General features: G+C 41.0%; 2 pseudogenes; both read left to right on the top strand.

The window, feature by feature from the left end:
- LOC140713276 (uncharacterized) overlaps nt 1–4,607 on the top strand; it is a 4,829-nt pseudogene extending 222 nt beyond the window's left edge.
- Nucleotides 4,608–14,382: 9,775 nt separating this feature from the next.
- LOC119623229 (small integral membrane protein 12-like) lies at nt 14,383–27,454 on the top strand (annotated as a pseudogene).
- Nucleotides 27,455–72,089: the final 44,635 nt, after the last annotated feature.

Below are 72,089 nucleotides of genomic sequence, written 5' to 3'. Positions count from 1 at the left end.
TCATTAAAACTGTTCCTCCAGCCAGAGCTTTTATTCCTTGGAGACACAATGATGGTCTGCCAATGGGATACTGATATTGAGAGGAAAAGGTAGAAATGATTTCTGCTCTCTAGATTGTCTCAGACTTGTGAAGATAGAAAAACTGTCCCAAAGGACAAGGAAAACCCACCCCAGAGAGGATGTGCAAGAACCTGAACATTAAAATGCACTGAAGGCGCACAGGAGGACAAAGAGCAGTGCCAGTGCCTCCTGGGTGATCACTGAGCACTTTACTGAACAGGATGGGTGTCCCGAGGGACAGAATGGCCTGCCGTGACACTTACAAAGGTCTGTGTTGGAGTCAGCACTGCCTCTCCCTAAGTTTGTTACCTTGAAAAGGCTTGTCTGCTTATTTGTGTTCCAGTTTTTCATTGGCTGTAAGATACATTTTATCAGTACAGCTTGAAAGATAAACATACTATTTCCAAAGAGGCAAGGTAAAATGGTGTATTTTATTTACTAAAAATTCATATTTATTTCTTCCCCAGAGTGAGTGTAGTAAGTTTTAAAGGTGTGTTCTTTTTAAGGGTAATTTCAAATGGAATTGTAGGACTTAGCTTTATCAACGTTACTGGTGAAATAAAAGTGTGATAGATAAATTGATGATTTACAAAGATTCACCAAAATGTCAGTTTCCTTCTTGTAGCATGGTGAAGAATTTATGACAGTGGACACATCTGTATCCTCTTATCTGGATATTCGAGGGTTTTGTTTTGTTTTGTTTTGTTTTGTTTTGTTTTGTTTTTGGAGACACTGTCTTGCTCTGTAGCCCGGCTGAAGTGCAGTGGCGCCATCTCTGCTTACTGCAACTGCCGCCTCCCGGGTTCAAGTGATTCTCCTATGTCAGCTTCCCGAGTAACTGGGATTATAGGCACCCACTACCACACCCAGCTAATTTTTGTATTTTTAGTAAACAGGGGGTTTTAGGCCTGACACAGTGGCTCAGGTCTGTAATCCCAGCCCTTTGGGAGACCAAGGTAGGCCGATCATGAGGTCAGGAGTTCCAGAGCAGCCTGACCAACATGGTGAAACCCTGTCTCTACAAAATATACAAAAAAATTAGCTGAGCCTGGTGGCAGGCACCTGTAATCCCAGCTACTTGGGAGGCTGAGGCAAGAGAATTGCTTGAATCCGGGAGGTGGAGGTTGCAGTGAGCCAAGATCTTGCCATTGCACCCCAGCCCAAGCGACAATGGGAGACTCCGTCGCAAAAAACCAAACAAACAAACAAACAAACAAACAACAGAAAGACAGGGTTTTGATAAGTTGGCCAGGCTGATCTCAACCTCCTGACCTCAGGTGATCGCCCTCCTCAGCCTCCCAAGCTGCTGGGATTACAGGCATGAGCCACCATGCCCTGCCCATTGTATTTTCTTTTTATTCCCTAAATTTTAATATGTTTGAGTTTGTCTGTTCCTTCATCACTTTTTTCTTACATAAAAGAAATTCTGCCTAATCCTTCATAAAAAAAATCTTCCTGTAACTTCTGAAAGTGTTCTGGTTTTATCTCTCATATTTGAATGTATAATAAGTTGATTATGGCTCACGGAATAGAGAAGAATGCAATGCATTTTCCCAAGTAGATGCCAGCCTGGTTTGCCTCATATTTTAAAGTGCATGTGATTTCTTTTTCTATTCTACAGTGCCTACTCTATCATTCCTCAACTCTCCATATAAATGCTGGGTCATTAAGACTTTCTTTTCCCTTGGTCTGCTTGCTCATCTCTCTGCTAATACTGTGCTGTCCTGAATATTTTCGTCTGAAAATCTTAGAAGTATGTTAGACAAGCCATCCCTCTTTTTTTAGATGACTAAAAATCATTAGACATTTGTCATTTTTACTACGTATGAAAAAGTACTTTTTCTTGCCTAAAAACAACCTGATTTGGGAATTTATGTGATTTCATAGGAATAGCATCTGGAAGTGATGACATTAATGTCATTTTAAAAAACGTGTGTCGTATTTCCTCTTATTCTTTTCTGCCTTCACATTGTGCAATAGAAATTTTTTAAATTGTTCTATTAGTATTGTCAAATATCAATTATTGGTTTTATTTACTACTCAATTAAATTTAATGAGCCTACTCTGTCTTGGTGTAATCACATGGAATGGGCTCAACTCCCCAGTTAACAAGTGACAGCACGTGTAAAATATTGTCTACCAGGGAAACTCATTGAACACTTAGTGTTCAGACAGTGTTTTGGTGTCTGGTTCCCTAAGCACCACTGCAGTGACACAAAATAATAGACGTTCAGCAGAAAAAGTTTTGGCAAATACATTGCATAAGCCATTTACATGCAGTGAGTCATTCTTATTAGGGTTGGTGGAATCCCTTTCAAAATGTAAGTTACTAATACAAAGATGGAACTTTGCGAGCAGACGTTTTTAAGAATAAGTAGTCTCAGGACTGATAATATTAACTCCCTTATGCACATCAGGTAGGACTTTATTATGACAGATACTAGAATTGTACAAAGTGAAGTTAAAAGGTAACTCCTAGCAGCACATCTTACTCCCTGGATTCTCTAATAAGATGGGTGTTTCTACTTTGCTGTTGCCTTTTTGAATAGTTCGATTCTAGCATTCGTACTGCTGTGTGGGAGGGAGTATGTGTGAACAGAGTAAGAGTTCTGACAATCAAGGCACAAAATAAATGCTTGGAAATTTTAGAATCATGTAAACAGCTTATGGATTGAGTACAGATTCCCAGTGCTGTCAGTCTCACCCATCCTTCTATCCACATGTGTGGAATGTTCTAGGACTCCATGGCTTTTGAGGATGTGGCTGTGAACTGTACCCAGGAGGAATGGGCTTTGCTAGATTCTTCTCAGAAGAATCTCTGCAGAGAAGTGATGCAGGAAACCTGCAGGAACCTGGTTTCTGTAGCTGAGAATGACAAAACATTTCACTTAATTACAGAAGTATTTCCCTATCATCAGTGCTATTTGTGATTTGGAATGGCGCAAGGGAATGATTTGGTGAAGAAATCAGGCATGGGCACTGTGTACAATGAACATTAAATCTAGTAATGTTTCTATAGTTTGTAATAATTCATGATAATTTTGTGGGTCTGTATTTTAGGAAACAAACGAAAAGACCAGAATATTGAAGATCACTTCGAAAAACCTTGGAAAGATATAAGATAATTTGCACGGAAGAGGAAATAAAGTCCTCTGAAGGAATCTTAGCTTGTCATGAACTTAAAAGCAAGCGATCAAAACAAATGAGAGTCACTTGAAATTTATTTCTTTTTAGAAAAATTTCACCCAAAATGCAATGTACTTCAGTGTAGCAGTCAGTGTTTGGAAAACAGTTTACTTGAAAATAGTACTACAAAACTGTGTGCATGAATGTTACTAATTTGGACATAGCCATGCAGGTGGTAACTGTGTTTTCAGTAGTAACCCATTTACTTTCCAATAATTCAGTCATGGCAAAAAAAAAAAAAAAAAAAGCATTTTCCTTGGTATTGGTAGCAGTGTAAGTCCAAGACCTATTAGTAAGTGGAAAGTTATTAAACCAAGCAATAATTATGTGCTTTACATTTTTTTTACAGAAATCATATGATACAGAGACTGTGTGAAAACAAAGACGGTAGTCAGTATGGACAGTTGTCAGCCAAATTCCAATGCTTGATCTGAATGAGAACATTTCTGCTGGATTAAAACAATGTGAATGAAGTATTTGTGGAAAAGTCTTTGTACGTCATTCCCTCCTTAACAGGCACATCTTAGCTCACTCAGGATACAAACCATATGGAGAGAAGCAATATAAATGTGAACAGTGTGGGAAACTCTTCGTTTCTGTTCCAGGTGTTAGAAGACACAAGATAATGCACAGTGGAAATCTAATTATAAATGTACGATATGTGGGAAAGCTTTTTATTTTCTCAATTCATTTGAAAGACATCAGAGAACTCACACAGGAGAAAAACCCTATAAATGTAAACAATGTGGTAAAGCGTTCACTGTTTCCGGTTCTTGTCTAATACATGAACGAACTCACACTATAGAGAAACCCTACGAATGTAAGGAATGTGGAAAAACATTCTGATTTTCTTGTTCTTTTAAGACGCGTGAAAGGACTCACACAGGAGAAAGACCCTATAAATGTACCAAATGTGATAAAGCCTTCAGCTGTTCCACTTCCCTTCGTGACCATGGAAGCATTCATACTGGAGAGAGACCTTATGAATGTAAACAATGTGGCAAAGCCTTTAGTCATTTGAGTTCCCTTTGTAACCATAGAAGCACTCATACGGGAGAGAAAGCCTATGAATGTAAACAATGTGACCAAGCCTTCAGTCGTCCCAGTTCCCTTCACCTCCACGGAAGAATTCATACTGGAGAAAAACCCTATGAATGTAAGAGATGCGGTAAAGCCTACATTCGTTCCAGTCATCTTACTCGCCATGAAAGAAGTCATGATATAGAGGCTGGGTGTAGTGACTCAGCCTATAATCCCAGCACTTTGGGAGGCCAAGGAGTGTGTATTGCTTGAGCCCAGGAGTTCATAACCAGCCCGGATTAAAACAGCGTGAAACAACCTGGGCATCAAGGTGAAACCCTGTCTCTAGAAAAAATAAAATAATGCCGGGCACGGTGGCTAACACCAGTTACTCGGGAGACTGAGGCAGGAGAATGGCGTGAACCTGGGAGGCAGAGCTTGCAGTGAGCCGAGATCGCACCAGTGCACACCAGCTTGGGCCACAGAGCAAGACTCCGTCTCAAAACAAATAAATAAAAATAATTAGCTGGGCATGGTGGCACATTTCAGTTGTCTTAGTTCTTTTTCAAGGACATAAAAAGCAATGGGGGGTTGGGGGAAAGCCCTGTGCATGCGGATCACGAGGTCAGGAGATCGAAACCATCCTGGCCAACATGGTGAAACCTCGTCTCTACTAAAAATACAAAAAGCAGCTGCGTGTGGTAGCATATGGTTGTAATCCCAGCTACTCAGGAGGCTGAGGCAGGAGAATCACTTGAACTCAGGAGGCGGAGGTTTCAGTGAGCCGAGACTGTGCCACTGCACTCCAGCCTGGCGACAGAGTGAGAATCCATCTCAAAATAAACAAACAAATAAATAAAGCCCCTTGAATGTAAGAAATGTGGTAAAACATTTACTCTTTCCCATTCCCTCATAAACATGGAAAGGCTCACACTGCAGAGGAACCTTAAGAATGTAGGAAATGTGGCCAAGCCTTCAGATTTTCCTGTTTTTGAAGATTTGGGAGGCCTCAGACTGGAGAAAAGCCTTTTGAATCTAAATTTGTGGTAAGGCCTTCAGTTGTGTTAGTTCCATATGAAGACATCAGCTCATTCCTGAGAAAAACCCTATGAATGTCCAGAATGTGGGAATGTTTCATTTCTCTCATACCCACTCAAGGACCTATGAAAATGCACACTGTAGCTGGCTGGACCTTGTAAATACAAGAACGTACACAGGATTAAGACTCTAATAGTTTAGAAACTGCAAGAATATTTTCAGTTTTCACATTTAATTGAAACGTCATGTGAAAACTCCCACAGGAAAGAAGTTCTATAAGTGAAGCTTTTCTAATTTGGAAAGCCTGATGCAAATTAGTTATCGAGTAGTGCTTGAAAAAATGTATGAAATGTTACACAAGTTACAAGTATATTGTTTTTCCCGTGGCTCATTCTTAAAGAGTCTTGAGTATGTATTTCACCTTGTTTTGCAGGGAACCCTTGAGGTGAGAGTTCTGTAAATGCTCTTTAAGCAGTAGTACTTGAGTTTCATAGATAATGATATTGTTTGTTGGTAGAATTCTTGTCTATTGATTTGATAATGTGCTGGATTCATGGTTGAATTTTGATGTTTTTCTAACATGGAGGTAAGTTTAATTTTTTTCTTTCATTATTAACTTTTTTTGAGATGGAGTCTCACTCTGTTGCCCAGGTTGGAGTACAGTGGTGTGATCTCAGCTCACTGCAACCTCCACCTCCTGGGTTTAAGCGATTCTCCTGTCTCAGCCTCCTGAGTACCTGGGACTACAAGCGCCCACCACTACGTCCAGCTAATTCTTTGTATTTTTAGTGGAGACAGGGTTTCGCCATGTTGGCTAGGCTGGTCTTGAACTCCTGACCTCATGATTTGCCCTCCTCGGCCACCCAACATGCTGGGATTACAGGCATGAGCCACCACACCTGGCCAGGTAAGTTTCATTTGTATGTATTGCCCTGTGATTAATGGACCAGTGAATAATGATTGGCAATTGTTGGGATAGCCTTACTAGCCTCATTTGGAAAATTTTGATTATCCCTTGTTCATTATACACATTCCACCTTTCCTTGTTAAAGGAAAAACTACTCTTGATGTAAAGATGTTTATTTTTTGCTAATAATGAGTTGGTATTAATTCCTAAGTACATAAAGTTTACCATAGAGTATCATCTCGTGAGTTCTTTGCATCTGTTGCCCTTTATTCTTCATTGTTTCTGTCTGTTATTTGGATCGTTCACTTTGAATGAAGGAGAGAGGACTGTCATAGGATGATACATTGTAACCAATCTGAGGGAGGAAGCATTCAGTCTCTCAGTCACATATGATAACACTGGGCTTTTCATCGATGCCTTTGGTATTGTAGTAGATCGTATTACACCATTATGGTATGATGGTTTATATATTGTATTTTAGAGTATTACAGTCTTACCAGTCAGTGTCTCATGATTCAGTTCCCTACCAGCCAACAGACAAACCAATCACATACTCCTGTAGGAACAAAGGAACATCTTCGGCCGGGCGTGGTGGCTCACGGCAGTAATCCCAGCACTTAGGGAGACTGAGGCGAGTGAATCACGAGGTCAGGAGATCGAGACCATCCTGGCTAAAACGGTGAAACCCCGTCGCTACTAAAAATACAAAAAATTAGCCACGTGTGGTGGTGCGTGCCTGTAGTCCCAGTTTCTAGGGAGGCTGAGGCAGGAGAAGGGCAAGAACCCGGGAGACAGAGCTTGCAGTGAGCCGAGATCACACCACTGCACTCCAGCAAGGGTGATAGAGCGAGATTCTGTCTCAAAAAAAAAAAAAAAAAAAAAAGGAAAATCCTCACTTTTTTAATGTGATACCACTCTCTGCTCCCAAGTTAATCCCTGTTTGGGGCTGTGGGAACTTACACCATCCTTCTATATGTAATTAATAACTGATGTCTGGTTTTTCTGTTTAGTAAGAGATGTTATGTGTTTAACGGTGCCAGTAAAAGTAGGGCGCAAATTCCTTCCTCACCAGTGGGGTGCATGAGACGGTATTGAAACAATTGACAACACAAATGGAATGGACCAGCCCTCATGAAGGACACCTGCTCAACTTGACCTACCTGCTGTTGGCTGATGGTTCCATAACACATCAGCAGTCACCTGAGTCAGAACCGTGAGCTGATGATGGGCCTTCCGTTTGGTCTGCACAGCGTTTTGTTTTCTTCAGGTGTTGTCATCTTCTCCCACACTAAAACGCTCTCATCTCCTGGACATGAATGTTTAATTGCACCCCAGCATGACATTTGGCCTGTGCTTAGCAGGCAGTTTTGAGGTCCTGGCTTATTAATGCACAGAAGCACAGCACATAAGCCGACACTTATGTCCTAATTAGCAAGAATCAGGCTGTATCTCTGTAGTCCCTGCATCTACTCTGGTCACCATCTCTGTATGCTAAGAGCAGCCATGTGAACATTATTAATTATTGTACACTCCAAGACAATAGTTATTATGTAGGCAGAAGTAGTGGCCTTGATTGTTTCTTGTGCTGCTTCTCCCCTTGCCGCTGTCCCATACACCCTCCTGATGAGGAGTACATCCATGGTGCCTCATGGTTCAGTCACTGATGAGTAATGAAAATGGGAAGAAAGAGTTTGATATTAGCCCCTATCGAAGCATATGAAGAAGCATCTCAGCTGCTTGCATTGAAAAATTCCTAGCCAATGTGTGGGCTTTTCTTATCACTGCTGCTTATCAGCATGTCAAAAGTCGAATCTTCGGACTGAAAGTCTTGCCGGCCTTAGACATAATGGCCTTACTGCATGTGGAGCTAACCCTAGGAAGATGGAGTGACAGTCTCTGGAGGATTAGGTGGTCTCCTCCAATGTGGCTTGATGGGCTCCTGAACTCTTTCCTGTAACTATACAGAGAGTCTACACTGCCAGCGATCGTGTGCCTCAACTCTGTAGATGTAGAAATTCAAAATATTCAAAATATTCCGAAACAGTTTCCATTGAAAGGAAAGAGAAAAGCAGTCAGGTGCCACGCTCTGGTCAAGAGAACTAGTAGATGACTCACAAGAACACTCTGTTGTTACTGTCTGTGCTTCTTTCACAGCAAATATTCTGATCCTTCAGTTTGAAGGGTGCAGGGCCATTTTGCTCCCTTTCCTACTGGTAATTCTCAAGATAACTGTATGATATGCTGGGAAGGCAATATCCTGATAATCAGGTGACATTAACCAGAACAGCTCAGGCTCTATTAGAGTCCCTGCTCGAAACAGAACGGCCTTTAACGCTTGTGTCCAGCAACCACATCGTGGGAGAAAACCCAAGGTGGGCTGCTTGCTGGGGTCCCTCAGTTGTAGTGCAAGTGAAGGGTTTACAGTCAAAACTCCATCCATCTTCTCTGGGTAGCCTTCCTGATCTTGTGGTAGTGGTTCATATTGAATCCTAGGCTTCTGTTGTCTTTTGTTTGCTATTTGTAAGTAATAAATTCACTTCATGGAATTTATGTATGAATGTGTTTGGTCTCACTGTACTCAGAAAAGTTGGTAGCCATTGCACAGTGAACCCGCTTCATAATTAGTGAAAACACCTATGCCCCCCTTGTGCGACAGGAAGAAGGTTAATTCAGCCAAACATAAACTTCATGTTCATAAAACCCTGTAGCACAATTATTACCATGTGGGAGGCCTTTAACAATGGTGATGCTGATTGGAAGAACTCTGAAGGAAGAAATTTATACAAATGGGTTGGGTACGCAGGAGTCCCTCCTAACTTAAAGCAACCCTTACTCCCCTCCGTTTAAAAAGAGTGGAGAGGCCAGGCACAGTGGCTCAGGCCTGTAATCCGATCACTCTGGGAGGCCGAGGTGGGCAGATCACAAGGTCAGGGGTTCAAGACCAGCCTGACCAACATGGGGAAGCCACATCTCTACTAAAAATACAAAAATTAGCCAGGCGTGGTGGTGGTCACCTGTAATCCCAGCTACTTGGGAGGCTGAGGCAGGAGAATTGCTTGAACCTGGGAGGCGGAGATTTAAGTGAGTCAAGACCATGCCACTGCACTCCAGCCTGGGTTACAGGGCAAGACTCCGTCTCAGGAAAAAAAAAAAAAAAAAAAAAAAAAAAAAAAAAAAGGGGTGGATAAGAACTGAAACAGGTTTAAAATTTCACCTAATTGGAAATGCAAAGTTTACAAAAATAATATTTAAAGTAAAAGGTTAAGTGAGTGCTCACTGAATTTTATGCCTCCACAAAGTAGGTTGTGAATTAACTTCCACATCTGCTGAAAGCCACCAAAGTTAGGCAGCCTCCGTGTCTGAAATTCACATGTGGCTCAAATAAGAATTATACCTGGGGATACCCCAAAGTTTAAATATGGTATCCCCTGTGATATTATGAAGAATTACTGTGCATAAAACAGGTTGTCTTCCTTTAACTCTGAAAATCATATTATCTTGCCTAAATTCTCCAAAACGCATCACTCTGCGGTATCCTATAGTGGACATAGGTTTCCTGACCAGTGAGCACTAAAAGTAAGTGTGTGCAACTCACCTATGTTCTTATCAAAATGGAAATCCCCGAATCCCACCAGTTAGAATAACATGACAGAATATCAGATTTTTGGAATATATAGGTTTTCTGTAAGGTTATTAGGTATTGATTCCATTTTTAAAATAGATATCAATATATTCAGATTACCTATTTCTCCTATGTTTTAGTATTAATAGATTGTGTCTTTTAATTCATCCAGTTGGTCTAAGTTACCAAGTTTGTGACTTATGGAAATTGTAATATTCTTTATTATTTTATCACTTAAGATACCATAAACAAGAAAAATAAGAGCGCTTTATTAAATTCTACATACTCTAAATTTTATATCTAAAAATATTTAGTTATTTTATTAATAGTGAATGCAGCTTACAAATTATTGAAGTAAAATTGATGTTTGATGAGCACAACTGTAATATATCAATAGTTGGTATATTTGTAATATTCTTTTCCACCTCTGGTGCAATGTGAGCTCTTTGGAACACGGCCTTTATCAGCTGCTGATTCTGGGACTCACTTGGCCCTGTGAGCATCCCTTTGAACTCTGACCAGTCAGCCTGAGGGAACTTTTGTTCTCAGTGGGCCTTAGACAAAGGCCAAAAAAAAAAGGTAGCCATCTTACCACAACTATTCTGAAAACTCAGTTGACTCACTTCTTAAACTACAAAGACTATGATGTTGTTTTGTAATTGGGCTGAAGGATAGAGTAAAGATGTTCTCAAAATACTTGCAGGATCTTTACAAAATTTTTTCCACAGTAAATCTTGTATGGGATGATTCCTTCATTTACACAGAAGTGGTCACTCACAAGGAAGAACTTCCCAGAGAATAGAGTCAGGGATCATGGAAAACAGTGGATTAAAAAAGTCCTTCTCAGGGAGCAGAATTGGGTCTAATTGTGGAACTGTGCCCAAGGTCAGGGCAGACAGAACTCCTCAGGCATTCCCTGCAGGCTGTCACCAAGTGCTGCTGGATCAATGACTGCTGTGTGATTCTCATTCTTTCCTTTGCTCGTGGAAGTACCCTATACCTACTATACCACTGTGTAAGGTGTGGCTAGAATACAAAAACCTCGTCCTTCTGATTCAGAAGTTGGCCACATCCTGCTCTGCTGAAAATGACTACAGTTCATCCTGAGATGCTCAACTTGAAGTGGCAGCCAGTAACAAGATGGGACTTTTGGGCTCTTGCCCATGGGGATGGTGTCTTCTCTAAGTGGGAAAAAGGGTGAAATGGATATTTGGTATCCAGAAGGGTGAATTTGACTCAGGTGGCTAGTTAACCACCACACCCATCTCCTCTCCTTCCTGGGCCCTCAGCAAGACAATATTCCTCAGTCTCAGACAGTTGGATTTTTGCAACCCAAAAGAATATGAGTGACTCCCTTCCTTGGCCCATAAAAACTTTTTCACAAAATCCTCTACCCCCTCTTCTCACATCTGCTGACTGGATGTCGACATCCAGGGCAAACAAGAAAACCAGGGGGAGAAGATAACAATAAACAGCTAGAAAATAGTAGCATTGAAATTCAAATCAAATTTCACATTTGACAGATGGTCTTTAAACTAATTGCCTAATTAGCATATCTACTTGGATGCCTAATAGATAACTCGAATTTGTTCAAATATGCCCAAAACATAGCTTGTAAATATCCTACCTGATCTTCACTCCTAGCCTTCTGCCACCTTGATTAATAGTCCCACTATTCAGAGTTACTCTGGCCTAAAACCTAAGAGTCTTCTTTGATCCCTCTCTTTCCCTCATGCCCACATAAGTGCAACAGAAAATCCAAGTTGTTCCTCAAAATTGGCACTAATTTCAAATGTTATCCTAATCCGATCACTGTTCATTACCTCCTTTACAACCCCCCTCACCCACAGCACGATCACCTCAGAACCACTACAAGTCTTCCTAACAGCTTCCACTCCTATACACCTGCGCCAATAGCCTCTTTACACAAAAGAGCCAGAATGACCTTCTTGATGCATAATTCAGATCATGTTTCCCCTGCTTAAAACCAACCAGTGTTTTCCCATTTTGCAAACAACACAGCCCAAACTCAGCACAAACTTCAAAGCCCCCAGGAACTTCCCAAGTCCTTTTCAACTGCACCTCCTACTACATGACCTTGGCATGTTTGAGGAAGAGCAAGAAGGCAAAGGTGATTAGAGAATGCGAAGTGACTACTACCCACTAGTCATGAGTCTCTAATCACCTTGGCCTTCTTGCTCTTCCTCAAACATGACAAGGTCATTATCATCTATGTCAGTCGGGAATCCAACAGGACAATTCAAAAAGGGATTGTTTACAAAGATGTGAGCAGTAAAACCAATAAGGAATGGTTAGTCTCCCAGGGCTAGCAACAGTGGAAAGCCATTTTCATTCCTAGAACTAAAAACAATTAATATTGCTCATTTATGCGCATATAGCCTGTGTCTACTACTAATTCAACAAGTGAGAATTTTTGTCTTAATTACAATTGCATCATTCCCCCTTCCCTGACCAGTGCCTACCACAATGGTTAGTGCATGGTAGATGCTCTGTAAATGTATACCAGACTGAAGGAACTGCTACACAATAGCTTCTCCTATCTTATACTCTACTAGCTCAATCCAAAGTCTATTCAACAGTCAATTGTGGGATGTCCTTCTTGGTCCCTAAGCCAATGGGAAATATCCACTCTACCAGTGCCTTCTCTGACTGTGTCCTGGTCTTTAGTTGGTGCTAGTATGTGTGTGTGTGTGTGTGTGTGTGTATAATACATACTATATATATACTCAAATATATATTGTATATAATATATACTATATATGCAAATATATAGTATACAATATATACACATATATAGTATACAATATATACAATATATACACATATATAGTATACAATATATACAATATATACACATATATAGCATACAATGTATATAATATATACACATATATAGTATACAATGTGTACAATGTATACACATATAGTATACAATGTATACAATGTATACACAAATATATATTGTATACTATATACTATAGATACAATATATAGTCTATATGATATATTTGTATATAATATATACAAAGTATATATTTATTTATATATAAATATACATACTTTATATATATATATATTTTAAATATACAATGACAGAACAGCTTCATGAGGCCACCGTTCTTCAGACACGGTAGAGATCAGTCATTCTAAACACATAAGTCACCTTGTTTTGGACACGTCCCAAATTCAGTCCCATAATAATAGATAATCGGAAATGAGTATACCTAAAACTCAAGCTGGACTTAAGAAATTAGATTATAGCTGTGATTTCTTATATGATCCATAACTTGATAAAGATCTCAGTTTCTGGTTTAATTTTATATGAATAGAAACAAGGACTCCTTACGGGCTTTGAATAAGGTGCTCTGAGAATTAAAAGATGAATTGTATAAGGGATAGGATTATATCTTCTTCTGGGGTTCTAACATAATTTTTCCATCTTTATAGAAGGGTGTTTGGTTTACCAAGAGTAAAATTTTGATAGCAAGCAAAAGTTGTTTACTTGGAAAAAGTAACAGAATCTTGAAATAGAGCACACAGTGACCAAATCTTTGAGAGAAGAAGGTTGCTTGCTAATACCTTACCGAATCTCCTAAAAGATGTACCGTATTAAATTAATAGATAGTGACTCATCCACAATGGAGTAGGAATCAGAGCAAATGACTGACAGGCCCACTCTTCTAATCTCCCAGTTGTGTTTATGTGATAGTCTAAATCACATCAGCCAACTATGGCCCTTTGGCCAAATCCACTTGCTTTTGTAAATAAATTTTATTGGGCTCAGGTGTACTGGCTCACACCTGTAATCCCAGCACTTTGGGAGGCCGAGGCAGGCAGATCACCTGAGGTCTGGAGTTCAAGACCAGCCTGGCCAACAACGTGAAACCCCGTTTCTACAAAAAGTACAAAAATTACACAGGCGTGGTGGCACGTGCCTGTAGTCCCAGGTACTGGGGAGGTGGAGATTGCAGTGAGCCGAGATTGTGCCACTGCACTCCAGCCTGTGTGACAGAGTGAGACCCTCACTCAAAAAAAAAAAAAATAAAAGTTTTATTGGAACACAGTCATGATCATTCATTTAAATATGTATTGTCTCCGGCTGCTTTTGCACTACAATAGCAGAGTTGAGAAGTTGTGGCAGAGACCATATGGCCCAGAAAACCTAAAATATTTGTTATCTAACCCTTTATAGAAACAGTTTAGCTTTCTAAAGCAGAAAAGAATGAGTCACTATTCTTAACGCTTGGGATGGGGAGGAGGAGGAGCAGGGTCTGTCAGTAGACGTTTCCAGGATGATATGGTAGGTGGAATACATGGTATGCAAAAATACAGCCCATATTTTTAGGCCATCTCTTGACTGTATCAAAGAAGTTCTTAAACTAAAATGCAAGATTAACTGATGCTCTGTCAGACAGTTTTGAAGTCCCCTACTGGTTATTTTTGTAGTCACTTAGAGGCCTGGAAATACTGTTTCAAAATCCATGTAAACCATTTCACTATCTTTACCAAGCTCACAGGTAATTGTAGGATGTCCTTCTCAGCCCCTGAGCCAATGGGAAGTATCTGGCTGACTTGGTGTCAGCAGCATATTATCGACTCTACTGGTAAGGAAAGTGTGGTCCATTCCACCAGGTTGCATTCCAACATTCCACCTAGCGGTAGACTATCCACCCCAAGGGAGTTATGCAGCGGCCATGACTACAGGCAGGCTGCAAACATGACAGTCACAAAAACAAGGTTGGATTTGCTTGGTGGCACCCCATGTTATGTGGCCCACACCTCTATCTATCTCTTCCTCCTTATCTACTTCTTTCATAGACCCTCAATGTTAAAACCAGAAAAGGCAGGTGGTTCTTGCCAAACTCTGTCATCAATAGGATCAGCTTATCTTCTTCACTGTAAAGATTTTATTAAATCATAGGAGATACTTGGTGCATTTTCATACGAAGCTCACAAATTAATTAAAATATGTGTTTATTCTTTCAATAAATATTCATTAACCTTCTACTTATGTAGCAGACACTCTCCCAAGCACAGAGAATACAGTGCTAAACAAGACTAAGTCCCTGCCTTCAGGAATCCTTCATTCTATTAAGTATATTCTAGTCTTTCTCATTGAGAAAGACGTATATTGTGTTTTTAAGCAAATAAATTAATAAATATAACTTTTAAGAAGGGATAAGTGACATGGAGTAAATAAATAAGGTCCAGGGTTATATAATTACAGGGATAAGTTAATTTTAGGGAGGTTAGTCACAGAAGGTATCTCTGAAGAGATTGACTTGAGCAAGGCCGGGCGCGGTGGCTCAAGCCTGTAATCCCAGCACTTTGGGAGGCCAAGACGGGTGGATCACGAGGTCAGGAGATCGAGACCATCCTGGCTAATATGGTGAAACCCCGTCTCTACTAAAAAATACAAAAAACTAGCCGGGCGAGGTGGCGGGCGCCTGTAGTCCCAGCTATTCGGGAGGCTGAGGCAGGAGAATGGCGTAAACCCGGGAGGCGGAGCTTGCATGAGCTGAGATCCGGTCACTGCACTCCAGCCTGGGCGACAAAGCGAGACTCCGTCTCAAAAAAAAAGAGATTGACTTGAGAAACCGAGATGAACATAGATAGAAAGAATAAGAAATGCAGCTGAAAAGGTGGACAGAGCCATAGGAAGGAGTTTGAATTTTATTTTAAAAGTGTGGAGAAGTCAGCAGAGGATTGAGGCAGGAGAATAACATTATCTGACTTGAATTCTAAAAGTAAAACTCCGGTTGCTGCACGGAAAATAGAAAGTAAGCAGCAACAGTGAATGCAGTTAGATCTGCTTAGGAAGCTGTTCTAATTGTGGCTGGAATGCAGGGGTGGTGATGAAGATTACTAGCAGTTGGATTCAGTCTATATTTTGGAGGTAGTTCCAGATAAATTAGATGTGGGGTAAGGAAAAGAAAGGAATCAAGGATGACTCCTAGGTTTCTGGTCTGAGAGCTGTGTAGACCAGTGGTTAAGTAGCCACATTTTAGCCACATCTTCTCAGAAGACTTTGTCCGATATCTCTTTGTCCTGACTCCCACGTACTGGCTCGGTGCACAGCACTCAGTGACGACAACCACCACCCACGCTGGGCGTAGGGGACCGTGCACATTCACACAGTGTGGGTGGTAGTTTGTCTAAAAACCCAAGTATCTCTCCACTCAGGGAAATTTTTTTCTTCATGGAACCAGCTTCCCCTCTTTTCTTCATTCAACTCTTATTCACCTTTCAGGGCCTGATTCAATCTTTATTTTTATTTTTTTCACTTTTTGTTTATTTTGAGATGGAGTCTCACTCTGTCGCCCAGGCTGGAGTGCAGTAGCGCAGTCTTGACTCATTGCAACCTCTGCCCCCCTCGTTCGAGAGATTCTCCTGCCTCAGCCTCCCACGTAGCTGGGATTACAAGCGCCTGCCACTATACCCGGCTAATTTTTCTATTTTCAGTACAGACAGGGCTTCCCCATGTTGGCCAGGCTGCTCTTAAACTCCTGACTTCAGGTGATCTGTCCACCTCGGCCACCCAAAGTGCTGGGATTACAGGCATGAGCCACCGTGCCTGGCCTCTGATTCAATTTTTAATTCATGTCTTCCCTGCTACCATTACCTAGAACTATGCTAGCCCCCCATGCACACCCTACTAAACATCCTAAAAGGCAGTCAGGTGCACTGGCTAGGAGTATGGGTGGGCAAACATTTTTTTGTAAAGTGTCAGCCAGGTAGTAAATATTTTAGACTTTATAGGACCTAAACAATCTCTATCACATATTCTTTGTTTTTTACAACGCTTTATAAATGTAAAAACTATTCTTGGCTCACCAGCTATGCAAAACAGGTCCACATTAGGCTGGAAGGTCATGGTGTACCAACCCTTGGTTAAGAGTATGTCTTACATAGACAGTGTGGGATTGAACCCTGGCTCTGCATCTACTTAGTTCTGAGGCCTCAGACAAGCCTCAACCTCTCTATGCCTTGGCTTTCTGATAGGAGACAATTCACCATGGATTTATCTCATTTCTGTACATCTTTGTCATGAACCACTTTTTCAAAGATATTTATATAGAGAACAGCCTTGGAAGAGAGACTGCTTCCCTCTGCAGTAAAGAGCAGCCTCGTTTACTGTCAAGTGTAACAGTGATAATATCTCCCTCTAAGAAAGAGTGGGTGTACTTCAGCCCACCATAAAAGATTTGGGTTCCCTGATCTCAGTACTCCTCAGCTGTGATACAGACCCACTGTATGCACACCTGAAAACTTGAAGTCCATGAGATCTATGCCACCCATTATGTCTTCAGTAATAAAGTCCTTTGTCTCTGACCCAGAAGTCTCATGTCTTTTGTCAGCTTCCGTCTAACTTATTAGGATATAACTAGGGTAAAATCTCAGCTCCTTCAAAGTTCCTGACATCACAATACATTTATAGGCAAAACAGGGAGACTCTGATTCTGCCAAAAAATTTTTCAATTTTTATTAATTTAAAATAATACATTTATAGAATTGAAAAAATATGTGATAGAGATTGTATACGTCCTATAAAGTCTAAAATATTTACTCCCTGACTGACATAGGATTATGGTAAAGATTAAATACACAAATACAGGCTGAGTGTGGTGGCTGATGCTTGTAATTTGAGCACTTTGGAAGGACAAGGCAGGTGGACTGCCTGAGTTCAGGAGTTTGAGACCAGCCTGGGCAACATGGCAAAACCCCATCTCTACAAAAATTACAAATTTGCTGGGTGTGGTGGTGCATGCCTATAGTCCTAACTTCTTGGGGAGGCTGAAGTGGAAGGATTGCTTGAGCCCAGAAGTCAAGGCTACAGTGAGCTGAGATCACGCCACTGCACTCTAGCCTGGGTGACAAAGCAAAGGCCAGGGGCAGTGGCTCATGCCTGTAATCCCAGAACTTTGGGGGGCCAAGGAAGGCGGATCATGAGGTCAAGAGATCGAGACCATCCTGGCAAACATGGTGAAACCCTGTCTCTACTAAAAACACAAAAATTAGCTGAGCGTGGCAGCACGTGCCTGTAGTCCCAGCTACTCAGGAGGCTAAGGCAGGAGAATCACTTGAACCCGGGAGGTGGAGGTTGCAGTGAGCCGAGATCATGCCACTGCACCCACTGCACTCCAGCTTGGTGACAGAACAAGACTCCGCCTCAAAACCAAAAAAAAGGTGGGGGCGGAGGAAGATGGCCAAATAGGAAGAGCTCCAGTCTCCAGCTCCCAGCGCGAGCGACACAGACGACCGGTGATTTCTGCATTTTCAACTGAGGTACTGGGTTCATCTCACTAGGGAGTGCTGGACAATCGGTGCTGGTCAGCTACTGCAGCCCGATCAGCTAGAGCTGAAGCAGGGGGAGGCATGGCCTCACCTGGGAAGTGCAAGGGGGAAGGGAATCCCTTTTCCTAGCCAGGGGAACTAAGACACACAACACCTGGAAAATTGGGTAACTCCCACCCCAATACTGCGCTTTAAAAAAACGGGCACACCAGGAGATTATATCCCACACCTGGCCGGGAGGGTCCCATGCCCACGGAGCCTCCCTCATTGCTAGTACAGCAGTCTGCGATCTAACTGCAAGGCAGCAGCAAGGCTGGGGGAGGGGCGCCCGCCATTGCTGAGGCTTAAGTAGGTAAACAAAGCCCTGGGAAGCTCGAAATGGGTGGAGCTCACAGCAGCTCAAGGAAACCTGCCTGTCTCTGTAGACTCCACATCTGGGGACAGGGCACAGCTAAACAACAACAACAACAACAAAAGCAGCAGAAACCTCTGCAGACGCAAATGACTCTGTCTGACAGCTTTGAAGAGAGTGATGGATCTCCCAGCACGGAGGTTGAGATCTGAGAACGGACAGACTGCCTGCTCAAGTGGGTCCCTGACCCCTGAGTAGCCTAACTGGGAGACATCCCCCACTAGGGGCAGTCTGACACCCCACACCTCACAGGGTGGAGTACACCCCTGAGAGGAAGCTTCCAAAGTAAGAATCAGACAGGTACACTCTCTGTTCAGCAATATTCTATCTTCTGCAGCCTCTGCTGCTGACACCCAGGCAAACAGGGTCTGGAGTGGACGTCAAGCAATCTCCAACAGACCTACAGCTGAGGGTCCTGACTGTTAGAAGGAAAACTATCAAACAGGAAGGACACCCACACCAAAACCCCATCAGTACGTCACCATCATCAAAGATCAGAGGCAGATAAAACCACAAAGATGGGAAAAAAGCAGGGCAGAAAAGCTGGATATTCAAAAAATAAGAGCGCATCTCCCCCTGCAAAGGAGCGCAGCTCATCGCCAGCAATGGATCAAAGCTGGACGGAGAATGACTTTGACGAGATGAGAGAAGAAGGCTTCAGTCCATCAAACTTCTCAGAGCTAAAGGAGGAATTACGTACCCAGCGCAAAGAAACTAAAAACCTTGAAAAAAGAGTGGAAGAATTGATAAAGTAATTAATGCAGAGAAGGTCATAAACGAAATGACAGAGATGAAAACCATGACACGAGAAATACGTGACAAATGCACAAGCTTCAGTAACCGACTCGATCAACTGGAAGAAAGAGTATCAGCGATTGAGGATCAAATGAATGAAATGAAGTGAGAAGAGAAACCAAAAGAAAAAAGAAGAAAAAGAAATGAAAAAAGCCTGCAAGAAGTATGGGATTATGTAAAAAGACCAAATCTACGTCTGATTGGGGTGCCTGAAAGTGAGGGGGAAAATGGAACCAACTAGGAAAACACTCTTCAGGATATCATCCAGGAGAACTTCCCCAACCTAGTAGGGCAGGCCAACATTCAAATCCAGGAAATACAGAGAACACCACAAAGATACTCCTCGAGAAGAGGAACTCCAACACACATAATTGCCAGATTCACCAAAGTTGAAATGAAGGAAAAAATCTTAAGGGCAGCCAGAGAGAAAGGTCGGGTTACCCACAAAGGGAAGCCCATCAGACTAACAGCAGATCTCTCAGCAGAAACTCTACAAGCCATAAGAGAGTGGGGGCCAATATTCAACATTCTTAAAGAAAAGAATTTTAAACCCAGAATTTCATATCCAGCCAAACTAAGTTTCATAAGTGAAGGAGAAATAAAATCCTTTACAGATAAGCAAATGCTTAGAGATTTTGTCACCACCAGGCCTGACTTACAAGAGACCCTGAAGGAAGCACTAAACATGGAAAGGAACAACTGGTACCAGCCATTGCAAAAACATGCCAAAATGTAAAGACCATCGAGGCTAGGCAGAAATTGCATCAACTAACGAGCAAAATAACCAGTTAATATCATAATGGCAGGATCAAGTTCACACATAACAATATTAACCTTAAATGTAAATGGACTAAATGCTCCAATTAAAAGACACAGACTGGCAAACTGGATAAAGAGTCAAGACCCATCAGTCTGCTGTATTCAGGAGACCCATCTCACATGCAGAGACATACATAGGCTCAAAATAAAGGGATGGAGGAAGATCTACCAAGCAAATGGAGAACAAAAAAAGCAGGGGTTGCAATACTAGTCTCTGATAAAACAGACTTTAAACCATCAATGATCAAAAGAGACAAAGAAGGCCATTACATAATGGTAAAGGGATCAATTCAACAGGAAGAGCTAACTATCCTAAATATATATGCACCCAATACAGGAGCACCCAGATTCATAAAGCAAGTCCTTAGAGACTTACAAAGAGACTTAGACTCCCATACAATAATAATGGGAGACTTCAACACTCCACTGTCAACATTAGACAGATCAACGAGACAGAAAGTTAACAAGGATATCCAGGAATTGAACTCATCTCTGCAGCAAGCAGACCTAATAGACATCTACAGAACTCTCCACCCCAAATCAACAGAATATACATTCTTCTCAGCACCACTTCACACTTATTCCAAACTTGACCACATAATTGGAAGTAAAGCACTCCTCAGCAAATGTACAAGAACAGAAATTATAACAAACTGTCTGTCAGACCACAGTGCAATCAAACTAGAACTCAGGACTAAGAAACTCAATCAAAACCGCTCAACTACATGGAAACTGAATAACCTGCTCCTGAATGACTACTGGGTACATAATGAAATGAAGGCAGAAATAAAGATGTTCTTTGAAACCAATGAGAACAAAGATACAACATACCAGAATCTCTGGGACACATTTAAAGCAGTGTGTAGAGGGGAATTTATAGCACTAAATGCCCACAAGAGAAAGCTGGAAAGATCTAAAATTGACACTCTAACATCACAATTAAAAGAACTAGAGAAGTAAGAGCAAACACATTCAAAAGCTAGCAGAAGGCAAGAAATAACTAAGATCAGAGTAGAACTAAAGGAGATAGAGACACAAAAAACCCTCCAAAAAATCAATGAATCCAGGAGTTGGTTTTTTGAAAAGATCAACAAAATTGACAGACCGCTAGCCAGACTAATAAAGAAGAAAAGAGAGAAGAATCAAATTGACGCAATAAAAAATGATAAAGGGGATATCACCATTGACCCCACAAAAATACAAACTACCATCAGAGAATACGATAAAGACCTCTATGCAAATAAACTAGAAAATCTAGAAGAAATGGATAATTTCCTGGACACTTACACTCTTCCAAGACTAAACCAGGAAGAAGTTGAATCCCTGAATAGACCAAAAGCAGGCTCTGAAATTGAGGCAATAATTAATAGCCTACCAACCAAAAAAAGTCCAGGACCTGATGGATTCACAGCTGAATTCTACCAGAGGTACAAGGAGGAGCTGGTACCACTCCTTCTGAAACTTTTCCAATCAATAGAAAAAGAGGGAATCCTCCCTAACTCATTTTATGAGGGCAACATCATCCTGATACCAAAGCCTGGCAGAGACACAACAAAAAAAGAGAATTTTAGACCAATATCTCTGATGAACATCGATACAAAAATCCTCAATAAAATACTGGCAAACCGGATTCAGCAGCACATCAAAAAGCTTATCCACCATGATCAAGTGGGTTTCATCCCTGGGATGCAAGGCTGGTTCAACATTCGCAAATCAATAAACGTAATCCAGCATATAAACAGAACCAAAGACAAGAACCACATCATTATCTCAATAGATGCAGAAAAGGCTTTTGACAAAATTCAACAGCCCTTCATGCTAAAAACGCTCAATAAATTTGGTATTGATGGAACGTACCTCAAAATAATAAGAGCTATTTATGACAAACCCACAGCCAATATCATACTGAATGGGCAAAAACTGGAAAAATTCCCTTTGAAAACTGGCACAAGACAGGGATGCCCTCTCTCACCACTCCTATTCAACATAGTGTTGGAAGTTCTGGCTAGGGCAATCAGGCAAGAGAAAGAAATCAAGGGGATTCAGTTAGGAAAAGAAGAAGTCAAATTGTCCCTCTTTGCAGATGACATGATTGTATATTTAGAAAACCCCATTGTCTCAGCCCCAAATCTCCTTAAGCTGATAAGCAACTTCAGCAAAGTCTCAGGATACAAAATTAATGTGCAAAAATCACAAGCATTCTTATACACCAGTAACAGACAAACAGAGAGCCAAATCAGGAATGAACTTCCATTCACAATGCTTCAAAGAGAATAAAATACCTAGGAATCCAACTTACAAGGGATGTAAAGGACCTCTTCAAGGAGAACTACAAACCACTGCTCAGTGAATAAAAGAGGACACAAACAAATGGAAGAACATACCATGCTCATGGATAGGAAGAATCAATATCGTGAAAATGGCAATACTGCCCAAGGTAATTTATAGATTCAATGCCATCCCCATCAAGCTACCAGTGAGTTTCTTCACAGAATTGGAAAAAACTGCTTTAAAGTTCATATGGAACCAAAAAAGAGCCCGCATTGCCAAGACAATCCTAAGCCAAAAGAACAAAGCTGGAGGCATCACGCTACCTGACTTCAAACTATACTACAAGGCTACAGTAACCAAAACAGCATGGTACTGGTACCAAAACAGAGATATAGACCAATGGAACAGAACAGAGTCCTCAGAAATAATACCACACATCTACAGCCATCTGATCTTTGACAAACCTGACAAAAACAAGAAATGGGGAAAGGATTCCCTATTTAATAAATGGTGCTGGGAAAATTGGCTAGCCATAAGTAGAAAGCTGAAACTGGATCCTTTCCTTACTCCTTATATGAAAATTAATTCAAGATGGATTAGAGACTTAAATGTTAGACCTAATACCATAAAAACCCTAGAAGAAAACCTAGGCAATACCATTCAGGACATAGGCATGGGCAAGGACTTCATGTCTAAAACACCAAAAGCAACAGCAACAAAAGCCAAAATTGACAAATGGGATCTAATTAAACTAAAGAGCTTCTGCACAGCAAAAGAAACTACCATCAGAGTGAACAGGCAACCTACAGAATGGGAGAAAATTTTTGCAATCTACTCATCTGACAAAGGGCTAATATCCAGAACCTACAAAAAACTCAAACAAATTTACAAGAAAAAAACAAACAACCCCATCAAAAAGTGGGCAAAGGATATGAACAGACATTTCTCAAAAGGAGACATTCATACAGCCAACAGACACATGAAAAAATGCTCATCATCACTGGCCATCAGAGAAATGCAAATCAAAACCACAATGAGATACCATCTCACACCAGTTAGAATGGCAATCATTAAAAAGTCAGGAAACAACTGGTGCTGGAAAGGATGTGGAGAAATAGGAACACTTTTACACTGTTGGTGGGATTGTAAACTAGTTCAACCTTTATGGAAAACAGTATGGCGATTCCTCAAGGATCTAGAACTAAATGTACCATATGACCCAGCCATACCATTACTGGGTATATACCCAAAGGATTATAAATCATGCTGCTATAAAGACACATGCACATGTATGTTTATTGCGGCACTATTCACAATAGCAAAGACTTGGAATCAACCCAAATGTCCATCAGTGACAGACTGGATTAAGAAAATGTGGCACATATACACCATGGAATACTATGCAGCCATAAAAAACGATGAGTTTGTGTCCTTTGTAGGGACATGGATGCAGCTGGAAACCATCATTCTTAGCAAACTATCACAAGAACAGAAAACCAAACACCGCATGTTCTCACTCATAGGTGGGAACTGAACAATGAGATCACTTGGACTCGGGAAGGGGAACATCACACACCGGGGCCTATCATGGGGAGGGGAGACAGGGGAGGGATTGCATTGGGAGTTATACCTGATGTAAATGATGAGTTGATGGGTGCTGACGAGTTGATGGGTGCAGCACACCAACATGGCACAAGTATACATATGTAACAAACCTGCACGTTATGCACATGTACCCTAGAACTTAAAGTATAATAATAATAAATAAATAAATAAAAATTTAAAAATTAAAAAAATTTAATTTAAAAAATTAAATAAAGTTTGCACTTTCAACTGTTGTTGGCACAGTTTCTAAATTAAATAAATTTCAGCTATTATTTATATTGCGACTCTTTGTTCTTGTTCTTCATAGCAAATTATCACAATTCCAATTTATATACTCATTGTTGTAATGTTTGGTTTATTGCCTTACTGCTCACTAAATTATAGACTCTATGAGGCCACCAAGAGGGCACCTAGTAGGCATTCAAAGTACTTATCAAATGAAATAATAAATTGTCTTCTAACTTTTCTTCCATAATTTCAACTACTTGTCTTTCTGCAGTAAGTTCTAGGAAATTCATTGGCACCATATTTCAGTTTATAAAATAATGTTTTCTCCATGTCCAGTCTACTTATAAACTTACTTTCATACTGTTTTGGTAACTTCTTCTTTTTGTTTGTTTGTTTTCTTTCTTTTGAGACAGTCTCACTCTGTTGCCTAGCTGGAGTGCAGTGGCGTGATCTCTGCTCACTGCAGCCTCCACCTCCCGGGTTCAAGCAATTCTCCTGCCTCAGCCTCCTGAGTAGCTAGGACTACAGGTGTGCAACACTCAGCTAATTTTTGTATTTTTAGTAGAAATGGGGTTTCATCATATTGGCCAGGCTAGTCTCAAACTCCTGATCTTAAGTGATCTTTATGTCATCCGCCTGCCCCGGCCTCCCAAAATGCTGCAATTACAAGCGTGAGCCACCAGCACTTGGCCCAGAGTAGCCTAGAAATGCTTTGTGAGTGCAGCATAATCTCAATTATTTCTAGAAATACTGAAAATTTAAGTTACTTAATTTTCTAAATTATCCATTTTCTCAGTAACTATTTACTAATTATTCTTCTTTGTTCTTCTTCATGCTAATGTCTGATGACTTTTAGTTATCTATTCAAGTTTATAAATAAGAAGTGTTTCTAGCTAGTGTTCTAAAGTCACTGTGTCCTTTGCAGTGTGAATATCTGGCTGAGGGCAGAGCACTGGCCATGGTGAGTGGACAGCAAAGTGCAGCCAGGAAAATCACCTTTCACGCTTCTTGGGGAACTTGCTCTCAGAATGTGAGAATCTGTGTCTATTTTGGTGGCTAGAACCTCAACAATCTCTCTCCAAGATTATACTATGACATTCCGTCTCCCAAAGGAGGCCCTCCCCACTTTCTGGTCATTAAGAGCAAGGCTGTCTCTAGCTATAGCCTAGAAGAGGAACACCCATTTGGGCACTCTCTGGGCCTGACCCTATTCCAGCCGTCTTGGAACTAATGACCCTGCCCTCTGCCCCATAATCTACTCTTCTCCACTGCTTCTTCCCCCACCCAGCTACTAACAACTGTAGTCTTGAGGATTTTTTCAAGGTTCTTTCAAAAAACCTCAACGTTCCAATAGTCTCTTCCTCTACTATATTGCTTTTTAGGATCTTTACTTTTGCCAAAGATCGAATCCCATGCTTTGTGTCTCCCAGAAATCCCTCACTGTTTCTGGTTTGCGGACGGCAATGTGAACGTTTCCCAGTGCTGCTGCAGATCTTGCTCTTTAACCGCACAGCATTTTGAAAGGAGCAGAGATTAAAGTGTGTACTGAGTAGCCACCCATCTTGAATCAGAATGGCTGTTTAGCATTTAAACATGCTAAAGTCTCTCCTGGTTTTTTCAAAAAAATTATTTTTGCCTTTTAAAATAGGTGATTACACACACCTTCTCCATTTTCTCATTTTCCATCTCACTCCAGCAGAGGCAGGCTCTGTCTCCAGAAGTCCATCAAAAGTGTTATTGCCAAGGTCTTAAGAACCTTCTTGCCACTAAATCCAATGGATACTTTTAAATCCAAATATTTCTTGCAGCCTTTGACCATGTAACCATCATTACTTTCATGAAATGCGCTCGTCCCTCAGTTTCTCTGATAATGAACATTCCAGACTTTTCCTCCCACCTTTCGCACAGTACTTTCTCACCTACTTTCATCTTCTTTCTCAGGGGTTCCAAAATTCTTCTAGTTTTGTTTTTCTGTTTGTTTTTGTTTCATTCTCTTCACTCCCTGAGTCATCCACTCAATGGCTTCAATTCTCTCTACATGCTGATGCCTCTTGGACTCTCAGACGTACCTTCAGGCTAATGCTTGTTCTTGAGAACATCAAACTACTATTTGGATATCCCATTGGCATCTCAGATTCAGCTCATCCAAAACTGAACTTATCACCTCCCCAGCACTACATCTATTTTGTCTGATTTCTTATTTCATCAAATACCCAACCAGTTGCCAAGTCCGAGTCTCTTCCCATATTCCCCACAACACTTCCCCACACATTTATCCCCTTAATATTTTTCAAACCTTCCTGCCTCCTTCCATTCTCACTGAATTGGACATTGTTGATTCCACACCCAGCATCTATCTCCTCTTCATTCTTCCTAATAGAACCCAGTTCTGGTGTCTGCCTCTCCCCCATGCAGCCCACATGCCTCCAAGGACATTGATCTCAACTTCAGCTTCAGGAACTAGACTGATTGGCTAAGAATAAGCCATTCTTCTGGGCAGTGGTCAGTTTAGGAGCTGCCTTGGAATATACTTTGGTCAATAAGAGTCAGGAAGAGGCTGGAAGAGAATTCTGACTTGTAGGACATTTCTCATTCTTCTGGGAATGCTTCAAGAATGGACCTCTCAATTCCTCTGGACATTTCATGTGTAGAATATAGAGTTTGGACTGGATACAACAATTTTGCAGCCAAATCCTAATAAAAAGCAATGAATAAAAGAAAAACTAGGGTCTGGGACCAGCAACGTCTGTGATGTGCTCTAGGAGAGCCAGGGAGAGCAGGCCAGACTGAGAGTGTGGTCTGGGCCGTAAATGTCACATGGCCTGTACTTTGAACTGTGATGCATACCTATGCTTGCTATGTCACATTCCCTGTGGCCTTCATGGTTGGGGCTATGGATGGGATGCCACCTGGAATAGTTCATCAGGGAAAAGGATCCCAGGCCTGTGGAGGAGAAGAAGAGCATCTCAGAGCACTGGGAGGATCACAAACTCGGTGAGTCACTTGGCAAGGAGCACACCCAGGTGATGAGCCTTAAGGGCAAGCTGGAATTTTCCCTGAAGCTGTCCTTAGCAGAAATCGCCCAGAAAAGAATTAATGGAGGACACAAGGCCCTTTGGTCTTACTGTGGGCCACGACTGGTCCTGCCACTGTGTCCACCCAGCCCCAGAATTCACCTCTGATCTGCTTTGTTGCTCACCCTGGCCCCTCCCACACCTCACAGCCACACACACACTGGTTGCTCCTTGATGGCAGGCAGACCCAGCAGCAGCTGAGGGCCCTAGAGGGTTCTGACTGAAAACTGCATCTGTTGTATAGTGGCCACAAATATTCAGGCTTCCAAGTCTATGGGTGCACTGTGGGGAAGAGTGTTATGAAATGCACACTGGCTGTCAGTCTCCGTGGGAAAGCAGTTTGGCCTCAAGGGAGAATGGATGGGATGTGGGTGTCGCCTTGAGAAGGGATAGTTACTTGTCTATTTTCAGTTTGCAATGGGAAGAGTTCAAAAATCCATCTGACCAGGCATGGTGGCTCATGCCTGTAATCCTAACACTTGAGACAGTTGAGGAGGGAGGATTGCTCAAGCCCAGGAGTTTGAGGCCAGCTTGGACAACACAGGGAGACAGACCGCATCTCTAGAAAAAATACAAGAATAGGCCGGGCGCGGTGGCTCAGGCCTGTAATCCCAGCACTTTGAGAGGCCGAGGCGGGTGGATCACCTGAGGTCAGGAGTTCGAGACCAGCCTGGCCAACGTAGTGAAACCCCATCTACTAAAAATATATATAAAAAGAAATTAGCTGGGTGTGGTGGCAGGCGCCTGTAATCCCAGCTACTAGGGAGGATGAGAGAGACTTGCTTGAACCTAGGAGGTGGAGTTTGCAGTGAGCCAAGATTGTGCCATTGCACTCTAGCCTCGGCAACAAGAGTGAAACTCCGTCTCAAAAAAAAAAAAAAAAATGCAAGAATAGGCAAGTGTGGTGGCACATGTCTATGTAGTCCCAGCTACTAGAGAGACTGAGGTGGGAGTATCACCTGAGCCCTTGGGAGGTCAAGGCAGCAGTGAGCCATGATGGCACCATTGCACTCCAGCCTGGATGACAGAGGGAGACTCTGTCTCAAAAAAAAAAAATCTGCCTGGCTCCCTTCACTAGTTTGCCGAAAAAATTAAATTGAATTACTCCAGACTAACTACATAAACCATCTTTCAGTATGTATCTCGTCAAAGTGGGTAAAATAATACTTATATAATGATGTAATTCGTCTTTAGAAGCAGCGTAAAAATGACTTGCAAAATAGCTGTTAAAAAATATTGAAATCTGTTATTCAGTTTTCTCAAAGAAATGTACACTTTAAAGTCATTGACAATTTCAAGATTAATTATCTTCCTGAAGGGAGATAACAATAGAGAGCAATTATAGCTAGAAGTTGCAAAACAAAGAATTTATGATTTTTCAATTATTGCTCTGTGTGTGGTTATTGTTTTACCTTTTATTTAACAGTAAGTTGTGTTTAACATAATCTGATTCTTTGACACTTTAAAGATCTGTCAAGTACTTTTGTCACTGCTTTTGCCTCGGTTTTTGCTTTTGGATTGCCTATTCCTGATTAACAGAAGCTTGAAGTCTCAGGTTTGGAAGTGAATCAGAATGCTGTTGTTTAATAGTGGGACGCTGAGCAGTTGACACTTTGCTGGGCTAACATCTTTTCAACGAAATGATTACATCTATTGCACATCAATCACTTGACATAACCAAAATAAAACCAGCTAAATTAAAAAATTAAAAAGAATGATCTAGACTTTTTTTCTTGTGGTCAAACAGATCGCTACTGTGAAGAAGTGGGTCAATGACAATTAACAAGTACCTTGGTATGGCTTATATAATAAATAATCTCATCTTTATGCACGAATGTGGTGGCTCCTGCAGAACAACAAAAACCTGAATAACAGGTTCTTATAAGGGCCAGGTTTCCAGGGCTGGACATAGGAGAATCATTTAGGATAGATTTTAGTTTAGATTAGGACAAAATCCTAGACCAAAAGACTGAAAAGATTGTTTGGGTACTTGAACAGTATCCTGGAACCAAAGAAACTGAATGTGAAAATTTATTATTAAAAAGTCAAAACCAAACCAGTAGCAGCTGATTCTAAAGCCAGTCTTTCACTCAATTCTATGTATCTATGATTACCTGACAAACACAAGGTCCTCACCAGTAAACTAGAATCATCACTGTCTCTAGAACTGTGTTCATATTGAATGCTAGAAGGCTGTACTCAGCCTGTGCTGATATAATCACATAAAATGCAAATGGAAAGTCAGAATGGGGTGAGGTAGAGGCTTCCTGCCTTTTATAACGTATGCCACGCCATCTGCATACTTCATACTGTTGGATTTAAATATATACACGCAAGCATGCAAACAAGAGACCCCAAGGTTCCTCTCAAAATCTGGAGGTGGGAAGGAAGTGAGCCAACTGGCAACCACCTAGAAGACAGTCAGCTATTCACAATCAAGGACACTCTCTTGTTCATAAATTCTCACCCTCACCCCAGAAAAAGTTTACATTGTATATACCACATTGTTTTTAACTATTACTCCTTTTATGCCCTTTGGGGGCCCTAATACATTTTTTAAATTAAACATAATGTTTAAGTAACTATGTTTAAATAACAAAAAATACATGCAATTTTAGATAAGATGGTGTCACAGAATTACCAAAGCTTCTTGTTAGGAATAAATAAAGTACGTTTAATGGACAAATATTTACTGAGTATCTGCAATGTGCAAAGCACTGTGTAAGGCCATCCCAGGTGTGAAGAAACATCAAATAAGACAGACATGGCACCAGGCACAGTGGCTCACACCTGTAATTCCAGCACTTTGAGAGGTCGAGGTAGACAGTTCACCTGAGGTCAGGAGTTCAAGACCAGCTTGGCCAACATGATGAAACCCCGTCTCTATTAAAAATAGAAAAATTAGGCCGGGTGCAGTGGCTCAAGCCTGTAATCCCAGCACTTTGGGAGGCCGAGACGGGCGGATCACGAGGTCAGGAGATCGAGACCATCCTGGCGAACACGGTGAAACCCCGTCTCTACTAAAAAATACAAAAAACTAGCCGGGCGAGGTGGCGGGCGTCTGTAGTCCCAGCTACTCGGGAGGCTGAGGCAGGAGAATGGTGTAAACCCGGGAGGCGGAGCTTGCAGTGAGCTGAGATCCCGCCACTGCACTCCAGCCTGGGCGACAGAGTGAGACTCTGTCTCAAAAAAAAAAAAAAAAGAAAGAAAGAAAAATTAGCTGGGTATGGTGGCAGGCACTTGTAATCCCAGCTACTCGAGGGGCTGAGGCAGGAGAATTGCTTGAACCCAGGAGGCAGAGGTTGCAGTGAGCCAAGATCGCCCCATTGTACTCTAGCCTGGGTGATAAGAGCAAAACTCCGTTTAAAAAAAAAAAACAGACATGGTCCTTGCCTTCATGGTCCAAGTGCTACCTTCCTGGGGAAGTTCTTGATCTTATTAGGAACTATAATTAGGAAATGAAATCAAGATTTTCAAAATATATAAGAACTTCATGGATGCATTTGTTTTATACTGAAATTATATGTGCAGAATCAAGACAATAAATTTTCTTGCCCTAATAAATAAAAAATGTGGTAAAACAGGCCAATAAGATTTTAAAGATTTGAAGCCCATGCTCCCAACATTAGAAGTTACAAAGTATTAGAAGGTGAAGTTCATGTTTTTTCCTTTACTTCCAGCCAGTGCACATCAATGTGCTTGATCATAGCTAAAATGCTGCACATGTAACTCTTGCTTTTCTGGATCACACCAGCCAGAGAAATCAAGAAAGACAGTGGAGATATAGATGGTAACTGAACCAACTTTGTCTCTGAAACACTTTGTTACTCTGTGGTTTTGGGCAACTTACTTAATCATCTCTGTGCCTGTTTCCTCATCCACAAAATAGGAACAATAAGAATGATTAAGAGTAAAGCCCCTGGCGGGGTGCAGTGGTTCACGCCTGTAATCCCAACACTTTGGGAGGCCAAGGCGGGTGGATCACCTGAGGTTGGGAGTTCCCCATCTCTACTAAAAACAACACAAAATTAGCCGGGCATGGTGGCACATGTCTGTAGTCCCAGCTACTCAGGAGGATGAGGTAGGAGAATCACTTGAACCCAGGAGGTGAAGGTTGCAGTGAGCCGAGATCGCACCATTGCACTCTAGCCTGGGTAACAAGAGCGAAACTCCATGTCAAAAAAAAAGTAAAGCACCTAATCAAAACCACAATGAGATACCCTCTCATGCCAGTCAGAAAAAAGTTGAGAAACCACAGATGCTGGTGAGGTTGCAGAGAAAACAGAATGCTTTTACACTGTTGGTGGGAGTATAAATTAGTTCAACCATTGTAAAAGACAGTATAGCAATTCCTTAGAGATCCAGAAGCAGAAATACCATTTGACCCAGCAATGCCATTACTGGGTATATACCCAAAGGAATACAAATCATTCCATTATTATATAAAGATACATTCATGAGTATGTTCATTGCAGCACTATTCACAATAGCAAAGATATGAAACCAACCCAAATGCCCATCAATGATAGACTGGTACATATACACTATGGAATACTATGTGGTACATATACACTATAGGATACTATGCAGCCATACAAAGGAATGAGATAATGTCCTTTGCAGGGACATGAATGGAGCTGGGAGCCATTATTCTCAGCAAACTAACACAAGAATAGAAAAGCAAACACTGCACGTTCTCACTTATAAGTGGGAGCTGAACAATGAGAACACATGGGCACATTGGGGGAACAACACACACTGGGGCCTATCGTGGGGTGGGGGGAGGGAGAGCGTCAGGAAGAATAGCTAATGGATGCTCAGCTTAATACCTGGGTGATGGGTTGATCTGTGCAGCAAACCACCATGGCACATGTATACCTATGTAACAAACCTGCACATCCTGCACACGTACCTTGGAACTTAAAAGTTGAAGAAAAAAAAAAAGAAATGAGTAAAGGCCCTGACACATGCTGAAGTACTCAAGAGGGAAATCATCATCATATCTAGAATTTGCTCTAAAATATTAAAGAAAAAAAGGTACTTGGAGGTAGAGGAGGAGCAACAGATGAAATAAGACTAGCCATCAGTTGGTAATTGTTAAAGCTGGGTGATTAGGAACATGGGCATTCAAGTTTCGAATGTATTTGAAATTTTCTGTAACAAAAAGTGAAAATAAATATATACACTTAAAAATAGCACATAAAATTACTACAACAGCAAGCCTGACAACCTGGACTGCACCATCTTCACTCATCATAGAACTGCTTTCCTTGAGAATCATAAGAAACCAAGTCTATTTGTTTGAGCGATGTTGTCAGGGATGCTGTGTATCCTATCACACTCGCTTCCATGAGGATTCACATAAAAATACTTTTTAGGTCTTTATGCCAGGACAAGCTGCTGTAATTACTCATTTCTAAGTTATGCACTCTGTGAATCTTACGTTTCTCTTTACTCTGCAATTCACTTTAGCAACTACTCCAGTCCCTAGTTCTAGAGATCACCAATGCCCACTCAATCCACAATTTTACTGCAGTTTGATCGTGACCTTGCCCTGTGTATCTCCATCTGGCTGTTTATTTGTATCCTCTAAAATACCCTTTGTGTCCAGGTACAGTGGCTCATGCCTGTAAATCCCCACTTTGAGAGGCCAAGGCAGGTGGATCACTTGATGCCAGGAGTTCCAGACCAGCCTGGCCAACATAATGAAACCTTGTCTCTACTAAAAATACAAAAATTAGCCAAGCACAGTGGTGCGTGTCTGTCGTCCCAGCTACCAGGGAGGCTGAGGCACAAGGATCGCTTGAACCCAGGAGGCAGAGGTTGCAGTGAGCCGAGATTGCACCACTGCACTCCAGCATGAGTAACAGCAAGACTCTGTCAAAAAAAAAAATCCTTCTTTATAATGAACTGGTAAATGAGTTTCCCTGAGTTCTGTGAACAGCTCCTGCAAATTAACCATATCTAAAAAGGGGGTCATGGGAACTTCAACTTGGAGTGGATCAGCCAGAAGTTCCAGAGGTCTGGACTTATGACTGGTGTCTGAAGGAGGGGACAGTTTGGGGACTGAGCCCTCAACCTATGGAATCTAAAGCTATCTCCAGGCAGAGAGTGTCAGATTTGAATTATAGGACATCTAGCTAGTGTCTGCTACTTGGCATATGGGGGAAAAAACCCACTCATTTGGTCACGAACTTCATGGCTATTGTAGAGTGAAAGAAAAGAAAAAATCTCAGTGGTTTTTTTTTCCTCTCACAGCGGGGAAGTTACAATAATCCTTGCGGTGTTTAAATGGAATTTTAGGTATCAATAGAAACTCATAGTTTTTATTAGATAAATAGATACCAGCGGGTGTGGGTGTGAGTGTATTATATAAATATCTATATATCATATAGATATAGATATACATACACATATACATACATATACATATATCTCTTACTTCGGAATTAATTTCCTATTGGTACTGTAAGAAATTAGCACAAACGTAGTGGTTTAAAACAGTACGAATTTATTCTTTCACAATTCTGGAGGACAGAAGTCTAAAATCAAGGACCTCAGAAGAGAATCTGTTCCCCTCCTCTTTGATTCTTCCCTTCCTCTCATAAGAACCCTGTGATTATACCAGGCCCACCCAGATAAACCAGCATAATTATCTTATCTCAAGATCCTTAACTTCATCCACAAAGTTCCTTTTGAATGTAAGGTAATATATTCACAGGTTCCAGGATTAGGATATGTGAAGTCATTTTTCTTTTTTTTTTGAGATGGAGTCTCACTCTGTCACCCGGGCTGGAGTGCATTGGTACAATCTCAGCTCATTGTAAGCTCCACCTCCTGGGTTCGTGCCATTTGCCATTCTCCTGCCTCAGCCTCCCAAGTAGCTGGGACTACAGGTGCCCGCCACCACTCCCGGCTAATTTTTTGTATTTTTAGTGGAGACGGGATTTGGCTACCAGGATGGTCTCGATCTCCTGACCTCGTGATCCACCTACCTCGGCCTCCCAAAGTGCTGGGATTACAGGCGTGAGCCACTGCGCCCAGCCAAGGGCAGCCACTTTTCTATGCACCACAATGTGTTGGGGGGGGGGAGATACGTATATATACACATACCTGTATATACATATATTCCCCAGTCCTCACTCTTCTAGGCTGAGAAGACCTGGAAGCCATGATACTCACTGGCAGTGAGCACACTGCTTCCCCAGCTCCTGATTTCTAAATACCATACTCCAGCAACAGGAACCAGAGCTCCTTAGAGACATGGTTGATTTTAGAATGGGGGCAGGGAAAACATAAGGTTAGTCAGAATATCTTTTTCTAACAGGAAATGAGAAAAGGCTCTAAGCACCAGGGGGACATGTAAAAAGAACACAGGAATCAGCTTGAAAGGTTTTCCCCCGGTCAAATCTTGTACAATTTAAACATAAAAATAAACAGCATTCATAACAGATAATAACCCATAGGATAAAATAAGAATCCAAGAATTCATAGTATTATAAATAAAAAAATAAATAAATAGGAGAAAAAGGGAGAGCTCTTTCCTACAATAAAATGACTAATAAATGTAGGAGGAATTATGGTATCGGAAACTCACCATAAAAGTAATAAGTTACAAGCAAGAATTATCAGGGGATGCTTAAACTAGTGGATGAAAGTTTAATGAGACACTGGGTATTTATATAGTGTCAAGGCATCTCCCACAAGATACTTGTTAATGATAATGGGAAAAAAATCACAACTTTAAGGTGAGGAACCTGGCAGACACCACCCTAATGAAATGGTCACTGTTAACATCACCAATAGCAAGATATATCAACATCATATGCCTCGTGATATGACACAACATGGCTTCATTGGTAATGCTGGCAAAACTGCAAAACCTGCACACCCAAACTGAGGGAGACCCTAAAAGATTATGGGCCTGTTATCTTAAAAAATGTCAAGGTCATGAAAGATAAGTTTTTTGGATTTAAAGATATTAAAGAGGTGGCTGGCAAGATGGCTGACTAGGAACAGCTCCGGTCTGCAGCTCTCAGCAAGATCAACGCAGAAGGTGGGTGATTTCTGCATTTCCAACTGAGGTACCCAGCTCATCTCACTGGGACTGGTTAGACAGTGGATGCAGCCCAGAGAGGGCTAGCCGAATCGGGGTAGGGCATCACCTCACCCGGGAAGCACAAGGGGTCAGGGAACTCCCTCCCATAGCCAAGGGAAGCCTTGAGGGACAGTACCATGAGGAATGGTGCATTCCAGCCCAGATACTACACTTTTCCTGTGGTCTTTGCAACCTGCAGACCAGGAGATTCCCTCGGGTGCCTACACCACCAGGTCCCTGGGTTTCAAACACAAAACCGAGCAGCCATCTGGGGAGATACTGAGCTAGCTGCAGGATTTTTTTTTCATACCCAGGGGTACCTGGAACCACAGCAAGACAGAACCATTCACTCCCCTGGAAAAAGGGCTGAAACCAGAGAGCCAAGTGGTCTAACTCAGCAGGTCCCACCCCCACGGAGCCCAACAAGCTAAGATCCACTGGCTTGAAATTCTCACTGCCAGCACAGCAGTCTGAAGTCGACCCAAGATGCTGGAGGTTGGTGTGGGGAGAAGCATCTGCCACTACTGAGGCTTCAGTAGGTGGTTTTCCCCTCACGCTGTAAACAAAGCTACAGGGAAGTTCAAACTGGGTAAAGCCCACTGCAGCTCGGCAAAGCCACTATAGCCAGACTGCCTCTCTAGATTCCTCCTCCCTCGGCAGGGCATATCTGAAAGAAAGGCAGCAGCCCCAGTCAGGGGCTCATAGATACAACTCCCATCTTCCTGGGACAGAGCACCTGGGGGAAGGGGTGGCTGTGGGCACTGTAGGGTCCAGCCCTACAGGGTCGGTGGGTTTTTCTCTCCATGTGCAGAGACAGAGATTGGAGGTAAAGACACAAGACAAAGAAATAAAAGAAAAGACAGCTGGGCCCAGGGGACCACTACCACCAACACACAGAGACCGGTAGTGGCCCCGAATGCCAGGCTGCGCTGATATTTATTGGATACAAGACAAAGGGGCAGGGTAAGGAGTGAGAACCATCTCCAATTATATGGAAGGTCACGTGGGTCACATGTCCACTGGACGGGGGCCCTTCCCTGCCTGGCAGCCGAGGCGGAGAGACAGAGAGAGAGAGAGAGAGAGAGGACACAGACTACGCCATTATTTCTGCATATCAGAGACTTTTAGTACTTTCACTAATTTGCTACTGTTATCTAGAAGGCAGAGCCAGGTATACAGGATGGAACACGAAGGCGGACTAGGAGCCTGACCACTGAAGCACAGCATCACCGGGAGATGGTTAGGCCTCCAGATAACTGCAGGAAGGACTGACATCAGTCAGGCCCTCCACAAGAAGTGGAGGAGTAGAGTCTTCTCTGAACTCCTCCGAGGAAAGGGAGACTCCCTTTCCCAGTCTGCTAAGTAGCGAGTGTTTTTCCTTGACACTGACGCTACCGCTAGACCACGGTCCGCCTGGCAACGGGCGTCTTCCCAGACGCTGGTGTTACCGCTAGACCAAGGAGCCTTCTGGTGGCCCTGCCCAGGCATAACAGAAGGCTCACACTCCTGTCTTCTGGTCATTTCTCACTATGTCCCATCAGCTCCCATCTCTGTATGGCCTGGTTTTTCCTAGGTTATGGTTATAAAGCAAGGATTATTATAATATTGGAATAAAGAGTAATTACTACAAACTAATGACTAATGATATTCATATATAGTCATATCTATTATCTATATCTAGTATAACTATTCTTATTTTATATATTTTATTATACTGGAATAGCTCGTGCCCTTGATCTCTTGCCTCAGCACCTGGGTGGCTTGCCGCCACAGGGCGCAGCTTCAGCAGACTTGAACGTTCCTGCCTGCCAGCTCTGAAGAGAACAGCAGATCTCCCAGGACAGTGCTCGAGCTCTGCTAAGGGACACACTGCCTCCTCAAGTGGGCCCCTGACCCCCGTGTCTCCTGACTGGGAGATACCTCCCAGCTGGGGTCAACAGACACTTGATACAGGAGAGCTCCAGCCAGCATCTGGTGGGTGCCCCACTGGGACAAAGCTTCCACAGGAACAGGCAGCAATCTTTGCTGTTCTGCAGCCTCTGCTGGTGATGCACTGGCAAACAGGGTCTGGAGTGGACCTCCAGCAAACTCCAACAGACCTGCAGTAGATGGGCATGACTGTTAGAAGGAAAACTAGCAAACAGCAAGGAATAGCATCAACATCAAGAAAAAGGACATCCACACAAAAACCCCATTTGAAGGTCACCAACATCAAAGATCAAATATAGATGAACTCATGAAGATGAGGAAAAACCAGAGCAAAAAGGCTGAAAATTCCAAAAACCAGAATGCCTCTTCTCCTCCAAAGGATAACAACTGCTCACCAGCAAGGAAACAAAACTGGAAGGAGAATGAGTTTGACGAATTGACAGAAGTAGGCTTCAGAAAGTGGATAATAACAAACTCCTCCGAGCTAAAGGAGCATGTTCTAACCAAATGCAAGGAAGTTAAGAAACTTGAAAAAGGGGTACACAAATTGCTAACCAGTTTAGAGAATAACCAGTTTAGAGAATAACCAGTTTAGAGAAGAACATAAATGACCTGATGGAGCTGAAAAACACAGCACGAGAACTTAGTGAAGCACACACAAATATCGATAGCCGAACCAATTGAGCAGAAGAAAGGATATCAGAGATAGAAGATCAACTTAATGAAATAAAGCGTGAAGACAAGATTAGAGAAAAAAATGAAAAGGAATGAACAAAGCCTCCAAGAAATATGGGACTACCTGAAAAGATCAAACCTACATTTGATTGGTGTCAAAAGACCAAACCTACATTTGTTTGATAAAGTAACCAGGAGAATGGAACCAAGTTGGAAAATACTCTTCAGGATATAATTCAGGAGAACTTCCCCAATCTAGCGAGACAGGCCAACATTCAAATTCAGAAAATACAGAGAACACCACTAAGATACTCCCCAAGATACATAATTGTCAGATTTACCAAAGTTGAAATGAAGAAAAAGATGTTAAGGGCAGCCAGAGAGAAGGGACGCGTTATGCACAAAGGGAAGCCCATCATACTAACAGTGGATCTCTCTACAGAAACCCTACATGCCAGAAGAGAGTGGGGGCCAATATTCAACATTATTAAAGAAAAGAATTTTCAACCCAGAATTTCATATCCAGCCAAACTAAACTTCACAAGTGAAGGAGAAATAAAATCCTTTACAGAAAAGGAAATGCTGAGAGATTTTGTCACCACGAGGTCTGCCTTACAAGGACTCCTGAACGAAGTGCTAAACATGGAAAGGAACAACTGGTACCAGCCCCTACAAAAACATATCAAATTGTTAAGATCATCAACACTAGGAAGAAATTGCGTCAACTAACGGGCAAAATAAACAGCTAGCATCACAATGACAGGATGAAATTCACACATAACAATATTAACCTTAAACGTAAATGGGCTAAATGCCCCAATTAAAAGACACACACTGGCAAATTGGATGAAGAATCAAGACCCATCAGTGTGCTGTATTCAGGAGACCCATCACACATGGAAAGACACACATAGGCTCAAAATAAAGGGATGGAGGAGTATTTACCAAGCAAATGGAAAGCAAAAAAATGGCAGAGGTTGCAATCCTAGTTTCTGATAAAACAGACTTTAAACCACAAAGATCAAAAGGGACAAAGGGTATTACATAATGGTAAAGGGATCAATGCAACAAAAAGAGTTAACTATGCTAAATATATATGCACCCAATACAGGCGCACCCAGATTCATAATGCAAGTCCTCAGAAACCTACAAAAAGACTTAAGACTCCCACCCAATACTAGTGGGAGACTTTAACACCCCACGGTCAATATTAGATCAATGAGACAGAAAATTAACAAGGATATCCAGGACTTGAACTCAGCTCTGGGCCAAGCGGACCTAATAGACATCTACAGATCTCTCCACAACAAATCAACAGAATATACATTCTTCTCAGCACCATATAGCACTTATTCTAAAATTGACCACATAATTGGAAGTAAAACCCTCCTCAGCAAATGCAAAAGAACTAAAATCATAACAAACAGTGTCTCAGACCACGGCGCAATCAAATTAGAACTCAGGTTTAAGAAATTCACTCAAAACCACACAACTACATGAAAACTGAACAACCTGCTCCTGAATGACTACTGTATAAATAATAAAATTAAGGCAAAAATAAATAAGTTATTTGAAATGAATGAGAACAAAGACACAATGTACAAGAATCTCTGGAGCACAGCTAAAGCAGTGTTTACAGGGAAGTTTATAGCACTAAATGGCCACAGGAGAAAGGAGAAAAGACCTAAATTCAACATCTTAACATCAAAATTAAAAGAACTGGAGAAGCAAGAGCAAACAAATTCAAAAACTAGCAGAAAACAAGAAATAACTAAGATCAGAGCAGAATTGAAGGAGATAGAGACATGAAAAACCCTTCAAAAAATCAATAAATCAAGAAGCTAATTTTTAAAAAAGATTAACAAAATAAAATGCTAGCCAGATTAATAAAGAAGAAAAGAGAGAAGAATCAAATAGACAAGATAAAAAATAATAAAGGCGATATCACTACTGATCCCACAGAAATACAAAGAATACTATAAACACGTCTACCCAAATAAACTAGAAGATCTAGAAGAAACTGATAAATTTCCGGACACACACACCCTCCTAAGACTAAACCAGGAAGACAGGGAATCCCTAAATGCACCAATAACAAGTTCTTAAATTGAGGCAGTAATTACTAGTCTGCCAACCAAAAAAAGCCCAGGACCAGAAAGATTCACAGCTGAATTCTATCTGAGGTAAAAAGAGGAGCTGGTGCCATTCCTTCTGGAACTATTCCAAACAATAGAAAAAGACGGACGCCACCCTAACTCATTTTATGAGGCCAGCAGCATCCTGATAACAAAACCTGGCAGACACACACACACACACACACACACACACACAAAAGAAAGAAAATTTCAGGTCAATATCCCTGATGAACATCAATGCAAAAATCCTCCATAAAATACTGGCAAACCAAATCCAGTAGCACATCAAAAAGCTTATCCACCACAATCAAGTTGGCTTCATCGCTGGGATGCAAGGCTGCTTCAACATGTGCAAATCAATAAATATAATCTATCATATAAACAGAACCAATGACAAAAACCACATGATTACCTTAACAGATGCAGAAAAGGCCTTTGGTAAAATTCAACACCACTTAATGCTAAAAACTCTCAATAAACTAGGTATTGATGGAACATATCTCAAAATAATAAGAGCTATTTATGACAAACTCACAGCCAACATCATACTGACTAGGCAAAAGCTGGAAGCATTCTCTTTGAAAACTGGCACAAGACAAGGATGCCCTCTCTCATGCCTCCTATTTAACATCGTATTGGAAGTTCTGGACAGGGCAATCAGGCAAGAGAAAGAAATGAAGGGTAATGAAAGGTATTCTAATAGAAAGAAAACATGTCAAATTGTCTCTATTTGCAAATGACATGATTGTGTATTTAGAAAATCCCATCATCTCAGCACAAAATCTCCTTAAGCTAATAAGCAAGTTCAGCAAAGTCTCAGGATACGAAATCAGTGTGCAAAAATCACAAGCATTCCTATACACCAATAATAGAGAGCAAAATAATAAATGAACTCCCATTTACAATTGCTACAAACAGAATAAAATACCTAGGAATACAACTTAGAAGGGATGTGAAGGATCTGCTCAAGGAAATAAGAGAGTACACAAACAAATGAAAAAACATTCCATGCTCATGGATAGGAAGAATCAATATCATGAAAATGGCCATACTGTCCAAAGTAATTTATAGATTCAATGCTATCCCTATCAAGCTACAATTTACTTTCTTCACAGAATTGGAAAAAACCACTTTAAATTTCATATGGAACCAAAAAAGAGCCCATATAGCCAAAATAATCCTAAACAAAAAGAAGAAAGCTGGAGGCATCATGCTACTTGAACTCAAACTATACTACAAGGCTACAGTAACCAAAACAGCATGGTACTGGTGCCAAAGCAGATATATATAGACCAATGGAACACAACAGAGGCCTCAGAAATAATACCACACATCTACCACCATCTGATCTTTGACAAACCTGACACAAACAAGCAATGGGGAAAGGATTCCCTATTTAATAAATGGTGTTGGGAAAACTGGCTAGCCATATGCAGAAAACGGAAACTAGACCCCTTCTTTACACCTTATTAAAAAATCAACTCAAGATAGACCAAAGACTTAGATGTGGCCGGGTGTGGTGGCTCATGCCTGTAATCCCAGCACTTTGGGAGGCCAAGGCAGACAGATCACGAGGTCAGGAGATTGAGACCATCCTGTCTAACATGGTGAAACCCCGTCTCTACTAAAAATACAAAAAATTAGCCAGGCATGGTGGCGGGTGCCTGTAGTCCCAGCTACGTGGGAGACTGAGGCAGGAGAATGGCATGAACCCCGGAGGGAGAGCTTGCAGTGAACCAAGATCGTGCCACTGCACTCCAGCCTGGGCGACAGAGCAAGACTCTGTCTCAAAAAGAAAAAAAAAAAAAAAAAACTTTAACATAAGACCTAAAACCATAAAAACCCTAGAAGGAAACCTAGACAATACCATTCTGGACATAGTCATGAGCAAAGGCTTCATGACTAAAACACTGAAAGAAATGGCAACAGAAGCCAAAACTGACAAATGGGATCTAAGCAAGCTAAAGAGCTTCTGCACAGCAAAAGAAACTATCATCAGAGTGAACAGGCAACCTACAGAATGGGTGAAAATTTTTGCAGTCTATCCATCCGACAAAAGGCTAATATCCAGAATCTACAAAGAATTTAAATAAATTTACAGGAAAAAAAAAAAACAAACAACCCCATCAAAAAGTGGGAAAAGGATATGAACAGTCAAAGACAGACTTTTATGCAGCCAACAAGCATATGAAAAAACTGCTCATCATCACTGGTCATTAGAGAAATGCAAATCAAAACCACAATGAGATACCATCTCATGTCAGTTAGAATGGTGATCATTAAAAAGTCAGGAAATCCCCGGATGCAGTGGCTCACGTCTGTAATCCCAGCACTTTGGGAGGCCAATGCAGGTGGATCACGAGGTCAGGAGATCAAGACCATCCTGCCTAACATGGTGAAACCCCGTCTCTGCCAAAAATACAAAAAATTAGACGGGTATGGTGGCAGACACCTGTAGTCCCAGCTACTTGGGAGGCTGAGGCAGGAGAATGGCATGAACCTGGGAGCCAGAGCTTGCACTGAGCAGAGATCACATCCCTGCACTCTAGCCTGGGTGACAGAGCGAGACTCTGTCTAAAACAAAAGTCAGGAAACAACAGATGATGGAGAGGATGTGGAGAAATAGGAACGCTCTTACACTGTTGGTGAAAGTGTAAATTAATTCAACCATTGTGGAACACAGTGTGGCGATTCCTCAAGGATCTACAACCAGAAATACCATTTGACCCAGCAATCCCATTACTGGGTATATACCCAAAGAGTTATAAATTATTCTACTATAAACACACATGCACACATATGTTTATTACAGCACTATTCACAATAGCAAAGTCTTGGAACCAACCGAAATGCCCATCAATGACAGACTGGATAAAGAAAATGTGGCACAGATACACGATGGAATACTGTGCAGCCATAAAAAAGGATGAGTTCATGTCCTTTGCGGGGACATGGATGAAGCTGGAAACCATCATTCTCAGCAAACTAACACAGCAACAGAAAACCAAAAACTGCATGTTCTCACTCATAAGTGGGAGTTGATCAATGAGGACACATGGACACAGGGAGGGCAACATCACACACTGGGGCCTGTCAGTGGGTGGGGGCTAGGGGAGGGATAGCATTAGGAGAAATACCTAATATAGATGACAGGTTGATGAGTGCAGCAAACCACCACGGCACATGTATACAACAAACCTGCATGTTCTGCACATGTATCCCAGAATTTAAAGTATAATAATTTTTTAAAAAGGGATTAAAGAAGATGATACCTAAATGCACTGGACCCTGGAGCAGAAAGGCATTACCCCGCTTTTATTATAATGGGCATTGGTGGGACAATAAGTGGAATTTCAGATCTGTAGATTAGATAATAACAGAATCCATGTTGAGTTTCTGATTTTGATTGTTGTATGATTACGTTGAATAATGTTTTGAAGAAATACACTAAAGTGTTTAGGGATAAAGAAGCATGATGTCTGCAATTTACTCTCAACAGCTTAGAAAAAATAATTATGTATATACATAGAGAAAGAATGATAAAGCAAATTCAGTAAGTTATTAATCTGGATAAAGGGTATACATTTTTGTAACTTTTAAATCTGAAAGACCAAGTAAAATGGTGGATTATGGAGTGGAAAGAAAGCACTTCCATTTGCGAATGCCTAACAGCAGGCTGTGCCTAGGCCTGCCTCTGCCAGCCCCTTAATCTGCCCCAAACATTCAGACATTATTGTTACCAAAACACCTGGGGTTCGGTCTAAGTCCTGCTGCTCTCCGCACAGAAAGCCAATCACTGAGACAGTGAGTACTGCGAAGGAAGAAAACTTTAATTAGGAGCTGCAGCCAAGGAGATGGAAGTTCAATTTCAAATCCATTTTTCTGATTGACTAAAATTAGGGATTTATATAGCAGGGAAGAAATGTAACAATGTATAAGAAAACAGGAACTACTGAGAGGCAAGGAAGCAATCATGATGATTGAGGGGCCAAGTCTCATTGGAGGGATGTGGTGGTCTGGTAAGTTTCAGTTCTTTGATACTTTTTTTTAGAGGCCTAAAGGTCATTTCCTGAGGAAGGAACTCAGATAAAGCAAATGTAAGTTTCAAGCTTTAAGATCAGAAAGTCAATGTCTATGTATATCCAAAAAACTACCTTAGGCACTATTAAGTTGATGTCAGTCCCCGCCCCCTTTTTATTTATCAATTCCTCAGTCATGGGGAATCTGGTCGTTAATCTTTCTGGCTGTTTCATGCTAAGGAGGGATGTCCTGGGCACCTCAATACCACAGGTGACCTCATGGCCACCCAGGAATCAAAGGTTAATCTAATACTACAGTTTTCTTCTGAAACACAATCTTTCTCTTTCCAGGACCCCCAACAATTCCACCAAAGGCAAATCACAGCAGGACCAATCTACCTGCAAAATAAGCTTCAGTCCCATATACTTGGCCTGATTACCCACACAAAGTGCAGCAAGAATCATTGTCTACATAGGCGCCCCTAAACTGGCTTTGTTGGAACATCTCACAGGGCCATTTCAAAACAAGTCCCACAGAAAGTAACCAGTTCCTCCAACTGTGTCCCATTATAAAAGAAAATATGTTGTTATTAACCATATTCCCAATTAACAATCTTCAAAAATAGTTTACAAAGTCGGGAGAAATTAATGCCTCAAATTCTGTTTATAAAAGTATACTCTACTCAATATACTTAAAATATACTTATAGGCTATAAATAGCTCAAAAGAAAAAAGTCCTCCAGACTCTGAAAAACAAAACAAAAAGAATAAGCAATATTTCAAAGGAAAATAGCCATACAAAATTATTTCTGTCATCCATTAGTTCAGTCTATGCAATTAACTCCTGCTCTGCTTCATATTGGGTTAGCAACCTTGACAAACACATCAGCCTTTCAATTAGTGCCCTGAAAGTTTTCTCTCCAATCCAATGGCATACCCAAAGTTATCAGAAACCTCCATTCAAGAGTCCTTTTCATGAACTACTCCAAAGAAACAAGCCCTGAACTGTAGCTGATATATCAATTTTTTGAGAAGGATCAAAGGCAAACATCAATTGTGGATGACAAAAGTCTTAAGACAACCATAATCAAAGACACAGGTGACAAAGAAATTTGGTTATTTCTGTGGTATACAACAATTTAACATAATAGCCATAATTATTACTTTGTCGTAATTATGACAAAATATATTAAGACATATCAGAATTTCAGAAATGTATACAATCCTGGAACACATATTAACAACATATCTGTACAAATATAACCCAAAGAAAGTTAAGTACCACCTCACATTTGACAACACTTCCTATATAATTCTAACATAACAAGTATGCCTACTATCTCTTTGGACTTCAGGGAATGTGAATATCCAAACAAGTAGTGTAAATTCAAAAAGTCTGAATTTAGAACTTGAAATTTTGCTATTGGAAAATCTGTCAAATATCAAAGGTTCAAGACACTTGGTATCTCAAAATAGGATCACAATTTACTATAAAAGAGTCATTCATTTAGCCAAAATTATAATACAAAAACATCTTCTATTTGATAGAAAGGAGACTCAGTTTCCCAAACAATAAGCCCTAATAAAGACAGCATGAGACCAACTAAACCTGTCTCTCCCTCCTCCATTTTCTCCCTGCAGTTTACTCAAAAGGTAAAATAAATCTGTTATCTCTTAATATTACACAAACATTTTGTTCAAAAGAGAAAACCAAAATTTTACCTTTGTATGATATATAACTAACATTAAAGCTAATTTTAGTAAAACTTTATAAACAAATGTATCTGATTTTAATCAGTTTGACTATAAGGTAAGATTTCCATAAACCTTTTATAATGTTTTACAATTTTCTATTAAAGTGCAGATCAATGTTCCAAGAAAACCCTGTTTTTCTGACACGATCCCAGACACTGGGTTTGCATCACTGGCTTTTGATATTAATGTTAAATTTATAGAAACACTTTAATCTTATGCCTCAAAATCTGCACTTACAATCTCATGGGTCCACCTCTTCCACAATAGTCCCTGGGCCTAGAGGGATTGAGTCATTTTAATTTCTGGCCCTGTGTCTCACGAAAACCAGTTATTGGGTCAATCACCTTCTCCTGGTACTTAAGATGAGGCTTCAACCTATGTTAATGCTCAAGATTTAGCAGAGGTCAGTGACTTTTTCAGACCCAGGAGTCAAAGCTCTGTAACTTAACAGCACATGCATTAGTTAATAGGAAATTTACACAACAGAAAGTCATATCATTCTTTCTAACCTGTTACAAATTAAAACAATGTGATTTGCTGTTCAGGAGTTACTGCCTGAAGCACTTCAAACCACTGTATTAAAGTAGTTAGGTTATACATTGCATATGCCTAATTGCTAGTATTCTAGTGACAAAACTGTGAGCAAAAGCATCATAGGGATAGGTTCTATACCAAACTTATCAAAGTAAGATGGTTAACTTTTCTATTTAAAAAAAAATGGTAAGCACAAATATCAATTTTGAAAATTCAATAAGAATAAATACTTTTCTTTCACTTAAATACAACAAAACAGGGACAAAGTAAGAACAAGCACACAATAATTTCTTCTCAGCTATTTTAAAAGAGCATCATCACACACTTCCCAAGATTGATTTCTAGATACAGTACTGAAAACTGATTAGGTAACTTTCATAACCAAAAATCTTCAGACCAGCACAACACTTATATACATTGTGTTTCCAAGTACACACAGGAAGGCCCATCAGTGATAAATGGCTTGGGATCACACATCAGTAGAAAGTCTCACATCTTTTATTACTACTTAATCCAGGTGAATGTCACTTAATTTTAATAATGTTCAACGCAGCTAAAGTCTTTAGTTTGAGAGAAATCCCAATCAACATAATTTCCTTAAAGATAAGGCCACTCTTTCCTGAACCTTAAAACTTTGTATCCATATCAGTTTTTCCTCATTAAAGGAAAAGATCTGAAACCAATTCAAGCTATTGATTGAAGAGAATTACCCTGGAAATAAACACCATTTAAATATTTCTGCTCTCATCTACTTTCCAAATAACAAAATGTATAATGTACTATTTCTGTTCAGAACTTAAGTCTTTTGTTTTACTTTTTCCAGAAACCTTAAAGCTCTTGTAGCTCTAGAGATCATTAGAGGTAAGAAAAACCAAGCAAATTTTAAGTGGCTGGTGTGCTCTACCAAGTTTTCCAGGATTGACAACTGTAGCTTAGGAATTCTAGATAAACAGAACAAATAATGAATTGTTACAAATGCACAGGAAACAAAATGGCTATTCATGAAGCCAAGTAAAAGCATTCCACTAGAAACTAAAAAACATTAATGGTTTTATATATGTATATATAAGTAAACCCCCCCCCCCAAAAAAAAGAGCAAATAAGAGAAAATTAGAAGTGAAAACAAACAGAAAACCAACCCCAAGTTTTTCTCCTACTCAGTTTATCTTGGAAGCTAAAGTGTTACCTAGTGCCAAAAAAATCCACACACATACACAAGGTAGCTATTTTGTTCTAGGTATGTAAATTAATGTATTTAAGTTCACCAATACCGCTGTACATTTTGTACAATTAAGAAATTCACTTTAGGCACATGACCAGTAAGTACTTTAGTGCTAGTATTATCTATACAGTGTAAAACAAAGCAATGCAAACATTTATGTGAAATTTGGCTCCATGTTAAACCTGGCTCCATGTTAAATCTTGCTTCATGCTTAACTATATTAAAGAATTGCCAAATTGCAAATGTATTTCTTCATAATATTTATTTTCATCAAAACTAAGAGCTTTAAACAATAGCATTTAAGAGCTTTAAACTAAGAGCATTTAAACAAATGTTTAAATGCAATGTTAATTAGCCAAGTTTCTCCAATTTTCTATCAGGTTTTAAAGAATATTATCTAAACTTTTTCAACTTCATATTTTCTCTGTATGTACACAAATATAGACATACAGAGAAGCAGTCAGAAAAGCATGTATGACTTACACAGACCATCTATGACATGTTTGGACTTTGTTTTGTCCTACATTTTTTTTTCTTTCTGTTTTTTTGTTTTGTTTTGTTTTGAGACAGAGTCTTGCTCTGTCGCCCAGGCTGGAGTGCAGTGGCACAATCTTAGCTCACTGAAAGCTCCACCTCCCAGTTCACACCATTCTCCCATCTCAGGGGCTATAGGCACCTGCCACAACACCTAGCTATTTTTGTTTTTGTTTTTGTTTTTGTTTTTGTTTTTTTTTGAGGAGTCTCGCTCTCTCACCTAGGCTGCAGTGCAGTGGCACAACCTTGGCTCATTGAAAGATCTGCCTCCTGAGTTCACACCATTCTCCTGCCTCAGCCTCCTGAGTAGCTGGGACTACAAGCACCCGCCACCACGCCTGGCTAATTTTTTGTATTTTTTAGTACAGATGGTGTTTCACCATGTTAGCCAGGATGGTCTCAATCAGCTGACCTCATGATCCGCCTACCTTGGCCTCCTAAAGTTCTGGGATTACAGGCTTGAGCCACCACACCCAGCTTGTTTTTGTATTTTTAGTAGAGACGAGGTTTCACCGTGTTAGCCAGGATGGTCTCAATTTCCTGATCTTGTGATCCACCCACCTTGGCCTCCCAAAGTGCTGGGATTACAGGCATGAGCCACCACGCCCAGCCAATTCTTTTTTTAAATAACCAGTCATTTTATTTTAGAACAAAAATTCACCATACAAGATCCTTTCTCATACAAAATTATTCTCTTTTCTCTATAACTTTCCTTACCAAACATACATCTTCATATTCATAACTTTCTTCACATCTCTCTCCCCCACTTATTGGTTCTTTACTACCTTGTTTTACAAATAACCTTTTGCAAGTCCATAATTTGAATTAATCTTTGATAACTCTGAATTAGACAAAATTATTCTTTTTCTAACAACACACCTTTATGGCACATTTTATATAAAGAATTATATATTAACTATAATTATGATCATAGTAACCTTAAATTTTATTGAAAATTTCCTTGAAATATCAGATATCAGCACTCTATAGAGAAGAACAATTACACAATTTTCAGAAATGTATTTTCCCATATTGTAATCCTTTAATTGGAAATGACCCAGGATTCCAATAAGCATCCAAAAAGCATCAAAAATAATTTAAAGATTTTAAATTACACAAAAAGTTTACCTAAAACAAGTTTCTCATTTATATGTACTCAATTCTTTCATTTTTAACAGTTTATCTAACTTACTTCTGAAAACTAAAATAGTAGATATCATCATGTAAAGTTATTTCCTTGTTAACCATTTTTCAATAGTCAGTGAACATCAGGTGCTCACCTATGTAAGAGTCTCAAAGTTAAATACATAGGTATTTTTGTCAATAACTCAGAAGATTCAGCTAACAGCATTAGTCTCATTTGTTAAAGAAGGCACACTAACCAAGATCATTTTGCTTTGACTGGGTTTATAATTTTACAACCTTCTATGCAAAACCTTGATATCTCAAAATATCTAGCAGAGACAAATATAAACCTCAGATAAAACATATGTGCTGACAATTCTGAAGACATTTCTATTTTTATTGTACCAATAATTTTAAAGCCAGCTAGCTAGTTTGGTAAAGATTTATTTAGGTCACGTGAATTTGAAAAATACTTTGGACTTATTTACTTTATTTATGACTACTCTTTTATTTATAAGCCAATTTGATAGACACAACATATAACTTAATAAATGTACACTCAGGCCAGATACAGTGGCTCATGTCTGTAATCCCAACACTTTGGGAGGCCAAGTCGGGCTGATCACGTGAGGTCAGGAGTTTGAGGCCAGCCTGGCCAATACGGTGAAACCCCATCTCTACTAAAAATACAGAAATTAGTTGTGTGTGGCAGTGGGCACCTGTAATTCCAGCTACTCAGGAGGCTGAGGAAGGAGAGTCGCTTGAACCCAGGAGGCAGAGGTTGCAGTGAGCCAAGATTGTGCCACTGCACTCCAGTATGCGTAACAGAGAGACTCTGTCTCAAATAAACAAATAAATAAACATTCACATAAAAACATCTAGATATGTATATACACATAAACAAAGATCCAGGGGCTTTTATTTGAAAACTCTAGCCATGAGATAGCAATACAAACTCATCAGTCTGCAAACATGTTCACATGGCTGAACTCTGTTAGACCCAATAGGTAATCCAAGGAAGGCTTTAAACCAAAATTTTGGGCAAAGCAGTCTCCATGGAAATTGGATTTTTAAAGGCCATACATCCCAGACTCCAAAAGAACACTAGGGCCAAACAACACTACAGAAGAACACCACCTGCAACCTATCAATTAGGCCCAACCTTGTTTAGAATAGCAAAATGAAAGCCACAATACATGGTCCACTTTTCCATTTAACTCCAGATGCCAAAGAATATTGGGGCCAAACAGAATTACAAAATAATATCACTTTACTGAATTCTAGTTTCCCATGATGATACCAAACACACACACAATAACGAAAACACAATTCAACTGCAACAGGAACAAACAAGTCCCAAAAGTGTCCAAACTGAAACAGACAGGGTGTTTCCTCTCTCCATGGGATGGGCTTGGTCAACCTGCAAACAAAAATTCCTTCATAATTTCCCAAATTGGCCTGGCGTGGTGGCTCATGCCTGTAATCCCAGCACTTTGGGAGGCCAAGGCAGATCACAAGGTCAGGAGATGGAGACTATCCTGGCTAACACGCTGAAACCTTGTCTCTACCAAAAATACAAAAAATTAGCCAGGCGTGGTGGTGGGCGCCTGTAGTCCCAGCTACTCAGGAGGCTGAGGCAGGAGAATGGCATGAACTTGGGGGAGGTGGAGCTTGCAGTGAGCCAAGATCACGCCACTGCACTCCAGCCTGGGCAACAGAGTGAGACTCCATGGCGAAAAAAAAAAAAAAAATCCCAAATTAAGAGGAACTGATCCCACTGTCTGGTACCCACAAAAGACACTCACTTGCCCAGACACAAAACACACAATTATGAAGAAGCCTCCAAAAATGTCCACACTGAAACAGTCAGAATGCTTCCCTCTCTGTCAGTTGGCCTTGTTCAACCTACAAATGGAAATTCAGTTTAAAATTTCCCAAATTAGGAGGAGCAGATCCTGCTTTCTGGGCCCACAAAGGACGCTCACCTATCTGGATGTAGATGTGAAATTTCAAAGGCAGTTCTTCCTAGGAAGTCAGGAATGCATTTGGGGCCGGCAGCATCAGGGCCAGAGAGAGATGGAAACTCACTTCCAGTCAAAATTGGGTGGGCAGCCACTTAGGTGGTCTTCTGAGACTCCCAACCCTAAGAGCCAAGCCAATAGCAACACATTCCCAATCAGGAAACTAAAATCTGTTACAGAAACACCAAGGGGAAACTCTATGGTCTGCCGCTCACCACACAGGAAGCCAATCACTGAGATGATGAGTATCGCCAAGGAAGAAGACTTTAATTGGGTGCTGCAGCTGAGGAGATGGGAGCTCATTCTCAAATCCATTTCTCTGACTGACTAAAATTAGGAGTGTATACAACAGGGAAGAAATGTAACAATGTATAAGGAAATAGGAACTAGGGAGGGGCAAGGAAGCAATCATAATGAATGAGGGGTCCACCATCTCATTGTCAGGATGCAGTGATCTGGTAAGTTTCAATTCTTTGATACTTTTTTGAGAGGCCTAAAAGTCGTTTCCTGAGGAAGGAACTCCGGATAAAACAAATGTAAGTTTCAAGTTTTAAGACCAGAAGGTCCATTTCTGTGTTTATCAAAAATACTATCTATGGGACTATTGGGTCAGTTTCATTATCACCACTGCTCTTTGGCTTCATCATCTCCGTTTCCTCCGAGACATGATACTCCTGAATCTCATAGGCTGAAAGTCAGTTATGTGCCTTTTTAAAATAACTGCTATGGGGTGAATTGTGCCCCATCCCCCAAACTCATATTTTAAAGTCCTAACTCCCAGAGTCCCACAAAATGTGACCTTTTGGAGATGGGTCTTTACAAAGGTAATCAACTCAAAATGAGGTCATTAAGGTATACCCTGATCCAATGTAATTGTGGTCCTTACAAAAAGGGGAAATTTGGCCACAAAAACATGCATAGAAGGAAAATGATGGGAAGAGAAACAAAGGGAAGACAGCCATCTATGAGCCAAGGAGTGAGGCCAGAAACAGATCCTTTCCTCACAGCCTCTGAGGAACCAGCACTGCCAACACCTTTGAACTTCCAGCCTCCAGGACTGTGAAACAATACATTTCTGTTGTGTAAGCCAACCAGTCTGTGATGCCCTGTTACAGAGCCCTGGCAAACAAAATTACATAATCGAATAAACTAAATGCACAGAAGTGTATCCTGACTTAAAGCAGAAACCAAATTCACCAGCGACAGAGGCAGGAGATAGCCAAATGCCTAGGCAGATAGGGAAGGGTCCCCAGAGAATCTCTGACCAGCCACACAAGGGTTTACACCAGATGTTTTGTGCAGATAGGGGAACCTGCACAGGGGGCATGCCTGGGCATGCCCACTGTGGACTGGAGGCCCACATGCACTGGGGGAATAGGATGGAGTCACCAGGAATTTGTGCCTTATGCAGGGGAGGAGCCTGGCCTCTTCAACTCATGTGTGGTGGCCCTGGTATTCAATTTGTGAGGTGAAAACCTGCTCTCAGGACCCCTCTCTTTGCTGAAAGCTTTCTTTTCACTTAATAAATTCCACTTTCCTCATCCTTCAATGTGTCTGCATGCCTAATTCTTCCTGATCATGAGAAAAGAACCCAGATTAGCTGAACTAAGGAGTAAAAAATCCTGCATCACCAGTATGAACATCTAAGACTCATGAACATTTATTTTCAATATTGTTATAATAATTTACTTTATAAATTAAAAAATAATGCTGGCTAGCTATAGCATGTTCATGTGACTACAGTATAATACCAGGTAGATAATATTTTTATGTCATGGAGGAGAAAGCATTGCACTGAGGGTCAAGAATCCTCAGTTCTGACTGGGTGTGGTGGCTCACACCTGTAATTCCAGCACTTTGAGAGGCTGAGGTGGGTGGATCACCTAAGGTTGGGAGTTCAAGACCAGCCTGACCAACATGGTGAAACCCTGTCTCTACTAAAAATACAAAAATTAGCTGGGTGTGGTGGCACATGCCTGTAATCCCAGCTATTCGGGAGGCTGAGGCAGGAGAATCACTAGAACCTGGGAGTCAGAGGTTGCAGTGAGCTGAGATTGTGCCACTGCACTCCAGCCTGGGCAACAAGAGCAAAACTCCATCTCAAAAAAAAAAAAAAAATCCTCAGTTCTGGTACTGGCTCTACCCCTAATCATATTATGGACCCTAGCAAGTACCTTAAATTCTGGCTTGGTTTCTTATCCTGTATAATAAGAGGCAATAGGTTAGGTCAGAACTACATTCACTTGTAAGTAATAAGTATATTAAAAGTAAATTAAAACATATGTCGTATCTTTTAGCTGCATAAATACAATATAAATGGGCCAGGCGTGGTGGCTCATGCCTGTAATCCTAGCACTTTGGGAGGCTGAGGCAGGTGGATCACCTGAGGTCAGGAGTTCAAGCCCAGCCTGGCCAAGATGGTGAAACCCCGTCTCTACTAAAAATGCAAAAATTAGCCAGGTGTGGTGGCACTTGCCTGTAGTCTCCGCTACTCGGGAGGCTGAGGCAGGAGAATTACTTGAACCCAAGAGGCAGAGGTTGCAGTGAGCCAAGATCATGCCACAGCACTCCAGCCTGGGTAACACAGCAAGACTCTGTCTCAAAAAAAAAAAAAAAAAAAGAAAAGAAAAAAGAATACAATGCAAATGTGGTTTTTCCATACCTACCTGAAGAGTTAATGGAAGTGCTGAAGAGCCAAGGATTGATTTTTCTGAAATATAACTTGTTAGCGAACTAACCAAAAAAGATCAAGTGTCTCTCTGCACCCTCCCTGAGCAACAAGTGCCTTCTAATGTGGCTCTTCAGGAAATAATGGAATGTTGGCACCATTCCAAGCTGGTAAAGAAGCTATTTTTACTTAGGCAAGGCCCTGCAACTTGCTCAAATTATATTATGTCAGTAGTGCTGGGTAACATACAGCAGTCTCCATCTAGTATACAATGTGACCAGCACAGCACATATTATTGACATTGTTATTAACATTGTTCCTATTTTCTATTTCCATAAATGGTTCAAGATGATTTTTATTTTCTTTTTGGAATTTTCCTATATTTTCCAGATGTTCTACAATGAAACTGTGTTACTTTTACAATTGGAAACATATTCGTTAAACAGGTCATAGTTCTGCTCATTAAGGTAATATACATCTTTAAAATGTGAACTTATCTGCAGTCCAGAGAATGTGAAATATACAGACTTTTTTCCCTAAAACCTAAATAATTCTTTCCTATAGGTTTATGAATATCACAAGATCTCAGAGTACTCACAATCAATTCACAAATATTCATTCTTTACTTAAAGCATGAAAGATGATAAATATACTTAGAAGATTTCAGCACTTACTATAACTGGTGAAGGAAGAAATAAATGATTTTCTTCCTTAAGAGGAACAACAGAAGGTATCCAATGGTCAAGAACATTATACCTGCCTCCATCATCTCAGAAAATAAAATCCCTGTCCAATGGCAACCAGGAAGGCAGATGGGGGTGAGCTGGAGCTGTGTAAGGAGGCCACTGGTGACCTGGAGCTTAGGGGTACGCTGACCCTCATCTCCCTGGAGATTCCCAGGAGATGCGGCCCTACCTGTGGCTGCAACTCACAAACCCTGTTACCCAACCAAGTGCAGTGGAGGGCTGGCAAGGGAAGGAAGATCAAAAGGAAGAGAAGAAAGGTTCTTTTTGATTTCAAGTATGAGAAACGGAGAGTTCCACTGTGAGAACATCAACTCTTCTGTAGCTATTCATGTAGCCAGATTCCTGGAAAGTAACTATTTCTTACAGTGTTTCTCTGAGAAATGTTTACAGGATTGGAATGTGCATAGCATCTGGTTAACCTGTGTGTATACATATAGTTTTGTTGCTGTATTTGAATTGTCAGGTTAAAGCAAAAAAGCACAAAAATATTCTAAAGTCAACTAGAAATGATTGTTGTGTTGGGGCAATATCCATATCAATTAGCATAAGAAGGAAGTTAGCTGTAAATATACAATTAGGGGCCAGGAGTGATGGCTCATGCCTATAATTCCAACACTTTGTGAGGCCAAGGCAGGAGCATCACTTAAGCTCAGGAGTTAGAGACCAGCCTGGGTAACATACTGAGACCCTGACCCTACAAAAAATAAAATATTAGCCAGGCATGATGGCATATGCATGCCTGTAGTTCCAGCTACTTGGAAGGCTGAGTTGGGAGGATTGCTTGAGCCTGGGAGGTTAAGACTGTCACGATTGTGCCACTGCTCTCCAGCCTTGGCAACAGAGTGAGACCCAGTCTCAAAAAAAAAATTAATTAGAGGGCCTCAAGATGCCTCTTTGAATAGCAAGCAGAAATGAGAAGAGAAGAGAAATTGAAGCAGCTGACCTCTAACGTACAATCCAACCTTGAGAGTTAAACACCAAGGGTCTATGTAAAAGGACATGGCCAACTACGGAGCCAACTTGAAGTGGCTCCCTCCTATAAGCCAAGAATGGAACAATGCAATGTAAACATTGGGAAGGATAAGAGCTGAAATAGATTGGCACTCATCAAATAATTTTAAACCCAAGAATCCTGAATGATTCTGAAAAAAAAAATTCTGGCCACTTTTGGAGAATTGCTTTGAAATCCATCACTTTGAAAACTATAAGTAAAAGTAAAATGAGAGTCAAATACTAATCATCAGGATAATGTAACTGTTGATGAGAGGAAGTTTCTCCTTAGAGAAGCATCTCAGCTAATAAATCAAAAGATTGGATCAGAAAATTACCATTTTGTGACTCCTGATGAATTAATAGATCCAGGCAATGATCATCAGTTACTGCTCACTTCACAAGACTACAGATTTTATCCATTTCCTCATGGAATTACATTATCATCTATGAAGTATTCTTTACACACACACACACACACATGCATCACACAAATTGAGCTTGGTAAAGCCATTAAATTAAACCAGTAATTTATAGAAAATACTGTGAGAAAGGTGCCACGGTCAATGAGACCATAAGAATACAATCAGCAAAATCCAATGGTAAAAAGTCTCTGGGGCAAATGACTCCTTAATAATTGCAAGGAATAAAAAAATAAAGAGGGAACCTTCAGATTAAAAGTTTTTTTTGTTTTTTGTTTTTTGTTTTTTTTTGAGATGGAGTTTTGCTCTTGTTGCTCAGGCTGGACTGTAATGGCGTGATCTTGGTTAACTGCAACCTCTGCCTCCCAGGTTCAAGTGATTCTCCTGCCTCAGCATCCCCAGTAGCTGGGATTACTGGCGCCCACTACCACACCTGGCTGATTTTTTTTGTAGAGCTGGGGTTTCACCATATTAGCCAGGCTGGTCTCAAACTCCTGACCTCAGATGATCTGCCCTCTTCTGCCTCCCAAAGTGCTAGGATTACAAGCAGGAGCCACCACGCCTGGCCTGGACCTTTTTTTAAAAAACTAGGTGCAGAATAGGCAGTATACTCTGAGAGACAATTCAGAGCAGGCTGCTCATGAGGATAAGACAGTCAATGTATGGACCTTGTTTAAAATCCTGAATCAACCAACCAAACTCTAGAAGAATATTTTGTTAAGAAAATCTGGCAAATGTGCACAGCAATTGGACGTGTGATTATATAAAGAAATCACTGTTATTTGTGTGACTGTGGTATTGTTCTACTTCTTAAAAAGTGTCTCTGTCTTTTAGCGATACATCCAGAAATACTTATAAATGAAATGACATGATGTCTTAGATTTATCTAAAAATAATATAGGAAAATTAGGAGAAGTAGTAGATGTGAGTAGAAGTGAAACAAGATTAGTCCTAAGTTGCCGATTATTGAAGATAGATTAATATATATGGGTGTATATATGTTTGGGAATGTAGACAGAAAGACAGATGGATGGATGGATGGATGGATGGATGGATGGATGGATGGATGGATGGATGAATGGATAAAAAAAAAATGTAGCCTCCTTGGCCATGTTACCCCAGTGAAACAGAGGCCCTAAATAAACAAGACCATAATGTTTTGGGCCACAAAGACTTCAATGTAATTAGAATGTCAGCTAAGTATATACAAAGTGAAGGAACGGGCCACTTAGTGAGACAAAGGTGATAGGACAAGAACAGGAGCACTTCCAGAAGTGTAGTGGGTCGAGGCACATTGTATTTATTCATTTATTTTTATTTATTTGCTCACTTTCATTTCACCAGACCTGCATTTAATTTTCATAATAAAGACAGATGTTGTTATAAAAGAAAGGGTTTAACTGTAGATGCAGAGGGTTGATAAAGGAAGGGCATCCACAAAAAACTTACAGCTAACATTATACGTCACAGTGAAAGACTGAGTGCTTTTCCCTTTGGATCAGATCAAGGCAAGAATATGTACTCTCACACTCCTATTAATCTTAGCTTAATTTAAGCATACATATTAGAAAATAAAAAATAAAACAGTGACATGATTGTCTACATAAAAATATCCAGGAAAAAATATCTACAATTAATAAGTTTAGCAAGGTCACAGGATACTAGGCAATTCTGCATGGATTTCTCACATTTCTGTAAATCTTTCAAGCAGAGAAACAGTTTTTTGGTTTTTGTTGTTGTTGTTGTTGTTGTTTGAGAGAGACTCTTGCTCTGTCATCCAGGCTGGAGTGCAGTGGTGTGATCTCTGCTCACTGCAACTTCTGCCTCCCAGGTTTAAGCAATTCTCCTGCCTCAGCTTCCTGAGCAGGTGGGATTACAGGTGTGCGCCACCCCACCCAGCTAATTTTTGTATTTTCAGTAGAGACAGGGTTTCACCATATTGGGTAGGATGGTCTTGAACTCCTGACCTCAGGTGACCCACATGCCTAGACCCCCCGAAGTGCTAGCATTACAGGCGTGGGCCACCATGCCTGGCCTATAAACAGTTTTTTATTGGACTATCTTTTCAGGGATGTTATATAGCTGAAATAAATGGTGTAGCAATTATGGCATAGAGCTTTTGGTGGATCATAAGCATTCGAAGTTTATGTATTTGAGCCCCAAGCAGTCACCACTCTGCTCAAAACAAAATGTAATATAATGCCGTGTTTACTGATATGGAGCCATGCTCTCCCTCTGAACCACTGATCCCTTGCTTCCCTTCTACTCTCTCTACTGAGCTGCTTTTAAAAGGTGATTAGGATTTGGGCAGAGGTGTCTGTTTCTACAAGAGGGGGATATAAGTCCATATGTACCCAGCTGAATATGCTAGGAAACCTCAAAAGAAAGGGACTACAATTTGTGTGACTCGTTAGACAAAGACATCAAAGTCACCCCCCTCCCTGGTCCATTATTGGGAGAAAACACCCACATTCAATTGACAGGGTCAGCACAGGGTTCACAGTGGAGGAAGGAAGCTAAAGTGACCTTGTGGGAGGGCCCTTTCAGTTGATTCAATGTATCGTTGTTTTGTTGTTTTTTTCTTGGCCTGTATGTTATATAGCAGGGGTCCCCAAACTTTTTGGCACCAGGGACTACTTTTGTGGAAAACAGCATTTCCACAGACCAGGGGGTAGGAATGGTTTTATCAGAGATATTTGAACCCGAGCAACTCTATCTTGAATAGGTACTGGGTAAAATAAGGCTGAGAGCTACTGGGCTGTGTTCCCAGATGATTAGTCACAGGATGAGATAGGAGGTCAGTATAAGATACAGGTCATAGGCTGGGTGCGGTGGCTCACGCCTGTAATCCCAGCACTTTGGGAGGCCAAGGCGGGTGGATCACCTGAGGTTGGGAGCTTGAGATCAGCCTGACCAACATAGAGAAACCCTGTCTCTACTAAAAATACAAAAAGTAGCCAGGCGTAGTGTTGCATGCCTGTAATCCCAGCTACTTGGGAGGCTGAGGTAGTAGAATTGCTTGAACCCAGGAGGCGGAGGTTGCAGTGAGCTGAGATCATGCCATTGCACTCCAGCCTGTGCAACAAGAGAAAACTCCATCTCAAAAAAAAAAAAAAAAAAAATACAGGTCATAAAGACCTTGCTGATAACAGGTTGCAGTAAAGAAGCCTGCTAAAATCCACCAAAACCAAGATGGCAATGAGAGTGACCTCTGGTTGTCATCACTGCTACACTCCTACCAGCACCATGACAGTTTACAAATGCCATGGTGTTGCAAGAAGTCAGGGACACCAAATGGAGGGACCAGCTGGAGCCACAACAGAGGAACATAAATTGTGAAGATCTCATGGACATTTATCAGTTCCAAAAATTAATACTTTTATAATTTCATATGCCTGTCTCTACTGCAATCTCTGAACATAAATTGTGAAGATTTCATTTTAACACGGACATTTATCACTTCCCTAATAATATTCTTATAATTTCTTACACCTGTCTTACTTTAATCTCTTAATCCTGTTATCTTCATAAGCTAAGGATATACATCACCTCAGGATCACTATTGTACAAATTTTAAAACATGGGTGTTTGAACAACATGAAATCAGTGCACCTTGAAAACAAACAGAATAACAGTGATTAGAGGGAGCAAGGGAAGACAACCATAAGGTCTGACTGCCTGCGCGGTTGGGCAGAATAGAGCAATATTTTTCTTCTTGCAGGGAGCCTATAAACGGAAGTGCAAGTAGGAGAGATATCGCTAGCAATCGTTATCACACCAAACAATATTAAATATTAAGGCGGAATGGAATGAAAAATGGAATGGAAAAAGGAATGCAATCGAGAATGGAATGGAATGGGGAATGGAATGGAATGGGGAATGGAAAGGAATGGGGAATGGAATGGAATGGGAAATGGAATGGAATGGGGAATGGAATGGAGAATGGAATGGAATGGAATGCAGAATGGAATGGAATGGATGGAATGGAGAATGGAATGCAATGGAGAAAGAAATGGAATGGAATGGAATGGAGAATAGAATGGAATGGAGAATGGAATGGAATGGACAATGGAATGGAATGGAAGGGAGAATGGAATGGAATGGAGAACAAAATGGAATGGAGAATGGAATGGAATGGAATGAAGAATGGAACAGAATGGAGAAGGCAATGGAATGGAATGGAGAATGGAATGGAATGGAGGATGGAATGGAATGGAGAATGGAATGAAATGGAATGGAATGGAGAATGGAATGGAATGGAATGGAGAATGGAATGGAATGGATAATGGATTAGAATTGAATGGAACGAAATGGAACGGAATGGAGAATGGAATGGAATGGAATGGGAAGGAAGGCAATGGAATGGAATGAAGAATGGAATGGAATGGAATGGAATCGAGAATGGAATGGAATGCAATGGACAATGGAATGGAATGGAAGGGAGAATTGAACGGAATGGAATGGAATGGGAAATGGAATGGAATGGAATAGAGAATGGAACGGAATGCAATGGAATGGACAATGGAATAGAATGGAATGGAATGCAGAATGGAATGGAATGCAATGGAATGGAATGGAGAATGGAATGGAATGGAGAATGGAATGGAATGGAATAGAGAATGGAATGGAATGGAATCGAATGGAGAATGGAATGGAATAGAATGGGGAATAGAAAATGGAATGGAATGGAACGGAATGGAATGGGGAACGGAACGGAATGGAATGGAATGGAATGTGGGATGGAATGGAATGGAATAGAATGGAATGGAATGGAATGGGGAATACAATGGAATGGAACGGAATGGAATGCAATGGGGAATGCAATGGAATTAAATGGAATGGAATGGAATGGAATGGAATGGAATGGAATGGAATGGAATGGAATAGAATGGAATGGGGAATGCAATGGAATGGGAAATGGAATGGAATGGGGAATGGAATGGAGAATGGAATGGAATGGAATACAGAACAGAATGGAATGGAATGGAATGGAATGGAATGAAGAAAGGAATGGAATGGAGAAAGGAATGGAATGGAATGGAGAATAGAATGGAATGGAGAATGCAATGGAATGGAGAATGGAATGGAATGTAATGGAGAATAGAACGAAATGGAGAATGGAATGGAATGGAATGGAGAATGGAATGGAATGGAGAATGGAATGGAATGGAATGGAGAATGGAATGAAATGGAATGGAATGGAGAATGGAATGGAATGCAATGGAGAACGGAACGAAAGGGAGAATGGAATGGAATGGAATGGAGAATGGAATGGAATGGAGAATGGAATGCAATGGAATGGACAATGGAATGGAATGGAGAATGGAATGGAATGGAGAATGGAATGGAATGGAATAAAGAATGGAATGGAATGGAGAATGGATTGGAATGGAATGGAATGCAATGGAATGGAATGGAGAATGGAATGGAATGGAATGGAATGCAACGCAATGGAATGGAATGGAGAATGGAATGGAATGGAACGGAATGGAATGCAATGGAATCGAGAATGGAATGGAATGGAATGGAATGGAGAATGGAATGGAATGGAATGGAGAATGGAATGGAATGGAATGGAATGGAGAATGGAAAGGAATGGAACGGAATGGAATGGAATGCAGAATGGAATGGAATGGAATGGAGAATTGAATTGAATGGAATGGAGAATGGAATAGAATGAAATGGAGAATGGAATGGAATGGAGAACGGAATGGAATGGAATGGAGAATGGAATGGAATGCAATGGAATGGAATCGAAAGGAGAATGGAATGGAATGGAATGGGGAATGGAGAATGGAATGGAATGGAATGGGGAATGGAATGGAATGGAATGGAATGGAATGCGGAGTGGAATGGAATGGAATGGGGAAAAGAATGGAATGGAACGGAATGGAATGAAATGAGGAACGGAACGGAAGGGAACAGAACGGAAAAGAACAGAACGGAACAGAATGGGACGGAATAGGGAATTGAATGGGGAAAGGAATGGAATGGAATGGAATGGAATGCAACAGAATGGGGAATGGAATGGAATGCAACGGAATGGAATGGAATGGAATGGGGAATGGAATGGAATGGAATGGAAAGGAATGGGGAATGGAATGGAATGGAATGGAATAGAATGGAATGGAATGGGAAATAGAATGGAACGGAATGGAATGGGGACTGGAATGGAATGGAATGGAATGGAAAGGAATGGAATGGAAAGGAATGAGGAATGGAATGCGGAATGCAATGGAGTGGAATGGAATGGAATGGGGAATGGAATGGAATGGAATGGAATGGGGAACGGAATGGAATGGAATGGAATGGAATGGGGAATGGAAGGGAATGGGGAATGGAATGGCATGGCATGGAATGGAATGGAATGGAATGGAATGGAATGCAATGGGGAATGGAATGGAATGGAATAGGGAATGGAATGGAATAGAATGGAATGGAATGGCATGGAATGGAAAGAAATGAAATGGAATGGAATGGGGAATAGAATGGAATGGAATGGAATGGAATGGGGAAAGGAATGGCATGGCATGGAATGGAATGGAATGGAATGGAATGGAGGGAATGGAATGGAATGGGGAATGGAATGAAATAGAATGGAATGGAATGGGGAACGGAATGGAATGGAATGGAATGGAATGGGGAATAGAATGGAAAGAAATGGAATTGAATGGAATGGAAGGGAATGGAGAATGGAATGGAATGGAATGGAAAGCAATGGAATGGAATGGGGAATGGAAAGGAATGGAATGGAATGGAATGGAATGGGGAATGGAATGGAATGGGGAATGCAATGGAATGGAATCGGGAATGGAATGGAATGGAATGGAATGGTATGGGGAAAAGAAATGGAATGGGGAATGGAATGGAATGGAGTGGAATGGGGAATGGAATGGAATGGAATGGAATGGAATGGAATGGAAAGGGGAATGGAATGGAATGGAGAATGGAATGGAGAATGGAATGGAATGGAATGGAATGGAACGGAGAATGGAAAGCTATGGAATGGAATGGAATGGAATGGAGAATGGAATGGAATGGAATGGAGAATGGAATGGAATGGAATCGAATGGAGAAAGGAATGGAATGGAATGGAGAATAGAGAATGGAATGGAATGGAATGGAATGAGGAATGGAATGGAATGGAATGGAATGCGGAATGGAATAGAATGCAATGGAATGGAATGGAATGGAACGGGGAATAAAATGGAATGGAACGAAATGGAATGGAATGGGGAATGCAAGGGAATGGAATGGAATGGAATGGAATGGAATGGAATGGAATAGAATGGAATGTGGAATGGAATGGAATGGAATGGACTGGAATGCAATGGAATGTGGAATGGAATGGAATGGAATGCAATGGAATGGAATGGAATGGGGAATAGAATGGCATGGAATGGAATGGAATGGAATGGAATGGGGAATGAATGGAATGGAAAGGAAAGGGGAATGGAATGGAATGGGGAATGGAATGGGGAATGGAATGGAATGGGGAATGGAATGGAATGGGGAATGGAATGGAATGCAATGGGGAATGGAATGGAATGGAATAGGGAATGGAATGGAATAGAATGGAATGGAATGGCATGGAATGGAAAGAAATGAAATGGAATGGAATGGGGAATAGAATGGAATGGAATGGAATGGAATAGGGAAAGGAATGGCATGACATGGAATGGAATGGAATGGAATGGAATGGAGGGAATGGAATGGAATGGGGAATGGAATGAAATAGAATGGAATGGAATGGGGAACGGAATGGAATGGAATGGAATGGAATGGGGAATAGAATGGAAAGAAATGGAATTGAATGGAATGGAAGGGAATGGAGAATGGAATGGAATGGAATGGAAAGAAATGGAATGGAATGGGGAATGGAAAGGAATGGAATGGAATGGAATGGAATGGGGAATGGAATGGAATGGGGAATGGAATGGAATGGAATCGGGAATGGAATGGAATGGAATGGAATGGAATGGTATGGGGAAAAGAAATGGAATGGGGAATGGAATGGAATGGAGTGGAATGGGGAATGGAATGGAATGGAATGGAATGGAATGGAAAGGGGAATGGAATGGAATGGAGAATGGAATGGAGAATGGAATGGAATGGAACGGAGAATGGAAAGCTATGGAATGGAATGGAATGGAATGGAGAATGGAATGGAATGGAATGGAGAATGGAATGGAATGGAATCGAATGGAGAAAGGAATGGAATGGAATGGAGAATAGAGAATGGAATGGAATGGAATGGAATGAGGAATGGAATGGAATGGAATGGAATGCGGAATGGAATAGAATGCAATGGAATGGAATGGAATGGAACGGGGAATAAAATGGAATGGAACGAAATGGAATGGAATGGGGAATGCAAGGGAATGGAATGGAATGGAATGGAATGGAGATTGGAAGGAAATGGAATGGAATGAAATGGAGTATGGAAGAGAATGGAATGGAGAATGGAATGGAATGGAATGGAATGGAATGGAATGGAATGGAATGGAATAGAGAATGCAATGGAACAGAATGGAATGGAATGGAATTGAATGGAGAATGGAACGGAATGGAGAATGGAAGGGAATTGAATATAATGGAATGGAATGGAATGGAATGGAATGGAATGGAATGGAATGGAGAATGGAATGGAATGGAATGGAATGGAATGGAATGGAATGGACAATGGAATGGAATGGAATGGAGAATGGATTGGAATGGAATGGAATGGAATGGAATGGAATGGAGAATGGAATGGAATGGAATGGAATGGAGAATGGAATGGAATGGAGAATGGAATGGAATGCAATGGAATGGAAGGGAGAATGGAATGGATTGGAATGGAATAGAATGGAATGAAATGGAGAATGGAATGGAATGGAATGGAATGGAATGGAATGGAATGGAATGGAGAATGGATTGGAATGGAATGGAATGGAATGGAATGGGGAATGTAATCGAATGGAATGGAATGGAATCGAATGGGTAATGCAATTGAAGGGAGTGGAATGGACTGGAATGGGGAATGGAATGGAATGGAATGGAATGGGGAATGGAATGGAATGGATTGGAATGGAATGGAATGTTTGGAATGGATTGGAATGGAATGGAATGGAATGGAACGGTATGGAATGGAATGGGGAATGGATTGGAATAGAATGGAATGGAATGGAATGGGGAATATAATGTAAAGGAATGGAATGGGAAATGAAATGGAATGGAATGGGGAATAGAATGGAATGGAATGGAATGGGGAATGAAATTGAATGGAATGGAAAGGGGAATGGAATGGAATGGAATGGAATGGAATGGAATAGAATGGAATGGAAAGGAATGCGGAATGGAAGGGAATGGAATTGGTAATGGAATGGAATGGAATGGAATGGCGAATGGAATGGAATGGAATGGAATGGAATGGAATGGAATGGAATGGGGCATGGAATGGAATGGAAAGGAATGGAATGGGGAATGGAATGGAATGGAATGGAATGGAATGGGGAATGGAATGGAATGGAATGGAATGGAATGGAATGGAATGGAATGGAATGGAGAATGGAATGGAATGGGAAGGAATGGAATGGAATGGAAGGGAGAATGGAATGGAATGGAATGGAGAATGGAATGGAATGGAATGGAATGAAATGGGGAATGGAATGGAATGGATTGGAATGGAATCGGGAATGGAATGGAATGGAATGGAATGGAATGGAATGGAATGGAAAGGAATGGAATGGAATGGAATAGGGAATGGAATGGGTAATGGAATGGAATGGAATGGAATGGAATGGGGAATGGAATGGAATGGAATGGAATGGAATGGAATGGAATGGAATGGGGAATGGAATGGAACGGAATGGAATAGAATGGAATGGAATGGGGAATGGAATGGAATGGAATGGGGAATGGAACAGAATGGAATGGAATGGAATGGAATGGGGAATGGAATGGAATGAAATTGAATGGAATGGAATGGGGAATGAAATGGAATGGAATGGAATGGAATGGACTGGGGAATGGAACAGAATGGAATGGAATGGAATGGAATGGGGAATGGAATGGAATGGGGAAATGGAAGGGGGAATGGAATGGAATGGAATGGAATGGGGAATGGAATGGAATGGAATGAAATGGAATGGAATGGAATGGCGAATGGAATGGAATGGAATGGAATGGAATGGAATGGAATGGAATGAAAGGGGGAATGGAATGGAATGGAATGAAATGGAATGGGGAATGGAATGGAATGGAATGGAATGGAGAGGAATGGAATGGAATGGGGAATGGAATGGAATGGAATAGAATGGAATGGAATGGAATGGGGAATGCAATGGAATGGAATGGAATGGAATGGAGTGAATGGAATGGAATGGAATGGGGAATCAAATGGAATGGAATGGAATGGAATGGGGAATGGAATGGAATGGAATGGAATGCAATGGAATTGAATGGAAGGGAATAAAATGGAATGGGGAATGGAATGGGATAGAATGGAATGGAATGGGGACTGGAATGGAATGGAATGGAATGAAAAGCAATGGAATGGAATGGAATGGGGAATGGAATGCGTAGTGGAATGTAGTGGAATGGAATGGAATGGGGAATGGAATGGAATGGAATGGAATGGAATGGAATGGAATGGGGAATGGAATGTATTAGAATGGAATGGAATGGGGAATGGAATGGAATGGGTAATGGAATGGCATAGCATGGCATGGAATGGAATGGTATGGAATGGGGAATGGAATGGAATGGAATGGGTAATGGAATGGAATAGAATGGAATGGAAGGGGAACCGAATGGAATGGAATGGAATGGAATGGAATGGAAGGGAATGGAATGGATTGGAAAGGAGGATGGAAAGGAATGGAATGGAATGGAATGGAGAATGGAATGGAATGGAATGGAAAGGAATCGAATCGAATCGAATCGAATCGAATGGAGAATGGAATGGAATGGAATGGGGAATGGAGAATGGAATGGAATGGGTAATGGAATGGAATGCGGAATGGAATGGAATGCAATGGAATGGAATGGAATGGAATGGGGAATAGAATGGAATGGAACGAAATGGAATGGAATGGGGAATGCAAAGGAATGGAATGGAATGGAATGGAATGGAATGGAATGGAACGGAATGGAATGGAATGGAATAGAATGGAATGGGGAATGGAATGGAATGGGGAATGGAATGGAATGGAATGGAATGGAATGCATTGGAATGGGGAATGGAATGGAATGGAATGGAATGGGGAATGGAATGTAAAGGAATGCAATTGAATGGAATGGGGAATGGAATGGAATGGAATGGAATGGAATGGAATGGAGTGGAATGGAATGGGGAATGGAATGGAATGGAATGGAATGGGGAATAGAATGGAATGGGGAATGGAAAGGGGAATGGAATGGAATGGGGAATGGAATGGAATGGGGAATGGAATGGAATAGAATGGAATGGGGAATGGAATGGAATGGAATGGAATGGAATGGAAAGGAGAATGGAATGGAATGGGGAATGGAACGAAATTGAGAATGGAACGGAATGGAGAATGGAATGGAAAGGGGAATGGAATGTAATGGGGAATGGAATGGAGAATGGAATGGAATGGAAAGGAATGGAATGGAATGGAATGGAGAATGGAATGGAATGCAATGCAGAATGGAATGGAATGGAGAATGGAATGGAATGGATTGCAGAATCGAATGGAATGGAGAATGGAATGGAATGGAGAATGGAACGGAATGGAGAATGGAATGGAATGGAATGAAATGGAGAATGGAAGGAAAAGGAATGGAATGAAATGGAGAATGGAAGAGAATGGAATGGAGAATGGAATGGAATGGAATTGAAAGGAAAGGAATGGAATGGAAAGCAATGGAATAGAGAATGCAATGGAACAGAATGGAATGGAATGGAATGGAATGCAGAATTAAACGGAATGGACAATGGAAGGGAATGCAGAATGTAATGGAATGGAATGGAATGGAATGGAATGGAATGGAATGGAATGGAATGGAGAATGGAAGGGAATGGAATTTAATGGAATGGAATGGAATGGACAATGGAATGGAATGGAATGGAATGGAATGGAATGGAATGGAGAAAGGATTGGAATGGAATGGAATGGAATGGAATGGAAAGGAATGGAATGGAGAATGGAAAGGAATGGAATGGGATGGAGAATGGAATGGAATGGAATGGAATGGAGAATGGAATAGAATGCAATGGAATGGAAGGGAGAATGGAATGCATTGGAATGGAATATAATGGAATGAAATGGAGAATGGAATGGAATGGAATGGAATGGAATGGAATGGAATGGAATGGAATGGGGAATGGAATGCAATGGAATGCAATGGAATGGGGAATGGAATGGAATGGAATGGAATGGAGAGGAATGGAATGGAATGGGGAATGGAATGGAATGGAATAGAATGGAATGGAATGGAATGGGGAATGCAATGGAATGGAATGGAATGGAATGGAGTGAATGGAATGGAATGGAATGGGGAATGGAATGGAACGGAATGGAATGGAATGGAATGGGGAATGGAATGGAATGGAATGGAATGGAATGGAATGGAATGGAATGAAATGGAATGGGGAATGGAATGGAATAGAATGGAATGGAATGGGGACTGGAATGGAATGGAATGGAATGAAAAGGAATGGAATGGAATGGAATAGGGAATGGAATGCGTAATGGAATGTAGTGGAATGGAATGGAATGGGGAATGGAATGGAATGGAATGGAATGGAATGGAATGGAATGGGGAATGGAATGTATTAGAATGGAATGGAATGGGGAATGGAATGGAATGGGTAATGGAATGGCATGGCATGGCATGGAATGGAATGGTATGGAATGGGGAATGGAATGGAATGGAATGGGTAATGGAATGGAATAGAATGGAATGGAAGGGGAACAGAATGGAATGGAATGGAATGGAATGGAATGCATTGGAATGGAGAATGGAATGGAATGGAATGGAATGGAATGGGGAATGGAATGGAATGGAATGGAAGGGAATGGAATGGAATGGAATGGAATGGGGAATGGAATGGAATGGAATGGAATGGAATGGAATGGAATGGAATGGAGTGGAATGGAATGGGGAATGGAATGGAATGGAATGGAATGGGGAAATAGAATGGAATGGGGAATGGAAAGGGGAATGGAATGGAATGGGGAATGGAATGGAATGGGGAATGGAATGGAATAGAATGGAATGGGGAATGCAATGGAATGGGGAATGGAATGGAATGGAATGGAATGGGGAATGGAACGAAATGGAGAATGGAACGGAATGGAGAATGGAATGGAACGGGGAATGGAATGGAATGGTGAATGGAATGGAGAATGGAATGGAATGGAAAGGAATGGAATGCAATGGAATGGAGAATGGAATGGAATGCAATGCAGAATGGAATGGAATGGAGAATGGAATGGAATGGAATGGAGAATCGAATGGAATGGAGAATGGAATGGAATGGGGAATGGAACGGATTGGAGAATGGAATGGAACGGAATGAAATGGAGAATGGAAGGAAATGGAATGGAATGAAATGGAGAATGGAAGAGAATGGAATGGAGAATGGAATGGAATGGAATGGAATGGAATGGAATGGAATGGAATGGAATAGAGAATGCAATGGAACAGAATGGAATGGAATGGAATGGAATGGAGAATGTAACGGAATGGAGAATGGAAGGGAATGCAGAATGGAATGGAATGGAATGGAATGGAATGGAATGGAATGGAATGGAGAATGGAATGGAATGGAATGGAATGGAATGGAATGGAATGGAAGGGACAATGGAATGGAATGGAATGGAGAATGCATTGGAATGGAATGGAATGGAATGGAATGGAATGGAGAATGGAATGGAATGGAATGGAATGGAGAATGGAATGGAATGCAATGGAATGGAAGGGAGAATGGAATGGATTGGAATGAAATAGAATGGAATGAAATGGAGAATGGAATGGAATGGAATGGAATGGAATGGAATGGAGAATGGATTGGAATGGAATGGAATGGAATGGAATGGAGAATGCAATGGAATGGAATGGAATGGAGAATGGAATGGAATGGAATGGAATGGAGAATGGAATGGAATGGAATGGAGAATGGAATGGAATGGAATACAATGGAATAAAATGGAGAATGGAATGGAATGGAATGGAATGGAATGAAATGGAATGGAATGGAAGGGGGAATGGAGAATGGAATGGAATGGAATGGAATTGAATGGAATGGATTGAAATGGGGAATGGAATGCGGAATGGAATGGAATGGAATGGAATGGAATGGAATGGAATGGGGAATAGAATGGAACGGAACGGAATGAAATGGAATGGGGAACGGAACGGAAGGGAACGGAAAGGAACAGAACGGAACGGAACGGAATGGAATGGAATGGGGAATGGAATGGAATGGAAAGGAATGGGGAATGGAATGGAACGGGGAATGGAATGGGGAATGGAATGGAATTGGGAATGGAATGGAATGGGGAATGGAATGGAATGCAATGGAATGGGGAAGGGAATGGAATGGGGAATGGAATGGAATGGAATGGGGAATGGAATGGAATGGGGAATGGAATGGAATGGAGAATGGAACGGAATGGAGAATGGAATGGATTGGGTAATGTAATGGAATGGAGAATGGAATGGAGAATGGAATGGAATGGAAAGGAATGGATTGGAATGGAATGGAGACTGGAATGGTATGCAATGCAGAATGTAATGGAATGGAGAATGGAATGGAATGGAATGGAGAATGGAATGGAATGGAGAATGGAATGGAAAGTAACGGAGAATGTAATGGAATGGAGAATGGAATGGAATGGAGAATAGAATGGAATGGAATGAAATGTAGAATGGAAGGAAATGGAATGGAATGAAATGGAGAATGGAAGGGAATGGAATGGAGAATGGAATGGAATAGAATGGAATGGAATGCAATGGAATGCAATGGGGAATGGAATGGAATGGGGAATTGAATGGAATGGGGAATGGAATGGAATGGGGAATTGAATTGAATGGAATGGAATGGAAGGGGAATGGAATGGAATGGAATGGGGAATACAATGGAATGAAATGGAATAAACTGGAATGGAATGGGGAATGGAACGGATAGGGGAATGGAACGGAATGGAGAATGGAAGGAATGCAGAATGGAAAGGAATGGGGAATGGAATGGAATGGGAAAACGAATGGAGAATGCAATGGAATGGAAAGGATTGGAACGGAATGGAATGGAGAATGGAATGGAATGGAATGGAAAATGCAATGGAATGGAGAATGGAATGGAATTGAATGGAGAATGGAATGTTTGGAGAATGGAATGGAATGGAATGAGAATAGAATGGAATGGAATGGAGATGGAATGAATGGAGAATGGAATGGAAAGGAATGGTATGGAATGGAATGGAATGGAATGGAATGGAGAATGGAATGGAATGGAGAACGGAATAGAATGGAGAATGCAATGGAATGGAAGGAAATGGAGAATGGAAGGGAATGGAATGGAGATAGGAATGGAATGGAGAATGGAATTGAATGGAAAGAATGGAAAATGGAACGGAATGGAATGGAATGGTGAATGGAATGGAATGGGGCATGGAATGGAATGGAATGGGGAATGGAGAATGGAATGGAATGGAATGGAATGGGGAATGGAATGGAATGGAATGGAATGGCGAATGGAATGAAATGGAATGGAATGGAATGAGGAATGGAATGGCAAATGGAATGGGGAATGGAATGGAATGGAAATGGAATGGCGAATGGAATGGAATGGAATGGAATGGAATCAGGAATGGAATGGCATGGCATGGAATGGAATGCAATGGAAGGGAATG

The sequence above is a fragment of the Chlorocebus sabaeus genome, chromosome 14 (genome assembly GCF_047675955.1).
Source record: "Chlorocebus sabaeus isolate Y175 chromosome 14, mChlSab1.0.hap1, whole genome shotgun sequence".
NCBI lineage: Eukaryota > Metazoa > Chordata > Mammalia > Primates > Cercopithecidae > Chlorocebus > Chlorocebus sabaeus.
Note: the sequence above shows the minus strand (reverse complement) of the source record. Positions and strands in the feature narration are given on the sequence as shown.